The sequence below is a fragment of the Chionomys nivalis genome, chromosome 15 (assembly GCF_950005125.1).
Source record: "Chionomys nivalis chromosome 15, mChiNiv1.1, whole genome shotgun sequence".
Taxonomy (NCBI): Eukaryota; Metazoa; Chordata; class Mammalia; order Rodentia; family Cricetidae; genus Chionomys; species Chionomys nivalis.
Window position 1 is genome coordinate 63944844 of NC_080100.1, and position 72089 is coordinate 64016932.

A 72089-nucleotide genomic window follows, 5' to 3' on the forward strand; every position below is an offset into this window, starting at 1 on the left:
ATGAGCTATCAGTCTATCATCTATCAATCGATTAACATATTATCTCCTTTCCTTACCTTTCTTCAATACAATATGGTAATGACAGATAGACTTGGGTATGTCATTCCTTTTTATAATTCAGTGCTTATTTTGTCACTTGAAGATACTTAATAATTACTCATTACATGACCAGTGTCAAGAATTTAACACACTCAGAACAGTTACAAAATGGTATTTAAGCATTTAAGCATGGGGATTTGGATAATATTCTCACACACCATTTAGAAAAATTACTTCATATCTGTACCTCACTTACCTTACATTTAACTTGAAGATCGAAATTACCCCATCCCATAGTAATACCACTAGTTTTTATTTAGTTAGTTAGTTGCATTTTCTAAGAAAGGGTTTTGATGTGGGATTTCCCTCTGTATGCTCTGAATGTATTCTATTATCACTGGTTAATAAAGAAGCTGTTTGGGGCCTGAGCAAGGCAGAATAGAGCTAGGTGGAATACCTAAATAGAATGCTGGGAGAAAGAAGGCAGAGTCAAAGAGAAGCCGTGGAGCCTGCTGAAACTTTTCTGGTAGGCCACGATCTTGTTGTGATGTACAGATTAATAAAAATGGGTTAGTTTAAGATACAAGAGTAAGTCAGAAATATGTTTAAGCTATTAACCAAACAATATTTCAAATAATATAGTTTCTGTATGATTATTTCAGGGCTGAGCAGGTGGGAACGATATGACAGCTTGTCGTCAACAAGGTTTCTCTGTGCATCCCTGGCTGTCCTGAAACTCACTGTGAAGAGCAGACTGGCCTTGAACTTCAGAGATCTGCCTGGAGTGCTGGGATTAAAGGCATGAACTGGCACTGCCTGGTTTTAAAATTATATTATACAGAAAACCTTCTTGTTCTAAGTTCTACTTCTATGCCTACTGTACACTGAAAACTCAATAAGTTCCTTTTTTTTCAGCGGTATAAATCACTTAATGGATTCTACTTTTACTAGGAAGTATTTACTGAATCTCATTATATGCTTAATGCTTTATTGATGTTTGGTACTACAATGACTAAGAGAGTACAGTTGTCTTCAAAAGTATTTCATGAGTCTAAAGATACATTTATCATAAATAACTTTGAATTAACTTGGAATGTTTCACCAAGCTTTCAACACAGAAATATACTTTTGAAGAATTGAATTTTCCCTTTTATTTTGTAATTCATAAATAACAATTCAGATATCCACCGGGACTCAGCAAGTTGGTATTTATTAATATACTCTGACTCCTGCAAAATCCTCCCTTCAGCTCATGTTCTATTGATCCTCAACTCAATGAAGAAAAGCATAAAAATCTCATAATGATTATGCTCCTACTCCAAAATCTGTGGCTTACAAGCTCAGTATATAGTTGATGATACTTTCCCCTTATCATTTATCTCAATTTAAACATAATCCATCATTGCATTTTTTTTCATCGTACATTGAGACAGCAAAGAAGCTGTATGTGGTCCATGCCTGAAACCAACTTTTAAAGTGTTCAGAAATCTGTTCATGCATATTCTAGTCCCTGTCCATCCCTGCAAAAATGCTTTCTTTTAATCACCATCTCCTGAAGTAAAAGTTATCAGAGCTCTCCTCATTTAAATATGTATTTTGAAAGTCATCTTATATTTAAAGTCCTTTATAACTTTATTGCACATTGTCTTATTTGCCGAGGATTTTATTGTTCACTATTTTATAAAGCATATTTCAGGGCTTTGCAGCATATCACGTAGTGCTGATTTCTCCCATGTGGAAAAATATTAAGAAAAAAAACCTTTTCCAGTTATCCTTAATGTATCTCTAAAATGTTAGCAGTCTGTCTTTCTTTAGTCTTCACATCATCAAATTCTCCTCTTATCCTAGATTCCCAGACAAATGATCCTACAGGCTGCTGGTCACACACTGAATCACACACCCGAAAGTCAGCTATATCCACAGTTGGATATCCACAGTCCTGTGACCTTTCAGAGTATTCAATTCAAAGCTATAATATGAAATATAATGCCAATCCTATGTTACACTATCATTCTTGCCTCTGAGGTGTTGGAATCTGCTCTTCTAAATAGAGTCTGGGAGAGATAGCATTTGTGAGTAGTCTTGTGAGGAAGTAGAGATATCAATAAGTCTGATAGTATAACATACCATTTACTTTTCCTTAGAAACTTCTAACAGAAGAGGAATGCATCTTTGTGAGAAGTTTAATAAAATAGGGTTATGGTTGTTAATTTTGGGGACAGAAGACATTTAAAATTAATTGGCTCTTTATTGTCACTCACTCTTTTCTTAATAAGAATATTTTCAAGGAAATTTATTCTTATTAAGTTCTTCTTTGGACATTAGAAGTCTTTAGATTCAAATGTTTTCCGATTAAGTCTGTAGGCCAGAAATGCTCCTTAATCTGAACCTATTAAGTGATATGAATATTTAGGTTATTGTCAACATTGACTTCTTATTTGACTCTTAACTGGTAAAATTTTAAACAGTTTTTACACACACACACACACACACATACACACACATGTGCGTGTGTGCGTGCAGAGTTTTGGACAAAAATACATCACTGTTAATTTATTTTGACAACATGGGGTTTCATCATAATCCAAATTTTTTTTGAACTAGATATCAACATTGTTTTTTTTTCTTTAAAAGAAATAGCATAGTATTAGTATAAACAAGTTCAGTATAGTGCTTCTCACTGCACAAAACTTGAAAATTCTCGAAGATGAGCTGGGCACTCATATTATACTTAAATTGGTGAAGTATGTCATTTGACAGAAATAATTCAAAAAGGGAACACTAGCTTTGAAGTACATAGCTATTAAGTGACTGCTACCATCCATCTCTGGGACTGTATGAGGAGAAACAGTAGCTTCTTCATTGTCAAGACACTTAATCTTGTGCTGCACCAGGGCGAATAAGGTGTCCTCTTCTCAATAGTTTGCCTTCCTGGAGGTCCAGGTTAGCATAGTAAGAATGAAGAGAAGCCAGGCACCTCTTTCATACAGATGAAGAAATATCAGGGCTATTACAGAGGCTGATTAGTGAAAAGCAGTAACACTTATTTTAAAATGACCTTGGATAAATATGAAATCATTATATAAATCTAATTAGGATTCATTTTATCTTCTTGAAGTATCAAGTAGTATCTTTCATGGCAAAACCACAATGAAGCAAGTATAGAAGCAGAGGCATAAGCAAAGATGAGTAATAAAAGATTTCAGGAATATAAGCCAATGTCCTATATTCACAGTAGTTTAGGAGAAGAAATAACCTTGATTCCTTTCTCTCAGGATGTTTTGTAAGGCTGATGAATTGAGGGAAACTTTTTGGAAGGGTGATTGAAATCTGAAGAAATAAAACAAAATTTCCTAATATTCAGAATGAAAATAAATGTACATAATTCCCCTTCTGCCAATTGTAGAAAAAGTTGATTATCATGTTCAATGGTCAAGGAAATGATTTCTTTCTCCTGTGCCCCCATCTTTCTTTCTGTCTCTTCTTCTGTCTGTCTCTCCATCCCTTTCACTCTCTGTCTTTCTGTCTCTTGATTACTGTATCTGTCTCTTTGTCTTGCGGTCTCTCTCTCTCTCTCACACACATATACACATAGATACACAGAGATATACTGGCACACTTTTCAGATACAAAACTAAGATTAAATTCTATGTTCTTGGCATAATTGATATGGGGATCTTTTTCTGCCTTCCCAATACTGATAATGAAAGTATGCTTTTATAGACAAAGAATATTCAACACAACACAGTCACAATAAGTTGATTATCTTACGGATTAGGATTTATGATTATGGGTACTTTGATAGAAATAATGTATGTCTCATGAGTGGATCAAAATGAGTATCTCATATTTAATGTGCATACAATCTTATCTTAGGTCATGAAGACAAAACTTCAAATGGGCCCCCACCCTCTCACTGATCTGTGTGACCAAAGCTCTCATTAAGTAGTGGTCCCTGGACCACCGCTATCTGGAACTTCTACTCCCTGGTGATACCCATTACAAAAAAATTTCAAGTCCTCAATATCCCCTTTTGGAAATCTATATATCATTTACGGAGACATCCAATGATACATTTGAGAACAGTGATGGCAACAATAGAAAAGTTGTTAGAGGAATATGCAGTTGTAGTTTAAGAGCGCCTACCCACAGTAAACACAAAATGAAGGTGTGTGTCTGCAAGAAGTGAACAGAAAAAGCAAATTGAGCAAATGCTATGTTCCTGGAGTCAAGTTAGTGGCTTTCAATGGCTTAGTTCAGTGCCCAGACAGGCCACTATTGACAAGAACAAATTAGAAATCAGAGGGTTCTATACATAATCTAAGTTCCTAAAGAAACACCAAGCAATGAAACAAATTCACTCAATCTGTATGCATTTGTTTTTTAACTTGTGTTTACTACTGACTTTCTGGAATCAAGATATGATTTTCCATATGAGAATGGGAAGATATATGAGCCACATAATGCCAAATCACATCTATAGGCTTTATTAGGCTGTGTGGATATGTATATAGCCTTCTATGATATAACATGACAGGTTGTACAATAGAACTGCACACACAACTCTTCAGGGGCAAATAATAGAGCCAGCACATTTTCCTGAGAAAGGAAAGAACGATTTCATAGCAAAGGAAAAATTTGAGGGGGGATATAAAGTATGATTGGATTCCACTGAACGAACTCTGCACACAACACATGATCAACTTGTGTGTACTGTTTCCTACCTATACTGTGAGAAATTTATAAGATATAATTTCAAAAAATGTCTACTGCTATTTCTGGTTTTTGAGAGGCAGAGAAGCCAGGAGTGAAGAGTGTAAAACAGAGGAGAGTAGAGAAATAAAAGATGACAGTTGAAGCAGGCATCAGTAAAGAAGAGAGGCACTCAGGTGCAGGTACATATAAAATAAATAGAAAATAAAGACAATATAAGAAACATCTGGGTAATAATGAAAAGCAGCAGTAGATGAAGTAGACAGGTATCAGAAGGCAGGCAAGGAAATAGAGGAGGGACTTGACACGGTACAAGAAACAATGGAGAAATACAGTAAAAAAAAGAGAAGCGAAACCAAGAACTTTGTATTTTGATATATCCTGTTACAATACAAACATGATCTTTTATGGCAATTTCCATGTATATTTTCTTACAAAACAGAAAAAAATTATTGAAAAAAGCTAAAATTGAGAATAGAATGTATTTTCTTTCTATGAAAAGACATAGCTTCGAATCTTGAAAATAAAACTAAAAAGAATTTTAGACATCAAACATTCAAGTATCTTATTTTCTTATATGTGTGTTCCAGTCTGCTTCTCTGGTGCTGTTATAAAATATACATGAAAACCAACTTGAGAAGGAAAAGATTTATTTCACTTTACAGCTTGTAGTCCATCATCCAGGGTTACCAAGAAAGAAAATCGGGAACCTGGGGGGCAGGAACTGAAGCAGAGACCGTGGAGGAACAATGCTTACTGCTTGCTCCCAGGCTAAAGTTCAGCTTGATTTCTGATACAGCCCAGGCCTACCTGCCTAAAAGTTGCAATGATCACAGTACCCTGGGTCTACTACATCAATTAACAATCAAGAAAATGCTCCACAGACATATCTACAATTAATCTGATGTAGGCAGCTCCTCAACTGACTTTTTTTTTTTTGTCTGAACTGTCCTAAACTGACAAACAAACTAGACGCCATAGAGTTTAAGGTGCACTTCAAAAACTAAGATTGCTGATTGTGATGTTGGAATCCAATTTTTGAAAATAACCTATAGGTTATCCAATAGCAAATGAGCATTCCTGATAAAATATACATTCAAGTAGTATTATGCAAACTTAGCAAGTTGTATTTATGTGTTTAGAAATGCATGTATGTGTGTGTGTGTTTTACAAGAATTAATAAGAAAAAAGTAGTACAAACTTGAAAGACAAAAAAGAGGAATTTTATATAGGACAAATTTAGGGAGGAAAGGGAAGAGGAAGAGAATGTAATTATATTGTGAAATATTATTTTAGTGATTCAAATATGTGTTACACTTGTTTATGCTATATTCATTTATTGGTGTAAAGATGCGTTGCTTTGCCTGCCCAATGCATCTAACTGATCTAATAAAAAGCTGAGTATCAAATAGCTAGGAAGTAAAGGGATAAGTGTGGTTGACAGGAAGAGACAATAAATAGGGAGATAAACTGGGGAGAGAGAATGAAGGAGAGAGGGAGATGCCAAGGGCCAGCCAGGCAAGCAGCTACCAGTCAGCAAGACACAGAGGAATCAGGAGAGCAGAACATAGAGAATGAAAGGTAAAAAGCCCCAAGGCAAAATGTAGATGCAGAGAAATAGGTTAAATTAAGTTGTAAGAGCTACTGGGACAAGCATAAGATAAGGCTGAGCATTCATAACTAAAACTAAGTCTTTGTGTCATGATTTAAAAGCTGGTTGGTAGCCCCATAGAAATCCTGTTACATAATTATAAAACTAAAAGATATGCTTTTAAAAATGAAATTTAATAGTACATGAAACACAAACAACTGTTTTATTATTTAAAATAATGCATGAATTTTTCTCTTCAAATGTGATATTTTCTTAGTCTGAATGAACAATTTTGATGTCTAAATCATTTCATACAGAATTGCACCATGTGATTTCAGCAAACAGAATCCATCTTTAAGGAAATGCTACATAAAACTTTGGTTCTATATGAAAATTCAATTTCTGTTTCTAAAGAAGTGTTTCAGTCTCACTCCCACCTACTGTGTATTGTGGAGACTGTACTGATGTCTTTAAGGTTCTCTCTCTCTCTCTCTTTCTCTTTCCACATGCAGACACACACACACATACACACACACACACAGAGAGACAGAGAGAGAGAGAGAGACAGAGAGAGACAGAGAGAGACAGAGAGAGACAGAGAGAGAGAGAGAGATTTAGGGTGTGGTAGACTTTCCTGACTATTGCTATAAACTCTTGCAGCACATAAGAAACAGCCGATCAGAGGAATGGCAAACATTGTCTGTATTCTCTGTGCACTTGGCAGGGATTTTTCATATTGTACATTATTGGCTGTGCTGTGTGATAGCACAACAGAGCCTTTGTAATGCTCTCAGCAGAGCTATTTATATACGACGCCTCTACTAAGTACCCTTCCCTCTGCTGGTGTTCTTCCATAGCCTCAAAGAGAAAGTGATTTGCCCAAATAAAAGAAGTATGGATTGCCATCGCTCAGAGCACAGGATGCTGCAAAGGCAAAATAATTCTTTACAGAGCTCACATTAAGTGTCATTATTTTCTGTTGAATGGTAAAATGAAGGTTAGCCCACAGTGAAAAAACAGGACAGTTCCCTGAAGCAGGCTAAGATAATTAGAATCTGATTTGCCTGCACCTGAGTTCAATGCACTATGTTATGTCAAGGGCTGTGGACTCTGAGGCCGCCTGGTTATCAGGGATTTCCTTCATAAACTGTTCAGATCAAATCTTTAACAGATGTGGGTCATAGGGGTCCTTTTCACCTGGGATAATTTTTTAAATTAAGTTTCTAAATATGTAAATGACTTTGCTGTACTGGGTACACAATAAAGAGAGTGAACATAGAATTAATAACCAAACAGTTATAAAGAATATTGTTTGTCCTTAAATTTCTAAACAGTGACTAAAATTTGAAACTTACAGTTAAATACCTAGGAAGATGACATCATAGTTCTCCCTGATATTTCATACTTGCGTCGGCAGTGAATCTTATGCCTTTAAATTTTCCTTTTTTCTAAAAATTAGCTTGAAACCTTTTGTGTGTTCTGAATTCATTTAGAGCTCATCAGTAGCACTATGTTTCTGCTTTCATTAGGACAGCTGATGTGACATTCTAGCTTTGACTTGACATTGGATGTGCTCTCTTTTATCAGATACAACCAACAAGGCTATGCTGCAACCTGACATTTGTATTCACATTAAAAGATCTGATATTTGGGATTCACTCATTCAGTCAGAACATGTTCAACAGCAGTACTCTAAAAATAGCATAAAATGCATAAAAATAATAAGGGAAAGAGATACTGGCAGAATGCAATGCCCCAGTCCAGTTAATGTCATGCTAACCTGAGGATGTAGAAAATGTCAATTTTCTGTGGTTAAGAAAGACTGTAGATGTGTGTGAAGTCACAGAAAAAAATTCAGCAAAAGAGTAATGATCTTTTATTTTCTATGTATTTGCTTCTTGATTAACTATGTAAGAGATCAGACAACCATAGGAAGAATAATTTTCTGGGCCCTACAAGAACCATAAGAAAAATGTCAGCAGAAAATATTAGAAAAATCTAAAATTAGGTACCAAGTGTTTTAAAATTAAGGATATTTTATGATTAATAAATGAAATAATTTTCATAAAGAAAAATCATATAATCATATTTTTGTCAAATACATTTATGAATTTATTCTACATATAAAAATAGTCTTTAAATCTCTTCCAACTATGACACCCCCAGCAATTAACTGGCTTCTTTTCTCTGTATGGCATGAAAATAGCGTATTAACATTTATTCAAATTTGTTATTGAACAAAATCAATTTAATAGTTTACATTAGGTAAGAACTTATAAGTACTGAATAAGAAATGAAGACCTGATAGATATGTGTTTCAATTTTCAAATTTTAGATTTGACAAAATGCTTGTCAGGGAGGTTCTATTCAGTAAGAGGAAGATTGCTGAGAGTAGGGTGCAGCAGCTTCAGCTAGTGGATGAAGACTAATTCAAGAACTCTGTGTAGCTATAGCTGTACTGGAACTCACTCTGTAGGCCAGACTGGCCTTGTCCTCAAAGAGATCTTCCTGCCTCTACCCCTGAGTGCTGGGATTAAAGATATGCACCTCTATTGCCAGGCCATGAGTAGAATGTTGATGCAGGCAAGATGATTTATCAGTTAAAGGTGCTTTTTGTTCTTCCAAAAGGCATGAGTTTAGTTCCTAGCACCCATATCTAATAGCTCACAAGCTTTTGTAACTCCAGCTCTGGAAGATTTGTGCCCTTCTTCAGTTATGTGCGCACAAAGAGCATGCTTAGGCACAGATACATACTCATAAATAAGAATAAAAACTACTCTTAAAAATAGGACAGTCAGTTTCTAATATGACTCAAGTGATTATAAAACCCTTTTCTGAAAAAAATCACTAAGATAGGTCTTCGAAAGTATGGCCTCAAAAACATGAGACACAATCTACTGAACCTGACCATCCTTGAGTGGGTCCTCGGAGCAGAATTCATCTCATGAAATTTACTTTTTGTATATTTGTGAAAAAATGACTTTCCTATAAAATATATGTGGGTAATTAATTGGTTTTGGCACTTTGTAACTCTCAAAATTCCAAAGACACCAGAGCTTATCAAGTCCTCTGAGAAGTTATACAACTAGGAAAAGTGTTTTTCTTCTTTGACATATTTTAAGTCAAGTCTGAGTGTTGCCAAAAAAAAAAATGTTGTTAGAATTTTGATTGATATCAAAAGAAGTAAGTATATCATAAAACTCATTTTGGGCATATTGACTAACAATAGATAAACTATGTTTAAAATATGTATTTTATATAATCTCTCTCTCTTTCTCATCTCTCTATCTTCCCATCTACCAACTTTCTACCTATATTGTGCAACGGTCACTGTCCGTCTGACTGGTAGGTATCATGTCCATTTACAACGTAGACGTGTGAAGAGTTTTGGTGACAGCCACTGTTATCAGTTTGGGGTGAGAATGAAACACAGACAAAATCAGCTCCTGATTCCAAGCTTAAGTTTATTTGGATTTTCTTCTTTTATATCCCCAATGTTGTTTTGCCTGGTTAAGCTTTCCATACTGTTTATGTTCCAATTTGTCCATCAGAAATAGGACAAGTACCCATATGTTGTAGAGTACTTCCCACTTTTTCTTCTATCAGGTTCAGTGTGTTCAGACTGATATTGAGGTCTTTAATCCATTTGGACGATAGATATGGATCTATTTTCATTCTTCTACAACATATGGGTACAGGAGATCACTTCCTACGTTTATCCCCAGCAGCACAGACATTAAGGACAACATTGAATAAATGGGACCTCCTGAAAATGAGTAGCTTCTGTAAAGCAAAGGACACTGTCACTAAGACAAAAAGGCAACCCACTGACTGGGAGAAGATCTTCACCAACCCTGCAACAGACAAAGGTCTGATCTCCAAAATATATAAAGAACTCAAGAAACTAGACTTTAAAATGCTAATTAACCCAATTAAAAAATGGGGCACTGAACTGAACAGAGAATTCTCAACAAAAGAAATTCAAATGGCCAAAAGACACTTAAGGTCATGCTCAACCTCCTTAGCGATAAGGGAAATGCAAATTAAAACAACTTTGAGATACCATCTTACACCTGTCAGAATGGCTAAAATCAAAAACACCAATGGTAGCCTTTGCTGGAGAAGTTGTGGAGTAAGGGACACACTCATCCATTGCTGTTGGGAATGCAAACTAGTGCAACCACTTTGGAAATCAGTGTGGCGATTTCTCAGGAAATTTGGGATCAACCTACCCCAAGATCCAGTAATACCACTCTTGGGAATATACCCAAGAGATGCCCTATCATATGACAAAAGTATCTGTTCAACTATGTTCATAGCAGCATTGTTTGTAATAGCCAGAACCTGGAAACAACCTAGATGCCCTTCAATGGAGGAATGGATGAAGAAAGTGTGGAATATATACATATTAGAGTACTACTCAGCAGTAAAAAACAATGACTTCTCGAATTTTGCATGCAAATGGATGGAAATAGAAAATACTATCCTGAGTGAGGTATCCCAGACCCAAAGAGAGGAACTTGGGATGTACTCACTCATAATTGGTTTCTAGCCATAAATAAAGGACATTGAGCATATAATTTGTGATCCTAGAGAAGCTAAATAAGAAAGTGAACCCAAAGAAAATCGTATAGTCATCTGCCTGGAAAGGGGAAGTAGACAAGATTGCCGGGCAAAAACTGGGAACTAGCGGGTGAGGTGGCTTGGGGCTAAGGACAAATGGGATGAGAAACGTGAGAAGGGGAGGATGGGAGGAGCTTGAGGGATTGGGATGGTTAGGATATAGGAAGGATGGATATGGGAGCAGCGAAGTATATATCCTAACTAAGGGAGCCATCTTAGGGTTGGCAAGAGACTTGATTCTAGAGGGGCTTGCAGGTGTCCAGGGAGATGTCCCCAGCTGGTACCTTGGGCAATTGAGGAGAGGGAACCTGAAATGATCCTATCCTATACTGATGAATATCTTACATATCACCTTAGAACCTTCATCTGGCGATGGATCGAGATAGAGACAGAGACTCAATTTGGAGCAACGGTCTGAGCTCTTAAGGTCCAAATGAGGAGCAGAAGGAGGGAGAACATGAGCAAGGAAGTCAGGACCACGAGGGGTGCACCCACCCACTGTGACATTGGAACTGATTTATTGGGAACCAAGGCCAGCTGGACTGGGACTGAATAAGCATGGGTTGAGACTGGACTCTCTGAACATGGCGGACAATGAAGGCTGATGAGAAGCCAAGACAATGGCACTAGGTTTCGATCCTAATACATGAACTGGCTATGTGGGAACTTAGCCTGTTTGGACGATCACCTTCCTGGACCTAGATAGACGTGGGAGGACCTTGGTCTTCCCGCAGGGCAGGGAATTTGTACTGCTCTACAGTATGGAGAGGGAGGGGGAATGGAGTGAGGGGAGGAAGAGTGGGGATAGGGAAAGGGGAGTGGGGGAGGGGCAATATTTGGGAGGAGGGGGAGGGAAATGGGAAAGGGGACAGGTGGAAATTTTATTCAAAAAAAGAATTAAAAAAAAAAGAATGCTCACACAGAAAAAAAAAGAAATAGGACAAGTAACTAGTTAGTCATTGGTAATCGTGCAGTTGCTATTGAGTTGAAAAAGAGATAATAGCAGCTGTGTTTTGTAGGAGCTTACTCTTCAAAGAAGACAGAAAAGTACTTAAATTATGAGGAAAAACAGTCTTTGACAGGACCCTAAAAATTTTGTAATTTTTATGTGTAACTTACAGGGTGAAATAAATATGCTTTTTTCTAAGATTTCTGTGCTTAGATTTTTCAGGGACCAATATTAGAAGCATGCCTTTATATCCTCCCCACCACCTAGATCTCCTGAAGTATTTGTGGTCTCTTGAAATCCTGCCTTTTTTCTTAGCAATTTTCTAATTTTTTTCAAAGACCACACCAGCATGGATAAAAAGAGATTTAAAAAAAATGTTACAGACAGGATGTCTGGTCTCAAAACCTTAGTGCTATCCACACTCCAGTCTTTCTCCCTGTCCTTCGCTACAGCTTTGTTTCTCTTCCCCCTTACATTTCTAGCACAACTGCATAATCGTATTTTAATGATGACTATACTGCCTACCTCACAGGGAAGATAGATGCAGGCAGGAGTTCCTCATGTTCCATTCCAGTCAGTCTACTTGTGTAAGTGTCTGTGTTCTGGCTTCCTTTGGAGGTCAGATAGTAAGTTTACCAGTTCTATCCCCAGGCTCTTTATATTTCAGTCAAGTTCCTTAGAAATCATGTACTACCCAGAATTTTTCTTACTAGTTCCTTGAAACTATTCTGTGCAGGTCTTTCCCCTCATTGATCCTCAAACGAGATATTGTTAGAGTGGGAACTTGGGTTGGAATGTAAAATGAAAAATGATATTTTTAAAATAAATTAATTAATTAAAAATAAATAAATAACATTTATCTCTGTTCTAAAATATGAGTACTACCATTCTCTTTCTGTCTGACATTTGAGAAGTGTTGTTAGCACAACTACCTGTTCCCTCCTTCTTGGAAGATGTTCTTCAGTTAGATTCTAAGATACCAGTCCCCTGAATGTCTTTCCCAGTGACTGTTTGTTTTAGCTTCTTTGGTTTATTCTATCATGCCACAAGACTGCTATATTACTCCTCATTTTTGTCAGGTCTTAGTGAGATCAAGTAGTCCTTGGCTTTAATTCACCTATTTACCAAGAGACTCATCTAAACACATGTAACTCAGATCCCCTTTTCTGAAGTTTCACAATATTTGCTAAGAGCTTGTAATGACTGTCCTTGTAGTACCATAGAAAACATCTTCAAAGAGTTTATGAGATAAATATATTTATTGTGGTTTATATTTTATACATATGATACTTTTAACCATCCAATATTGGAACACTCATGCTATCATTTTTGAGTGATTTCTTATATATGTTGGATATCAAAAGTGATTAATTTGTCTTCTTAATCCAGATTCTCCATCAGGCTATTGATTTTTCTTTATTTGATACCATTTTCTGTAAAGTTAAAAAAGTAAGATCTGTATTTAAAGTATGAAAGGCAATGAGGTCCCAATGCATTGAGTATTTAATTTACTACTAGACAAATAGTCAAATATTTTATAGTTCATAATTTTAAGAGAGAATGCTCATAGTTCACAGTAATGTCACAATGGTATGAAAAATACCACATGATACAGAAAAGCTGAGCAAGGAGAAGGTAATTTTCACTATACATTATTTACATCAGGTATTAATACTCTGAAATAATAGTTCTTTGTGAAAAAGAAAATAAATCTCCCCCAAAATTTCTCAAGCTAAGATCTCCCATATTGTCTCTAAAATTTACAATTTACTATAAGCAGGGAGACAAGACCTACTTGTAAAACTGTACAAATAGGTTAGATCTCATCAATGTCAAACTGTTCCATGAATTCCATGCAGATCTGGAAATGAAACATTTGGAACAGTATTTGCTTAGAAATCCCTTTAAAAATTTGGTTTCAGAGAAAACAGAAAAGTGATCACAACTGGAAAAGAGAAAAATAAAGAAATGGATTGTAAATATGATAACATACCTTCCAGAAGGAGGAAATCAAGTGTAAGAACAAGAAAAGAGTTCAGACAATGTAAGTCAAGAAAAGATGTGCATAAAAAGGTGTGCTCCAGGAAACTGTGGGAATGGAGTCTTCAGGGAAGGGAGGAGAGAGTGGGGAGAAAACCAGAACAGAGGAATTAAGCACTTACATTTATGACCTTTAAAAAAAAAAGAGGTCGCTGGGCGGTTGTGGTACACTTGGGAGGCAGAGACAGGCGGATCTCTGTGAGTTCAAGGCCAGCCTGGTGTACAAGAGCTGGTTCCAGGATAGGCTCCAAAGCTACAGAGAAACCCTGTCGCAAAAAAAAAAAAAATCCAGGGGGCTGGAGAGTTGGCTCAGAGGTTAAGAGCACTGCCTGATCTTCCAAAGGTCCTGAGTTCAATTCCCAGCACCCACATGGTGGCTCACAACCATCTATAATGACAGCTGGTACCCTCTTATGGCCTGCAATTATACATGCAGGCAGAACATTGTATACACAATAAATAAATAATTAAAAAAAATCCACCAAGAAAGATCTTATACCAGATTAGGGTTAAGACTATTTAGGCAAAACTGCTTAAAAGAGGAGTATATGCATGTTTGAAGACATGAGTCATAAAATCTTACAATAATATATTTTTAAATTTCAGTTTTGTTTTTATAAAGTATGATATTTTCAGCCACTTATTCTGAAACAAAGAATCTTTATTATATCTCTGATTTTTTAATTCTAAAATTTTTAGTCATTTTAATGACAACAATTTATAACAATAAATAATAATGATTGGCATTAGAAATAATTTATTAGTTTCTCAGCAATTTAGTCTTGGTTTTTAAAATATTTTCTGAACTTTTCTTCATACAATATATTCTGATCACAGTTTCTCCTCCCTCGCTCTGACTGGACTCTGGAAGCTTGGTCCAGTGATTAGCTGTGGGTGTCTGACTCTTTTTCCAACCAGTTACTGGATGAAGATTCTATGATGACAATTATGGTGGTCATCAATCTGATTACAGAGTAAGGCCAGTTCAGGCACTCTCTCCATGAGTGTTTGGAGTCTTAGCTGGGGTCGTCTTTGTAGATTCCTGGGTATTTCCCTAGCACCAGGTTTCTTCCTAGCCCCATAATGGCTCCCTTTATCAAGATATCTCTTTCCTTGTTCTCCTCTCTGTCCTTCCTCTAATTTGACCACCCCATTCTCTCATGTTCTCCTCCCACTCACCTTCACCTTTCCCTCCCCACACACTCTCAATTTATTCAAGAGATCTTATATATTTCCTCTTCCAGGTCATCCATGCATGTGTCTCTTAACATTTCCCTTGTTACATAACTTCTAAGAGGTTATGAATTGTAGCCTGGTTATACTTTCCTTTATGTCAAATATTCACTTACGAGAGAGTAAATACCATGTTTTTCTTTCTGGGTCTAGGTTATCTCACTTAGAATAATTCTTTCTTAGTTCCATCTATTTGCCTGCAAATTTCAAGATGTCATTGTTTTTTTAAACCATTGTATAAATGTATCACATTTTCTTTATCCATTCTTTGGTTGAGAGGAATCTAGGTTGCTTCCAGGTTCTGGCTATTATGAATAATGCTACTTTGAATGTAGTTGAGCAAGTGCCTTTGTGATATGAATGTACATCTTTTGGGCATAAGCCCAAGTGTGGTATTCCTGGGTCATGAAGTAGATTGACTCTCAGTTTTCTGAGAAATTGCCATAGTGATTTTCAAAGTGGCTGTACAAGTTTGCAATCTCACCATCAATGGAGGAGTGCTCCTCTTACTCCACATCCTCTCCAGCATAAGCTGCCATCAGTGTATTTAATCTTAGCCATTCTGACAGGTGTAATATGGTATTTCAGAGTAGTTTTGATTTGCATTTCCCTTATGAGTAAGGAAGTTGAACATGTCTTTATGTGCATGTTAGTATTTGAGTCTTCTCTGTAGAGAATTCTCTGTTTAGATCTGTACATCATTTTTTAGGTTATAAATAAGATATGACATAGTTTTATCTAAGTTAATATTAAATAAATAAATCACTTTCAATGTATAAAAGCAATTGACATCTCCCACCACCATCACCATTAAAATACGGCAAAGATTGACTTAAACCGCCAATTTTCAAAATTCATCATCTTTGATTATTTTAATCACTAATTTTTAAAAATAAGCCACCAAAGAGATCGACTTTCAGATTTGACACCTAATATTTTGCAAACTAGGTGTATTATCTCTCTCTTTCTCTCTATACATATACAGATATATGTTTAACACAGGCACACACAATATATGTTTAAGACAATAGTTAAGCTGCACTCTCCATCCTGATCTTTAAAGAAATATGACATTTTATTGTATTTCAGATACATATGTAATGTAGTCTTTTTTTATTTTTCATCCAAGGGAGAACTCGTTATAGAAACAAAAGTTAGAAGAGCTCACATCCTCCAATTTCTAATGTATGCTATGTCTATCAGAAGAGAGAAGATTTCTATTTCCGGGCACCTAATACAATTCTGCATGCTGTTATACGTGATAGGGGCAAGAATAAACCACTTGATGTGTACATCATTTTTTAATTGGACTGTTTGGTATTTTGATGTATAGTTTCTTGAGTTCTTTATATTTTGAAGATCAGCCCTATTTTAGCTGTTGGGTGGAAGACCTTTTCCTATTTTGCAGATTGCTGTTTTGTCTTATTAGCTGTGTTTTTTGCTTTACAGAAGCTTCTCAGTTTCAGGAGGTCCCATCTGTTGATTGTTGCTCTCAGCGTCTGTGCTACTGGTGTTATAATTATGAGGTGGTCTCCGATACCATTGCATTCAAGTCTACCTCCCACTTTCTCTTCTATCAGGTTCAGGGTAACTGGATTTATGTTGAGGTCTTTGATTCACTTGGACTTGAGTTTTGTCCATGGTGATAGTTATGGATCTATTTACATTCTTCTACATGTCAACATTCAGGTATGCCAGCATCATTTTTTGAAGATGCTTATTTTCATTGAACAATTTTTGCTTCTTTGTCAAAAATTATGTGTTCATAAGTGTGTGGATTAATATCAGGGTCTTTAATTCAATTCCATTGATCCATTTATCTGTTTTTATGCCAATATCAAGCTATTTTCATTACTGTATCTTCATAATAGAGCTTGAAGTAAGGGATGGTCTGCCTCAAGAGTTCCTTTATGAGGAACTGTTTAAGGCTGTTTTCCCTATCCTGGGGTTTTTGCTTTTTCATATGAAGTTTAGTATTTTTTTTTTGAGGTCTGTGATGAATCGTGATAGGATTTTGATGGGTACTGCATTGAGTCTGTAGATTGCTTTCAGTAAAATTTTATTTTCCTGTGTTGATTCTACCTATCTAAGCAACAGAAAATTATTCCATTTTCTGAAGTCTTCTTTAATTTCTTTCTTTAAAGACCTGTTCTTGTCAAACAGGTCTTTCAATTGTTTGGTTAGAGTTACCAATAGAGATATTTTATTTTATCTGTGGCTTTTGTAAAGGATGATGTTCCCCTGATTTATTTTCAGCCTATTTATCATTTGTGTATAGGAGAGCTGCTGATTTTTTTGTGATAATCTTGTATCCTGCCACATTGCTGAAGGTGTTTATGAGCTGTAGGAGTTCCCTGGTAGAATTTTTGGCATCGCTTATGTATACTACCATATCATCAACAAATAGCGAGAGTTTGACGTTTCCTGTCCCAGTTGTGTCTTTTTGATTTCCTTTTGTTCCTGTTGTTCTCGCTGGAACTTTGAGTACTATTTTGAATAGATATGGAGAGAGCAGAGAACCAATTTTTTTTATTTTCTTTGGCTGAAGAACTTTTTCTTGTAATCTAAAGCTTAATTTATAAAATAAAATATGAATACTTGAACTCAAATCAATTTCAAAAACCCCTCCTCCGAAAAAAGGAAATGCTTATGGAAATGTATGTCCACCTCTATAGTTGGATATAAGCAATGCTCACAGAAAAATCATTATGATAGGAAAAATAGTACACTTTTATGCATGACAGTGGTAAATTATAAATTTACAATAAATCAGTTTAAATAAATTATTTTATTTTTTTGAACTGACTTCTGTTTTATTATTTTTGAGGTTTTTTTGTGCCTACTAGTATTTCTATAACTATTATAGGAACATATTTTTAAAATGTAGAAAATTTAAAATTCTCTATTTAAATGATCATTACATGATAATAATCAGATTTACAAATTATTAGATAGCAAATTAATACAAACTGTAAGCAAGATTAAACATAAATATGCCTAGAAAAAATGTTTCAATATTTCTTTATTTATTCTTTAAGTTTTTTTCTTGCCATTATTTTTGTGACACTCAAGATGGGTTTCGCACATGCTAGGCAAATCCTACAACTGAACTATATGCTCAGCCCTCTAGTGACACTTTAAAATGTAATAAAGAGAGTGGCTGCAAATACAATCAATGCGTGCTTATTTTTCATTGTGTAACTTTGGGAGAAGATGATGATACAAACAAAGACATGCAGTTTGTGTTTCGAGAGGAGTATTAGAAGTCCTCACAGAAGAAGTTAGGATTGCTACTGAAGCACTTTGTTTCCTGCCAGATGCTCCTCTTTAGTTTAGTTTAAGGGTTGTGGCTGTTCACTTACGAAATTTTCAGTGCTGTTTGGCTAGTGTACAAATGCTAAATCAAACACCTGTTTTCAAGGCATGCATGCTTAATAGTCTGCTGACTCCAGTCCCTCTGATGCTACATGTTGCATTTTCTAAGGAAGTCTTACAATGGGTATTCCCATCTCACCGTAATGGGAAACATAAGGTTTGCTTTTCTGATAGATGTTTAATAAAATATTTGAGAGTACAAACTTCTTTCCTTTTTTTTTTCTGCACTGGAGACTGAACACAGAGCGAAATGCCAAGAAGACTCTGTTGCTAGGCCATATGCCCTGCCCAGAGACTCCAAATCCCCACCCTTTTTTAAAACCTGTTTTTAAATTTGAATTATTTTTAATTAAAATATACCCACATTCAGACACCATAAGCAAACTCTCTTAAAACATCATCAAGTATGATTTTTACATCCTAGATGGAAATCTTTCTTTCCATGTGTTAAGACATATCGTTTGGAGGATTTACCGTAACCCAGTCTTTGTGAGAAGATTGTGATTGATAGATAGATGATAGATAGATAGATAGATAGATAGATAGATAGATAGATAGATAGATATAGATAGATAGACAGCTAGCTAGCTGGCTTAAAGATAAGATCTCCTTAATGAAGAAATGATTAGAAGTTTATGTATGCAAAACTTGTCAGCTATAGATTCTCTGCCTATAAAAATCCATAGTAATATATGCTTCTGAATATATATTTTATGTAGATGAATATGACATATATGAACATTCCCATATGTGAACATAAATATATTCATATATGTATATATGTGTAAATACATATACATTTAAAATAATAGGTGCAATAAAGATTCTATTTAACCTTGATTTTTAACGTTGCATTTACTTAAGAACAGGAAAGAATATGGCACATATGCAGGAAAGAGGCAACAAGTGATTTCTCCATTCATCAAAAGTTTACTGAAAGCATGGTTAACCAGCAGAACACAAGAACCTGTGGAGCAGACAAAGATTAATTATACCTGTACTCATGCAGCAATGTTTGTGTTCCAAACAAATTATATTTGCTTGTGTTTAAACGATGCATAAATCTGATGCGTGCAGATGAACGTGTGTTCGGGATGAGTGAGCACACTTGTTTGAATGTCATATTTATCCCTGTATTTTGTCAGAAAATTAACTTCTTTGGAGTTTGTGCTTGAGCTGAGCATATGGTTGTTGATCTCTGGAGATGACAGCCTATCTGAGCAATAGCGCTCCTTATGGCTCCTGCTCTCCTCGGCTGGCAGATGCTTTGGGCTTTTCTACAATTAAGTGGAGATCATCACTGTTTTCTTTGAGCACTGCTGTGCCTTGTACTCTGAAGTGTTTTGTTAATCACTGTCTGCCTTCGACAGAAGCTGCCAAAGCTCTCATTAAGTCTGAATTTTGAGATGTCATGCTCGGATGATGGAATTTCATCCTTTTTCTGCATGAATGGAATTGGCTATGGAAAGGTGCCAGGAAAAAAAAAATCATGTCACTTAAGTATACTTGCTTTATATTTTAGAGATGAAACAAAAGGCAGTTAGGGGGGAGTTCCCCAATAATTTGTCAACTTTGTCGGATGTTGTTTCCTAGGTGATGTAGTTGTTGGGTGCTCACCTTCTTAACTGTAGTTCCTTATTATATGGCATATCCACAACCAGTCATTTATTTCTTCACAAACTGTTCTCTCTCCCTTTGCTTTCCCCAGGACCTTTCATGGCATTTGCTATCGACTCCCAGCACACTGAAACAGAAAGCACGACTAAGTTCCATAGAAGCAGAGTGATTTCTTTAATAACCTGTCTGTATAATTGGGGGCAGGAAAAAATATTTGGTAGTAAAGAAAAAGATTCACTTTTGCCCTTTAAAAATAATTGCTTCAAGTTGTGTAGAAACTGAAAACTAAATGCTACTGTTGACTGTTTAATGATTTGCTGCAGGAAACTAAGTGTTATGGGAAATATGGTTTGAAAAGACATTATCCATTTCTCCTGGTGAATCTAATTGTTTCACTAGAACGAGTAAAAGTAGGAAGTAAGCACTGAAGAAAAAACACTTAGAGTAATTATCTCTAATGCCTAATCACTTGAGTCATAAAGCATTTTGAGATTTATTAAATTGATCTATAAAGCCCTCCAGTTGCAAGGAGTGGCATCTCATACTTGTGAAGAGACCTGAAAGCAGCAGCTCCTTTCCTCTGCTTTGTCTGCAGCTCAGGTAATTCTAATTAACAACATCAGCAATGGATATTTCATTTCAACACTTAAAAACAAAGTAAAACTCAAATTTATCCTTAGCAGGAGGAAGGTGACTGGCTACTCATGACTGCAGAAATCCTGTAGGCTCCCCACTTCTATATGAATGAAATGTATTTTCTGTAAAGCAAAGAATGAACTTCATGATATAATGCATATGTAGTTTTCCCTTCCTCAATTTCATAAATTTGTGGGTTGAAAGAACTTGGGTCAAATGATTATTATGAATTTTTAGGCAGCATTTTAGGAAATAGTTTCTATGCATATAATATTAGGGAAAAACATTCTAGTAAACATGTTGCATTGTAATTGTAGATGCTAGATTACATGATGCAAGATAGGCATTAGAGGAAAAGCTTAATGCATGTGAATAGTCGACTTTTCCTCCTCTGCCTATATATAGACAGAAAATTTGGTTAACTTAGCAGCCATACATTGACTCACATAGCGTTATTATGCCACACACCTGAACTTAATGAATTCCCTCTAGGAATAAAAATACAGTAATTACAAATGTCTGTTGAATCAAATAATGCTATCTTTTTTACCTTTGATAAGTATTATTTCAGTCTACGGAGGCACCACTTCATAGAAGGTAAAATAGTTTGATGATAGGGACCCAGTCTTAGGAAGTCAAAAAAATATGAGAAGGCCTACTCTAGAGCATTTCTTCGCTAGCTGATCAACCTAGAATGCTTACTTTTGGGGTGTCCTTGATATCTCAGAAAACTATGATAATGACTGTAAACATGGTCCCAGAAGGTAAAATCTAAAGATCAATCCTGATTTGTCTGATAATTTAGAAAACTATACCTGCTCTCACAATATTGAGCAGATGTAGAGAGCACCACAAAAAAACCAACAAACTACTAAGTCTGACTTCTGTTTCCTTCTTGGGGGAGCTACGAAGAAGCTCCACAAATTTTCTGGGTTTCTGTAAGCTATCCGCTGTGTATGCTTCAAAGTGTCATCACAGATTTAGGTTAAATTTGATGAAGAAGGTCATTTAATACCTTTGTTAGTAAAAAAGGAAAAAAGAAGATAATGTAATTCCGACATTCAGCTACAAATCTAGACCTTCTTCATAGTCTCCTTTTCCTAGAACAGAGGTTCAAATAATGGTCCATAATAACTGCAAGTACTGAAAAATACCAATGCATATATCTTCTATAGTACAATAAAACATTCACAAGGTTGGTTCTTTATGTGGATGAATGTATGCATATATATGGATAATCTACTTACATGTACATCTTTGTGCCTGTGTTCTTGGATTTATCATAACTATTTCAATATATTTCTCCATTAAACACAGGATAAGCTCAAAATCAGTTTATTAAATTATTTTGAAATTTATTAAAATAGAATCTAAAGTGCAAAATGACATTGATATCAGCAAATGGTTTGCCATATATTTGAACAGAACTAGTTAACAAAATGGAAGATTTGTTTTTAATCTCTAGACTTTATCTTGCATATTCTAATTTCTTAAAACACATATAGAACAGAAATATAAGTTGTTTACCACTTTTAAATCAAAATTTTTCTCAAAAATAAAAGTGATAAATTTTTATTATAACAAGTATCACTAAGTAAAGAACAATAGTAAAAAGAGGGGTTAAAAGAGTATTCACCTTACAGGGTGTGATGTGATAACTACTCAAAGATGCTGCTGTGCACCTCCTTTGTGCTCATCTTTGAAGAGACTTCATCCTATGGGGTGTGATATTGATATGGTAACTACTCAAAGATGCTGCTGTGTGTCTACTATGAGCTCATCTTTCAAACAAGGGTAACTGGCAGGCCAAATGGCACAAACTGTTCATTATAGCATTGGGAGGTATAAGCAGGCAGATCTCTATGAATTCAAGAACAACCTGAATGGAGAGTTCCAGTCCAGACGGGGCTACATAGTGAACCCTGTCTTGAGATAAGATAAGTAAAACTAAACTAAATAACAATAAGAATCTTAACTTTTCTATTTTATTAATTCTTAATTCTTTTGTTAACTAGTAATATATGACTTTTTGACTTTGAAACATTTTAATTTATATATATTTTTCATGTTTTTGCAATAGATAACACAACTCAATATCGTTATCTGAATCCTTTTTTTTCTAGTATTTTTTTTTGTCTCATATAAAACTATGTCATATATTTCGCATATAAACAATGTGAAACTAGCACAATTTTTAAATTTCATTATTCGGGAATTCTAACACTACCTGAAAAGACAGAGGCTTTAGTGAGATTTTGTTTGTTTGTTTGTTTGTTTGTTTGTGTTTTCTTTTTCGAGACAGGGTTTTTCTGTAACTTTGAAGCCTGTACTGGAACTAACTCTTATAGACCAGGCTGGCCTCAAATTCACAGAGATCTTCTTGCCTCTGCCTCCCTGTGTAGGGATTAAAAGCGTGCACCACCACCACTCGGCTGAGATTTTTTATACTGAAAGACAAAGTTCATTTTAGAACTTAATTTCAAAGTTATTAGATATCTTGATTTTCTATCACCATAGCATCACAGCACAGTGAACTTACCAGTAATAACACGGAGCCGTGTAAAGATTTTACTTTCTTGTTACATACATAGCACACTCATGTTCAGCAAATATGATCCAAAATAGAGAAATAAATATAACTTTTTGGAATGAGATCCACATGGAAATACTTAAATACATAATATTTGGGAATATAATCTCTTGAATCTCAGAAGGGAAGGAAGTACAATTGCATTTATTGGTCATATTCATACTTATGTCATTCTCAGACACAGTTGGTGTCTCATCCTTTATCCCTCTAGATTCCAAGTGCTTTCATATTTATTACGCTACTGCATTGGCTCAAAACTAACTAACACATACTTAAAGAATAAAAATCAAAATGGTACAACAGGATACTGTATTTGCATTAACATAATGGGTAGAAATTTTTAAATTCTCTTTCATGAGATTTTTATGAATCTTAAGACAATAGAGCACACTAAGCCACTGATAGCAAGACATAACAAAGCCTAAATAAAAAATTAGGGTTTTTACAGTTTATGAATATTACTTCTGAATCAGCAGATCAGTAAAACTTTAAAAAATTCTGTAAAAATTTATGTGTAACAAAGTAAATTCTTTCTGGGAAATTAAAAATCAAATTTAGAAAAGCATTTTTAGTAGAAGCAAGTTCTGTCATAAAGGATAGCTACTCAGGAATGTAAATACATTTATTTTTCTACTGAAATCCTTGAGAATTTTTTTTCAGTAGACATAAACAATATAGCTATCAGAAATCATGATGAAATGTTACCTGGAATTAAGATTATCTTTGTGCTTTTATTCTTATCTATTTTAAATATTCTACTGTACCTTTAATGTAATGCTGCCAGTATTAATTAAATGGCAATGTTTTTGAAATTTTAAAACTAATCTAATTGATATGTGAATTTCAGAATGTAGCAGTCATTGGAGAAGCTCTTCAGTTAATGAGAACAATGCACTTTATATAGGATGACCAGTGCTCTGCTGGAAATCGAGTCTCAAAAGTGAGTCCTGAATAGCAGATGTTAAGCAAATTTAACTTCTGCTTTCTGTCAGTGATGCTAAAATTAATTTTTATCTAACATTTGGCATTACACAAAGACAATCTTAGCACCAACAGAAATGTTTTAATAACCCTACGCTACCTCTCACTGACATTACACTTCCTGTCTCCCACAGTGCACTGCAGCCCTTAGAAGACGGGAGTGTAAATGGAAGGAGAATGAGTCAGAGTCTTAGTTCTCTGGAAAATATCAAATTCTGTCATTTGAAAGGTGATAGGTGGAATAGTTTGGATATTCTTGCTGGCACATTTGGAAAATAGTCTCTTAAAAACAGAATTGCTTTGCAGCACTCACACATAAAGTCAGAGCGGGCTGTGCTGTCCTGCTAGAGGACCACAGAATAGATTTTCAATAAGCAGAGAGATTGGGTGTGCTCTCTAAAAATGTTTACATATTTATCTCCTTTCAAAACATGTCCAGAGCATTTTAATCTTGAAAAACACAAAGCACAACTTGTCTTCCGTATTATAAATTCTTGAGAAAGTTTGGATTTGGGGTTCATATCTTAAATACATGTTATATATTCATTTCTCTCTTTATACATGCATATTTATAAACATATGTAGCTACAAGCAATGATTAAGGTAAATTCCATTTCCACGCATTTTCTTTGTGTTTGTGTGTACTTCTGAGGGATCTTTTTGCCTGTAAACATGTTTCCTGAGGCCACAAGAGGAGGCGAATTGTCAAACTCACACTCCTCCTCTCTGGGGCTGCCTGCAGTCACAAAGCTATCTTCCTTTCTCGACCTACCTCCCAATACTGTGCTTAGAAGAGCAAATGCAACTCCCTTCCATAAGTGAACATTGCGGACTCAAAGTCAGGTTGTCAGGCTTGTCCACCAAACATTCTGTCCTACTGCCCTCTCTCCACAGTCCTTTACAGGCACTTAAACATGCCATGTTTGCTCACTATAGCTCATTTCCTCCTCTGTGTTGCCCTAGATGGCACTTTGAACATCTGTTTCCTTTTTAGTTTTCCCTTTACATATTCTATTACATAATGAATACAAAGGCATTTCACCAAGCACTTAATATTAATAATTAATATTCAAGTAGTAATTCTTATTACATTACTTACCTAACTCCTTATATTCTCCTTTTATTGTTGTTCTAATTATTTTCAAATAAAGGCATATTCTACTGTCAAGTAGTTGACACTTGAAAACACAAAGCACTCAAAGCCTTAATATGTATGATAACCATAGTATTAACATTGAATGTGCTCTCATAATTACCTTGTAGAAAAACCTTCTGCATACTCATCAAATAGTTATACACAAGTGACTATATATGAAAAAATACCATTGACTTTCAACTATTGACATCTCAAAGTAGAATTCCACATCTGGTCAAGGCAATTACTTGGAGGGAAATAGTCTAGATCTTTTATTTTTATTCAACTATAAGTCTGATAGATTCATGATATAGAAGTATTCTCACAACTAATGAAAATATACTTGCTTAGCAACTAGTGTTTCCCAGGACATTGAAGTGGCAATGAGAAAAGAAACAGAAGGGTAAAAATGTCTTTTGTATCCTAAAGTGGGATTATTACTAAGTACATAAAAAAGAAAACGAAGAAAGAAGAATTAACTGTACTACTTGCCATTTTTCTTACATTTGAAGAGGAAGGGGATTAAGTAATTTACATAGATGCAGAGAGCAAAGACTCACTCACACATAAGAGGACAGTGGGTTATAATTAAGTGAATTTAATCCATGAGAGTATGCAGGATGATAGAACAGATCAAGCATCAGATGGCCATCTTTCTAAACCTTGGTCAAGAAATATGGAGTGTAACGGCGTAAACGAATGCAGACAGATTGTAAAAATATATACAGCTTTAATGGGGAAATAGACTTACAGAACCACCGTTCCTGGGGAGACCAGGAAAGCAGAAGCAAGAGCTGCGAGCAGGTTCACCAGATTTATAGGTAAATATTAGCCTGAGGCGAACACATCCCCTAAGGGGCAGGATTTATCCCTACAATGGAGGGTTGAACTACTTTCCCTGTTAGCTGATGAGTGTCAACTATAGATGTATATGCTGATAATTTGATATGGAGTTAATTCATTCTTGAAATGAGATAGGAAAAAGATGAGATGAGAGTAGGAGATCTCTCTCTCTCTCTCTCTCTCTCTCTCTCTGTGTGTGTGTGTGTGTGTGTGTGTGTGTGTGAGTTTGTATTGAGACAGGCTTTCTCTATACAGCTCTGGCCATACTTAAACTTGCTCTATAGACCAGGCAATCCTTGAACTCAGAGATCTGTCTGCCTCTGCCTTCTAGTGCTGGGATTAAAGGTATATGCCAGGACAATGTGCCTTCATTTTCTCTTTGTTTTCAGTGTCTAGACATTTATAAGACATATCTTGGAAAAGAAAACTCATTTAAGCCTAAGATTACAGTTTTTGTGTGGAGCAGTTGATCTCACAGAAAAGCCATCTTATGAGCACAATGCCTTATGTGTATTCTCCACTTACTTGATGGTAGTGGAGAATAGCGGGTGGTGTGGAAGGGCGTGTCCAAGTACTATGCCATTGTAATCAGAAACTCAAGTTTCTACATTTCGTACTTCAATTTGTAAAACAGCTTTCAAATTTTACAGAGAATTTTGACCTATACATTGCCAGAAGGGGAGAAATCAAAATGAGAACTAATCTACTTCTGTTCTAATTTAAAATTTCTATGTGATTTTAAAATACCATTTCTAGGAAAAAATGTTGCAATTGGTGAAAAGACAGCAAAGAAACAAGCATTTGCTTGTATTTCTGAAGTCACTTCTAGTGCAGCCCTCTGCACCCTAGCGTCTGCTACTCGCTTTAGTCGTCTTTAGTCTGTGCACGGTCACCTTTCAGCTACTTCAGTTCGCTACAGCTGAATCATGGGAGGTGCTGATTTACTTTTAAATTAAAAAAATTGGTCACTGATACAGAGAAATATATCATTTAAATTGTATAAATTCCATTTTTGGGAGATATCAAATTAATCAATGTCTATTATGGCATGACTATGCCTATAATGGGCCGACTATGTATGTATTCCATAGTTCTGTTCCTTTGTTCTTGCACTATATCTGCATTTTCATTGGTCACTCTTTGTATTGCTGGCAACTGATTATGAACCTACACAACTTACATCTTTAAACTCTCAACCACAGATATGATAGTTGTGGGAGGTGAGGTCTTTGCAGGTGATAGATTATGAGGGTATAAATTGCATTGATGAAATTTATACCCTTGTTAGAGACAGAAAAAAATGACTTTTCTCTGGACAATTGAGAATAAAACATGAACACAGCCATTGGTTCATAGGTGCAGAGGCTTCACCAAACCCTGAGTATGTTCACTTACTGATCTTTAGGTTTCCTGCTTTCTTGTGTCAATGTCTGTTTTAAACTCTGACTTTACAATAAGAGCCTAAAACAACAATCAACATCATATGACCATAATTACTTACAAGTATCTGGGATGGGCAATGGGGATTTTTCTCTTTCTATTGAGTATAAAAAGAATTAGAAATGGCTAAGTTTATTTACTTCATAAAGATTGTTCCACAGTCTTTCCTTGCTGACTTTTTTTGTGAGGGGAGGGGAAATCATGGTAGCAAAATACTATATGAAAAAAATCTATTTTCAATTTTAAAAAGACTCTGAAACTTTATATAACTAATTACTCCTCAGTAGAACAGGGCATAAAGGGTTATATTTATGCTTTCTGAAATATCACAGAAATTTTTTTAAGTGTAAAACTTTATTTTTAATGTATTTGTTTTAAAACTAGTCAACTGTATAAACAAGTATTTTGATGATTAAATGCTGATGTTACATCAGTCTAATTATTTGATAAACAGGTCTGTTATACAACAAAATATTGATCTGATGTCTCCAGACCACACCTGTCCTACATTTTCTTGAGATTTAAAATAATGAGACTTTCATTTACTGATGTGGAACTCACATGTAAAATAATATAGTAAAATAAAATAACAAAAATAACAAGCTTAAAACATATCATCTATTTAAGTTCTTAGAGTCTTTGCATGTTTTTATACTTGAGTGAAATTTCTTCATATATAGAATAGTGACAATAGCAGTTTGAACAAAACTATTAATATAAGCAAGACGTCTGTGGGAAGATGTCTTGGAAAATATAGGAGTATAGCCTCTGTGCATGGATTTTTAATAAAGCATTATCACAATCTCAGCCTCTGAAGAGCATAATAGAAAATCATCCTAGCTATTACACATGTGCTGCTCAATGCTACAGACCTGTTCCACATGAGTATGCTGCTACTTATAAAATTATCCCTCAGAAAGTACAAGAAAGGTAAAGTTACTTATTCTTAGACTTAATAAACATCCTGAAGCAAGATTCTTGAATATATTAGCATATGTTCTGCCCTGAAGACCAAAATAAAATTTCGTAGAGAGATGCCGTTTTAATGTTTAACATGATATTTCAAAAGGATTATCTAATAATTCACTAGACTAGATAACTAGTCTTTATGTCCTTGAATTTTTACCCAACCATATTTAGACTGAAAAATATAAGAAGCTGAGATTTTAGAATATAAGATCAGCACTCCACAGCAATAATATTTTAGTGAGCAGAGTAAAGTACAGCCTCCCCATGGTTTTTCCAGAATTGAGTTCTCCTTGGAAGGTCTGTGGCTATAATCCCCCATGATCTGCTGCAGTGTCCATTGTGTGAGCACAGCTCTGTGAAACTATCAATCCCTCTTAGCGGTGTTAATCTCCAGGCTCTCTGGTATCCCAGACTTACATGCATTCAGTAGGAAGCCTGCAGTGGTTCTGTACACTGACTGGGCTTTGATTTTGCCATCAACTAGAAGAAAACCATTCAGTACAGAAGGCCTGTAAAACATTCTGGTAAAGAACATTGCTAAAAACTACAAAATGTCCACAGTGCTCTTGTTTTGTTCTGACTATTTCAGAGGTGTCTTTAGGCTGTTTGTAAAATCGAATGTATATGGGGCACTTTAATTTAGAACTGTTCTCAAACAAAAAAACGGAGGATGTTTAAAATTCAGCTCAGATATTGTGAATATTTTTCACAGTTAAATACAAAATTAAGCCTAAAAGAGGCTTATGAGAATTAGCTACTACAAAGTAGCTGGATCACTAAAACACCATTACCTACATTACCTAAATGAACATGTTTACATTGTCCTATGTGTATGGTAACATTAGATAACACACAGCTTGTTTAGAAAACCACATATACAACAGACCATAAAATTTCAGATTAATTAACATATCAACTAATATATTTAAACTGAGACATTAAAACTTGAATAAGGGTTTCTATTCAGACTTCTTATTTTTTCAGAACAGTTTTCTTTTAACTCATTTCATAATATAGGCTTCCTTCTTGGAAGTGCCTTAAATTAACACTCTGTAACCCCTTTATAAAACTGCTTAAAGGGTAAATGTGCATGAAAACTCACTTTTATACACAAATGCATTGACCCATATCAGTTCATCGCCCACTCCTGGAGTCTCAGATTCTGTCAGATACCCATTTCCATCAGGGAATGTCTGAGAATGCATTGGCATCTTGACTTCCTATAACTGCTAGCTGCCTGATGTGGGACACAGCCTCACACACACCCTAACATAAGGTGTGAGGCACCTTTCATGTTATTTATTTTACATATCCATCCTAAGAAGCTGTGCAATAGCTCTATTATTAAGGTCAAACTTTTGGCAAATTCCATCTTTTCTGTTTTATAAAAGAGGCATTTCATCACTGAACATATTGAACAGAGATTAGATGTTTAAATGCCTTCAGATGTAGTGGTGTGTGTGTGTGCGCACACACATACACACAGACTGCCTTGTGGAGTATGCTCTTGAAAGAAGGATACCTGTTTAGAAACTTCCTGCCCAGATTATTGGGGATATTTGAAGCAGAATAGACAGCTCAGTGTAATGAATATGTCTACCAGCCATTTTAGTAATGATATGCTGCAGTTTTATTGTATGACAAATTGTGTGCTGTGTTTCTCTGAGAGCTTTCTTGTTTGACATAATAAAAAACGATATAATGTACCCCTCAAAGTTTAGCTGATAAAAGGAAAGCAAAAAAGAGGGGCTTCTGTATTATAGCGGAAATTTTTCTGTAGCTGTGAAAAGCACAATTCTTGTCATTTATCACACATTCTTCACGATCTAGAGTAGAGAAAGAATGCACATACAGAACTTAAAATCCATTCATAAACTTTCCTAATATGCATTAAGACAACGGTTATTATTTTGGAAAAATGTCTATGTATGTTTACAAAAAACACAAATAACTTACTTTTGTTAAGCTAATATGCTACCTTATTTTATGTGATTATTTTATTTACTCATTAGGGGAAATGTTTCAAAAGGTAAAGTTTCTAGCTTATTAGTAAACACACTGATACTAGATTAAATATTTACAATTAATGTGAGTGACTATTTTCAGTTTTTATCTCTGCACATTTGATAAGATCTATGCTCAGTTTTAATAAGAATACATTAATATAAACTCTGTTAACACCGAGAAGAAGCTGTGTACAGAAGAACTGCATAGTATGTATATTCACTTCTGATAAATGCTTCATTCTTTCTTTAGAGGATTATTAAGAGCATTCTCTGGAGGAATAAAATGGTGGAAGTCACACATTTAATAGCTCAGGTACAAAGAGTCAGATTGTGCCAGTTGGCAAAAGTTAGCAGGAAGCTGTCACAATAAATGGCAGCAGCTGCTCATAGTTCCAAAGAGTATGTCCCAGTCAGAACTGAAAACTGATGGCATCTACATTAATACTACCTTAATGGCCCATCTGCTGCTCCATAGGGTCCCTAGCTGCTGTATGGAGTCATAGGCATTTGACAGGCAGTCTCTGTATGCCAGACGCACATTGTGCCAAATGTTTCAGGCTGCTTCATCTCGTTCTGATGTGTCAAAATCTCCCTACTCATTTATCAGGCAAGGAGTTATGAGGGTTTTCTTTTCTACACATCATTGGCTTTCAGCACTGGGGCAGCTAACAATTTGGAAGGCAAACTATTTTGGTTATTATTTTTTTTCTAATTGATGATGCAAGGCAAAGTTGTCTAATGCACTGTACATTAGTAGGTAGGTTAACAAAATGCTATGACATGCAAGCCCTGTGGAGAAATCAATTCACTGCATTTTAAATACATTGCTGCATAAATGTTTCTATAATTATATTGGAGGGTATTATTGTATATTTATTTATATAGAGTCCTATTAACTAGGTAAATATTACAAAAGCTTACTTTAAATTGTCTAGATAGAAAAATACTAATATTCAACTGGCATATTTAAAATTTTTAAATAAAAAGTAGAAAAATGACAATTGAGATTATATTAAATATGTATATCCAAAATGAAATAAAACTGATATAGAAAAATGAAACATAAGTGTAAGTAAATTTATGCTATGTAGCAGTTAAATCATACAGAAGGAACATTGCCAGTAGTAGAGAATAAACTATGTTGAATGTTCTAAACTGTCAAGACAGTCCAATTCATGTATCACTAAGTGACCAATTGCAAAAAAATCAGATTCATAATATTTATTACATCCAAAACTATAGAAAAACTTCGGTAAGTCATCCTTGTCCACAGCTTTACGTATAACTTTTGAATTCACAGAAGGCTGCTCTTCTCATTTTGGGGATCAGCCACATGCTGCTGTCAAAATCAGACTCCTTTCTGAGAAGGAAGTTGTCAGTTCATCCATGCTTCCCCTGGAACCATCATAGACTTTGTATCACAAGCATGTATTTCAAACACAGTTGATTCATGTTTGTAGATGTTCTCAAGTCCACATGATACATGCATCATTCTTATTAAAGGTTTCTCCCTCGACCCATCACTAATTCTTTGAATTTAATTTTGGTCTCAGCATACTGTCAGGTTTCATGATAGACAAGAATAAACATACACGGTGTTACATGAAAACCCCATACAATAAATATAAACCACACATGTCACCTGCTGTGGTGTTCATAAAAATATTGTGAGAAAAGGCGTTACATTAGCAACTCCTACATATTCTCCAATCATGGCTAACAATAGAAGCTACATTCATAGTAACTTTAAGTATAGGTATTAAATATGTCATTATGTTTATTGAAAAATATAAATATATTACGGTGAAGCTAGACTCTGGTGATGGTAACTTACTCAGGAGCGTGTGTATGTGTGTGTAAATGTGCATGTTTGTACACACATATGGCATATCATGAAGATGGAAGACTTTTGGTAGGTTAATCATCATTAATATATCTATATTGTTTGAGTATTAGTTAATATGATATACACATTTAAAGAAGTATAGAAATCAGTCACGCATAGTGTCATTTTTACAAGTTGGTGGAATGAAGGCACTTGTCTTCTGGTGATGCCTCACAGTTTGAGCGCAGGTAAAGGTTGAAGGAGATCACTGACTCCATGAAGTTGTTCACTGACCACCACATACATGTTACCTTTTGTACCCTCACATACATATCACACACATACGTACAATACAAACACAACAATGATGATGATGATGAAGAAAAAAGAAGAAAGAAAACAGAATTGTTCTTAAAGTCCTTCTTTAAAACAAGTTTGATATAATTTTTAAACAGGTTTAAGGGTGCTTAGATTATTTATAATTAACATAAATGGACTGATTGTATTAGTTCTTCAGTTTTCTGATGAATTCTAGTACCAATTTAGTTTTTACTAATTTGTAATTCATCCTGCCATGCCACTGTACAAGCTCCTTTTTAGGTCCTTGTCCTTTCAAAAGTTGAAAAGTTTGACATGAAGGGTTAGGTACAGCTCTGCCCTTTCCTTAAATTCTCTGGCATCACTTATTCACATTGACATGTGAAATCTTCTGAGATCAATATGGTAGAAATACAATACTTAGAACACAACATTGACTTGCTTTGGAGTACTGCATCTTGTCTTTCCTCTAAAGCCTGGATGCAAGCATTGTTTTGTTTATACAGAAAGTAGGGCTTGCTTAGTATACTGGCTAGTTTTATGTCACCAGAGAGGAATGAGCCTCACCTGTGAAAATGTCTCCATAAGATCTGGCTGTAGGACATTTTCTTAATTAGTGTTTGACAGAGAACCTTTTGGGTAGGGTATCCCTGGCCTTATGGTCCTGGGTTCTATAAGAAAGCATGCTGAGCAAACCATGAGGAGCAGCCAAGTAGCCGCTCCTAACCATGGTTTCTGCATCAGTTTCTGTCTCCAGGTTCATGTCCTCTTTGATTGAATTGATGGACTGTTCTATGGAACTGTGAGCAAGACAAACCCTTTCCTCCCAGTTTGATTTTGGTCATGGAGCTTCATCACAGCACTAGTCTGAAGAAGGACACTTAAAAGAAATCCCACACTAGCTCAGAATATTAGATGAGAATAACTGAGAATATTAGATGGTTATTTAATTAGGAATAGCCTTATAAATCACAATCCTCTGCTGAAACAGAGAACAGCAACCAAATCCCACAGCCAGAAAAGAGGCCAGATGCATGCTTTCTATCAGCATAAATAGTGTAAGAGGCCACGCCCCAGTGGGTGGGTAACTTAAAGGCTACTGACTGTAGGATTTTCTACAGAACTTTCCAATTTTGTTTAAATAAGAGAGTTCTAAGCCTCATACAAAATTATATACAACAAGAACAAATATATTCAATAATTATCCTATCCTAATGCGTTTAAGTCTTGCATAATAAATAATTTGGCCAAGTCATGAGAGGAAAGTAACTACAACTATCTAGTCTTCAAGCCCATCGAAGATTTGTGAAGGGAAATAATATTACTTGAGTAAGCAGGAAGTGCATTCAAGCAACTTCCAAAATGTGCAACAAAAGACAGAGACAAATGGCTACCTGAGCAACTACCCAAAGTTTCATTTGCAACATTAGAGCAACCAACTTTGGCTAAGACCTATATTAACTGGCAGACAATTTTCAGAGGTAGGAAATTTTTCAAAACGGTCTTACCCTGTCTTGGGAAGATTTGACAGTCTTTTTCCTTGTGTTCTGCTTATCCATTCTGGATATCATGTACCTTGTCAATGGTTGAGGCATGGATGGGTCCTTGCCCAAAGGCCACCTTTGCCAAGAAGAAAACAAGCTCTGAGTGGAGTGTCTTCAGTGTTAAACATTCTCTTAGGAATAGATCTGTGCTGCCAGGAGCAATCATGGCTCACTACAACAGAACCCTAAGTTATTTAAATGCCATATTTTACAGCACTTTGAAGTAGGTGAAGATTACCTATCTATAAAGAATAGAATCTCTATGTATCTAAAGAAACTGATTAGTCTAAGTATGACAAACACAGTAACTATTGATCTATAATTCTTTTTTTCTTTTTAGCATTTTAAAAATAATTTTTTTATTATTTTTTAATTAAAATTTTCGCCTCCTCCCCGTTTCCCATTTCCCTCCCCCTTCTCCCACATATTGCCCCCTCCCCCCTATCCTCACTCCTCTTCTCCCCTCACTCCATTCCCCCTCCCTCTCGATACTGAAGAGCAGTCCAAATTCCCTGCCCTGCGGAAAGATCAAAGTCCTCCCACGTCTATCTAGGTCCAGGAAGGTGAGCATTCAAACAGGCTAAGCTCCCACAAAGCCAGTTCAAGTATTAGGATCGAAACCTAGTGCCATGGACCTTGGCTTCTCATCAGCCTTCATTGTCTGCCATGTTCAGAGTGTCCGGTTTCAACCCATGCTTATTCAGTCCCAGTCCAGCTGGCCTTGGTGGGCTCCCAATAGATCAGTTCCACTGTCACAGTGGGTGGGTGCACTGTGAAGAATTTTGATGGGATTTTAATGGGGATTGCATTGAATCTATAAATTGCCCTTGGTAGAATTGCCATTTTTACTATGTTGATCTTCCCAATCCAAGAGCAAGGGAGATCCTTCCATTTTCTGGCATCCTCCTCAATTTCTTTCTTCAAAGACTTAAAGTTCTTGTCAAATAGATCTTCCACTTCCTTGGTTAGAGATATTTTATGTTATTTGTGGCTATCATGAAGGGTGATGCTTCTCTGATTTCCCTCTCTGCTTCCTTCTCCTTTGTGTATAGGAGGGCAACTGATTTTTTGGAATTGATCTTGTATCCTGCAACGCTACTAAAGGTGTTTATCAGCTGTAGGAGTTCTTTGCTGGAGTTTTTGGGGTCACTTATGTACACTATCATATCATATGCAAATAATGAAAGTTTAACTTCTTCCTTTCCAATTTGAATCCTTTTGATCCCCTTATGTTGTCTTATTGCTATCGCTAGAATTTCAAGCACTATATTGAAGAGGTATGGAGAGAGTGGTCAACCTTGTCGTGTTCCCGATTTTAGTGGAATAGCTTTGAGTTTCTCTCCATTTAATTTGATGTTAGCTGTCTGATTGCTATAAATAGCTTTTATTATAGTTAGGTATGACCCTTGTATCCCTAATCTCTCCAAGACCTTTATCATAAAGGAATGTTGAATTTTGTCAAATGCTTTTCAGCATCTAATGAAATGATCATATGGTTTTTTTCTTTCAGTTTATTTATATGATGGATTACATTGATAGATTTTCATATGTTGAACCAGCCCTGCATCTCTGGGATGAAGCCTATTTGATCATAATGGATAATTTTTCTAATGTGTTCTTGGATTCGATTTGCCAGTATTTTATTGAGGATTTTCGCATCGATGTTCATGAGTGAGATTGGCCTGTAGTTCTCTTTCTTGATTAGGTCTTTGTGTGGTTTTGGTATCAGAGTAACTGCAGCTTCATAGAAGGAATTTGGCCATGACTTCTCTGTTTCTATATTGTGAAATACATTAAGGAGTATAAGTATTAGGTCTTCTTGGAAGTTCTGGTAGAGTTCTGCATTGAGCCATCTGGACCTGAGCTTTTTTTTGGTAGGGAGGTTTTTTATAACAACTTCTAATTCTTCGCGAATAACAGGTCTATTTAGATTGTTCACCAGGTCCTGGTTTAACTTTAGTATATGGTACTTATCTTAAAAAGTGTCCATTTCTTTTACATTTTCAAATTTTGTGGCATACAGTCTTTTGTAGTAAGATCTAATGATTCTCTGAATTTCCTCTGTGTCTGTGGTTATGTCTCCCTTTTTGTTTCTGATCTTGTTAATTTGTGTATTCTCTTTCCACCGTTTGATTAGTTTGGATAGGGGTTTATCAATCTTGTTGATTTTCTCTAAGAACCAGCTTTTTGTTTCATTGATTCTTTGGATTGTTTTCTGTGTTTCTATTTTGTTGATTTCTGCCCTCAGTTTGATTATTTCCAGTCTTCTACTCCTCCTAGGTGAGTCTGCTTCTTTTTTTCTAGAGCTTTCAGGTGGGCTGTTAAGTCTCCAAAGTGTGCTTTCTCCATTTTCTTTAAGTGGGCACTTAGTGCTATGAACTTTCCTCTTAGCACTGCTTTCATAGTGTCCCATAGGTTTGAGTATGTTGAGTGTTCGTTTTCATTGAATTCAAGAAAGACTTTAATTTCTTTCTTTATTTTTTCCTTGATCCAGGTGTGGTTCAGTAGTTGACTGTCCAGTTTCTATGAGTTTGTAGGCTTTCTGGGGGTAGCATTGTTGTTGAATTCCAACTTTAATCCATGGTGATCTGATAAGACACAGGTGGTTACTATTTTTTTGTAACTATGTAAGTTTGCTTTGTTACCGAGTATGTGGTCAATTTCGAGACGGTTCCATGAGCTGCAGAGAAGAAGGTATATTCTTTCCTATTTGGGTGGAATGTTCTATAGATGTCTGTTAAGTCCATTTGATTCATTACCTCCCTTAATCCTCTTATTTTTCTGTTAGGTTTCTGTCTGATTGACCTGTCCATTGGTGAGAAAGGAGTGTTGAAATCTCCTACTATTAATGTGTGTGGTTTGATGACTGCCTTGAGTTTTAGTAATGTTTCTTTTACATAGGTGGGTGCTTTTATATTAGGGGCATAGATATTTAGGACTGAGACTTCATCCTGATGAATTGTTCCTGTTATAAGTAAAACATGTGCCTCTCCATCTCTTCTGATTGATTTTAGTTTGAAATCAACTTGTTAGAAATTAGTATGGCCACACCTGCTTGCTTCTTAGGTCTGTTTGCTTGATAAACCTTTTCCCAGCCCTTTACTCTGAGTAGATGTCTGTCTTTGTGGTTGAGGTGTGTTTCTTGTAAACAGCAGACTGTTAGATCCTGTTTTCGTATCCAATCTCTTAGCCTGTGCCTCTTTATAGGTGAGTTGAGTCCATTGATATTAAGTGATATTAATGACCAATGGTTGTTAACTCCAGTCATCTTTCTTTCTTTCTTTCTTTCTTTCTTTCTTTCTTTCTTTCTTTCTTTCTTTCTTTCTTTCTTTCTTTCTTTCGGTAGTAGAGTTTGTGTGTTTCCCTTCTTCAAGTTGTGCTGGTGAAGGGTCGTTAGATGTCTGAGTTATTGTGGGCATTGTTGGACTCCTTGGGTTGTGATTTTCTTTCAGTTACTTTCTGTAAGGCTGGATTTGTGGCTACGTATTGTTTAAATTTGTTTTTATCCTGGAAAATTTTGTTTTCTCCATTTATTGTGAACCAAAGCTTGGCTGGGTATAGTAGTCTGGGCTTGCATCCATAGTCTCTTAGTTTCTGCAGTACATCTATCCAGGACCTTCTGGCTTTCATGGTTTCCATAGAGAAATCAGGTGTAAGTCTGATAGGTTTACCTTTATAGGTAACTTGATCTTTTTCCTTTGCAGCTCTTAATATTCTTTCTTTATTCTGTATGTTTTGTGTTTTGATTATTCTATGACGAGGAGATTTTTTTTTTTGATCCAGTCTATTCGGTGTTCTGTATGCTTCTTGGACCTCCAAAGGAATATCTTCCTTAAGGTTGGGAAAGTTTTCTTCTATAATTTTATTAAATATATTTTCTGGACCATTGAGCTGTACTTCTTCTCATTCTTCTATCCCTATTATTCTTAGGTTTGGTCTTTTTATTGTGTCCCAGATTTCCTGAATGTTTTGTTTTGAGAATTTGTTGGTTTTGCTGTTTTATTTGATCAGTGTGTTTATTTTCTCTATGGTATCTTCATTGTCTGAGATTATTTCTTCTATCTCTTGTAATCTGTTGGTAGTACTTGTCTCTGTAGTTCCTGTTCATCTATCCAAATTTTCCATCTCCATCCTTCCCTCAGTTTGTGTTTTCTTCATTACTTCCATTTCATTCTTCAAGTCTTCAACCATTTCCCTTACCTGTTTGATTGCTTTTTCTTGTTTCTCTTGGTTTTCTTGGGTATCTTTGAGAGATTTATTCATTTCCTCTACCTTTTTATTTGTAATCTCTAATTGATTACGGCAGTTTTTCACCTCCTGTTTAACGTCCTCTATTAACTTCATATAATTTACTTTTGAGTCGAATTCTTCTAATTCTTCTGGAATAGGGTGTACAATTCTTCTTATTTCAGGATTCCTGGATTCTGGTGATGTCACGTTGCCTTTCAGGTTGTTGGAGGAATTCTTGCATTGGCACCTGCCCATCTCTTCCTTCAAATGGAGCCAGGAGAGGCCTGGTGTCTTGGTCCAGTCTTTGCTGTGACTAACTCCCTGGGTGTATCTCCTCAGCGTGTGAGCAGGAACCGTTCCCTTCCAGATGGACTCCTCAACACGAAAACATGGATGCCTGGTAGTCCAATGACCCGAGGATAAAAGGGCGAATGTTGGGGGTAGGGCGGGGTTGAGTAGAACACAGGCGACCCTGCAGCACAAGCTGGAGGTGCCTGCGCTCCCTTTCGGGGGTTCTTGAGGCCTGCCCGGTAGGCAGGCACTCACCACTCTGAGTGGGTAGCCTTAGTGTAGAAACAGGAAACTGATCCTCAGCAAAGGACCTTGCAGACAAGGCAGGCTTGGGGGGAGTGTAGGAAAGAAATCCCTGCAGCAGGAGCTGGGGGAGGGGGGTTTGTGCTGTCTTCTGGGACAGTCCGCCCCAGGATTGCACACACTCACCCGTCCAGATGGAACTTCTCAGCACCTACACAGGGATGCCTGGTAGCCCAATGAGCCAGGGATAAAGGGAAGAAGGAGACAGGCAGGGCGGGTCCAGAAGAGCACAGCAGACCCTGCAGCCCCAGGAGCAGGGGCCCACGCTCCCTCTTGGGGACCTTGAGGCCTGTTCGCCAGTCAGGCACTCACTACTCTGGGTTGAAGTGGCAGCTGCGGGCTGCGTTCCTGCTGCCCCAGCTCCTGGTCTCCTGGCTAGCTTATGCCCCAAAATAACAACACACAAACTGTATTCTTTAAACACTGCTTGGCCCATTAGCTCTAGCCCTTACTGGCTAATTCTCCTTCCTCCATCACTGGGTGGGTAGCCTTAGTGTAGGAGCAGGAAGCTGTTCCTCAGCAAAGGACCTTGCAGACAAGTCAGGCTTGGGGGGAGGGGGGCGGGGGACGTGTGTAGGAAAGAAAGCCCTGCAGCAGGAGCTGGGGGAGGGGGGTTTGTCTGATCTATAATTCTTAATACCTATTAACTTAGAGACTAGGACTTTATATTAGAATATTATATAACAAACAACTGTGCAACAAGTGAGGACAATGACTTTAAAATGTAACTAATGTATAAGTATCTTGAATAGAGGTAGAAATGTCCTAAAATTGCCAGCACAAAATTGTTTTAAGCAGAGGTAGAAGCATGCATGCATACAATATGACAAAATAATTTTGCCTAGGTATACAAACATTGTGGATGAAAATAGGAATATAATATAATTTAATTTTGTATCTATATGCAAGAATCTATACGAATGTAAAATGATTATAAATAATAACTCACAAGAATTCACTTTATTACTCACTATTATTATTAGTGTGAGAAAACTCACACTAATCTATTATTCTATCCAATTTTCTTTTTTTTTTCAAAGATATGCCCGAGCCTACAAAATTTCTCCATAACCCCCAAACCTATACCAATTATAATCAACCCCTAACTGATGTTCCTAACCCTTGAGGACATACTTTGTCATTTTTTAGAATTACTTCCAGCTGCCATGGGGGCGATGTTGTTTTTATGGGATTCTATGAACGTAAAATGATAGTTAAGATCCAAGATTACTGTCTGGTATAATTGAAAATAGTATCTGAGTATTCAGTAGGGTTTTTCTGAGGTTCCAATTTGGAGTTCTGGCCAGAATGTGGTAAAAACTTCCCCACTTTTTGCCCAGCAATCTTGTCTACTTCCAATATTCAGGTGGATAAATATATGTTTTTCTTTGGTTCACCTTCACATTTAGCTTCTCTAGGATCATTAATTATAGGCTCAATGTCCTTTGTTTATGGCTAGAGTCCAATTATGAGTGAGTACATACCATATTCATCATTTTGAGTCTGGCTTATCTCACTCAGTAAAGTGTTTTCTATTTCCATCCATTTGCATGCAAAATTCAAGATGTCATTGTTTTTACTGCTGAGTAGAACTCTAAAGTGTATATGAGCCACACCTTCTTTATCCATTCTTCTATTGAGGGGCACCTAGGTTGTTTCCAGGTTCTGGCTATTACAAATAGTGCTGCTATGAACATAGTTGAACAAATGCTTTTGTAGTATGATTGAGCATCTCTTGGGTATATTTCCAAGAGTGGTATTGCTGGATCCTGAGGTAGGTTGACTTCCAATTTCGTGAGAAACTGCCACACTGATTTTCAAAGTGGTTGCACAGTTTGCATTCCCATCAACAATGAATGAGTGCTCCCCTTACTCCACAACCTCTCCAGCATAGGCTATCATTAGTGTTTTTGATTTTAGCCATTCTGACAGGTATAAGATGGTATCTCAAAGTTATTTTAATTTGCATTTCCCTGATCGTTAAGGAGGTTGAGCATGACCTTAAGTGTCTTTTGGCCATTTGAACTTCTTCTGTTGAGAATTCTCTGTTCAGTTCAGTACCCCAATTTTAATTTGGTTAATTAGAGTTTTAATGTTTAGTTTCTTGAGTTATTTATATAAAGAACTAAAGGGGAAGGGGGTGGGGTGGGAGGAAGGGGAGGATATGACAGTCCTGTTTTTTCCATTCACAGATACTCTGTATTTCTGTCAGTGGTTGAGGTATGGGCATTTCTTTGCCCAAAGGCCAGTTCAGCCAAGGAGAAAAGCTCCAGGTGGAATGTCTTTGGTGCTCAATTTTCTCTCGGGAATAGAGTGGTGTTGCCAGGAGCAATTGTGTCTCACTACCACAAAACTCTGAGTTAGATTAAAGGCAATTTTCTACAGCTCTTTGAAGAGGTTGAAGATTATCTGTCTATACTGAGTATAATCTCTATGTATCTAAAGAACCTGATTAGTCTAATAATAAATGACAAACATAGAATACTATTGATCTATATAATTCTCAATACCTATCTAACTTAAAGACTAAGACAATAAACGACTGTGAAACAAATGAGGACAATGACCTCCAAATATGAACAATGTACAAATATACATTGCAGTATGGTAAATATATATCAATACGCAAACAATATATAAGTATCTTAATCAGAGGTAGAAATGTACACTGCAATATGGTAAATATATATAATATATATCAATACAATATATGTCAATACATAAAAAAAGTTTTAAACAGAGGTAGAAACATGCATGCATACAATAGTCAATATAATTTAACTTTGTATCAATATATAAGAATCAATACCAATATATTTGTCTCAAAACAATAACTCACAAGTACCAACAAGTACCAATCTATTTTCCCATCATCCCATTATCCCTCTTTTTTTTTTCAAATGATCCCTGAGCTTATAAAATTCCTTCCCCAACCCTCGACCATATACCAATTATAATCAACCCCTAAATGATGTCCCTAAACCCAAGGGCAAACTTTACTGGGAGAGGGGACGTCGTCCTCTAGAGTTACTTCCAGCTGTCATGGGGGCGACGTTCTTTCTGGGGGATCCTGTGAAAGTAAAATGATGTAAATTTCAAGATCAATGTCTTTTAAAATTGCAGATAGTCTCTGAGTATTTTGTGCAGGTCTGGCCAGAATGTTGTATAAGATGTGCACCGTTTCAGCTAACCAAGTTGGAACTGTCTTGTGCAGTTGGTACCCAAAACAGGTCTTGTAGTAGCGCTATCAGTATCATGATGTCATATCAACCAGGTGGAGTCGTTGTTATGTGGCCCCATCTTCTTCCTGGAAACTTAAAATGTCACTTCAGGAAAAACTCATTGTTCATTGTAAAGAACTTAAACATTAATCATACACACACACACACACACACACACACACACATATATATATATTCAATGAAAGGAATGATAGATATATTCAATGAAAAGTATGATAGATATGAAGAAAAGCAAAGATGTTTTCTAAACTCATATTTCTTTCTGTCCCCTATCATGGCTCTTGACATGAGACAGAAACTCCAGAAACTCTGGGTTTTTCTCTTACCAACAGGCTTGGAATTGGAGAGGGACTGAGCCAGAGTCCAACTTCAAAACCAGCTCTATAAATTTAGAAATATGGTTTAGTATATTTTACTTACACAACTTATTCAGTTTTCTTGATAGTTCCTATTGGGCAGGTATTTTTCCATCTGTCAGTATCCAAACATCCAGGATCCCTTGAATTTTTCAAAGATGAGTGTTTTCCTGTGGAGATAAGAACAGAACCCTGCCCCCATTCTATATGTTTTTCTTACCACCTGTAGGAATATCATCATTGTGGATGAGTTGTCATTTCTCCTTTCCAAGCGGTTTCTCCTCTTCAAAGCGAACCTTTATTAATTTTGATGGTATCCACAATTTTTCTTCTCCTGTGGAAATAAGAGCAAAACCCTTTCCCTAACGTAGCACATCTCCTGGCTTCCATTGAGAGGTCAGCACATCTTTGAAATAAATTGGTTGATTTAGTTCAGCAGACTTTTACATTATCCAAGTCTTTCTGCTGCTGTCGTTCCTTTCTCATTAGTGTTAAGAAAATTCAAGGTCAATAAAGCATTATGTAATCTATTTCTGGGGGTATTTTCGGTCCCTTTCTGTTTGTTCAGCATATCCTTTATAGTACGATTTGATCTTTCTATAACTGCCTGACCTGTGGGATTATGTGTTTTATATTATAATAAGCAAAAAAGCGTTTCATTTTCTTAGATACATATGCTGGACCATTGTCTGTCTTTATTTGTGCAGGTATTCCCATGATGGCCATAACTTCCAATAGATGTGTGATTACTGAATCAGCCTTTTCTGAGCTCAGGGCAGTAACACATTGAAAACCTGAATACGTGTCTATGGTGTGGTGTACATATTTTAATTTACCAAATTCCATAAAGTGGAACACATCCATCTGCCAGATTTCATTTCTCTTAGTACCCTTTGGGTTACTCCCTGCAGGCAACGGTGTTTGGTTATAGAAAGAACAAGTAGGACATCTCTTTATAACGTCCTTAGCTTGTTGCCATGTAATGGAAAATTCTTTCTTTAGGCCTTTACTATTGACATGATGCTTCTTATGAAATTCTGAGGCCTGCAACACGCTTCCAATCAGTAATTGATCAATCTCAGCGTTGCCTTGTGCTAGTGGACCAGGCAGACCTGTATGGGACCGGATGTGTGTTATGTACATCGGACAAAGCCTGTTCCTGATTATGTCTTGTACCTGGATAAACAATGAAGTCAACTCTGTGTCATCTGGTATAAATTCAGCGGTTTCAATATGCAAGATAACTCTTTCTGCATATTGTGAATCTGTAACTATATTAAGAGGTTCTTTAAAATCCCTTAGCACCATAAGAATGGCATATAATTCTGCCTTCTGGACAGAATTATAAGGGCTTTGTTCCACCTTACTCAATTCATCTGACTTATAACCTGCTTTCCCTGATTTATTTGCATCAGTATAGAATGTACGGGCTCCAGTTATTGGAGCATCACGTACAATTCTAGGAAGAATCCAAGAAGTTCTCTTTATGAGGTTAAGTCTACCACTTTTGGGATAGTTGCTATTAATTTCTCCCAAAAAATTAGCACAAGCTCTTTGCCATGGTTCATTGTCTTCCCATAACTTTATTTCTTCAGTAGTAAAAGGCACTATAATTTCTGCTGGGTCTATACCTGCTAGTTGACGAAGTCTCAGTTTACCTTTTATAATTAATTCAGAGGCTTTTTCCACATAAGTTTTTAATTTTTTACTTGGTTTATTAGGTATAAATATCCACTCTAAAATAATATCTTCCCTCTGCATTAGAATCCCTGTAGGAGAAATTCTGGAAGGCAATATGACTAGGATGCAGCTAAGATTTGGATTCACCCTATCCACATATGCCTCCTGTAATTTTTCCTCAATCATTGTCAGTTCCTTTTCTGCTTCAGCTGTCAGTTTTCTTGGACTATTCAAATCTTTATCACCATCTAAGGTTTTGTTTAAATGAACTATTAGATCAGGTGTTATCCCAACAGCTGGTCGTAGACTGGAAATGTCTCCTAACAATCTTTGGAAGTCATTAAGAGTCTTTAACCGGTCTCACTTAATTTGTGCCTTTTGCGTTTTAATTTTCTCTAACCCTATTCTGTAACCTAGGTAATTAATAGAATTTCCTCTTTGAATCTTTTCAGGGGCAATTTGTAATCCCCACCTAGGCAAGACTTTCTTTACTTCTTCAAACATCCTTTCTAAAGTATCTTTATTTGAATCAGATAACAAGATGTCATCCATGTAATGTTAAATTACGGAATTGTTTACGAATTATTTCCAATGGCTTACTTACAAAATATTGGCACAATGTAGGACTATTGAGCATACCCTGTGGGAGGACAGTCCATTGATATCTCCTATTAGGCTGAGAATTATTATAAGTAGGCACTGTGAAGGCAAATTTTTCTCTATCCTTTTCTTGTAACGGTATGGTGAAAAAACAATCTTTCAAATCAATAACTATAAGAGGCCATCCTTTTGGTAATAGAGAAGGCAAAGGAATTCCAGATTGTAGTGGGCCCATAGGTTGAATTACCTTGTTGACAGCTCTTAAATCTGTCACCATTCTCCATTTACCGAATTTCTTTTTTACAACAAACACAGGAGAATTCCAAGGACTGGTTGATTCTTCAATATGGTGAGCATCTAGTTGCTCTTGCACCAGCTGTTCCAATGCTTGTAATTTATCTTCAGCTAGAGGCCACTGTTTGATCCATATTGGCTTCTCAGTTAGCCATTTTAAAGGTAGGGCTGTTGGTACATCTAAAGGTTTGCTATTTGCTGTATGTTCTTGTACAGCCTGAATGGCTGGTGACCTTTTCCCATAATATCTCATCATGTCCTTCCCAGAATTATGAGTTCCTGGAACTACAGAAATGTTAATCTGGGTATTCCATTGCTGTAGCAGGTCGCGGCCCCATAAATTTATTGCAATATTGGCAATATATGGCCTTAGTCTTCCTATTTGCCCTTCAGGCCCTATGCATTCAACCCATCTTGTGCTTTGTTTTACACGAGATAGGGTTCCAATTCCCAGGAACTGAACATCTACCTCTTGAAGAGGCCAAATTCGGATGCCAAGATTCTGGAGTAATGATACTTACATCCGCACCTGTGTCTAATAAACCTTTAATAAAAGTGCCATTTATACAGACTCTTAGCTTTGGTCTTTGATCATTAATAGAAGTCTGCCAAAATATACGTTTACTCTGTCCTAATGGGTGTTTTGACTCATCGTCCATGCGTAATTCATCATTTAGACCAGTAATATTTTTTACAGCAGAAATTGGAGCTTTTAATTTTCTTGGTGAGGCACATTCTCTACTGTGACTGGGAATGACTGGGCCACTGTTGGCTTGGGGGCCTGCGAGAGGCCCCTCAAGGAGTTTCCTGAAGGTATCGGGTTGCCTTGTCTGTCTGTTGTTGACCTGCATTCGTTGGACCAGTGTCAGCCTTTACCGCATCCCCTACATATACCTGAAGGCTGAGGTCTCCTATTTTTGTCATTCCCAGAAGGGATATTATTCCTAGAAATCCTTTGCCTGCAATCCCTTTTCAGATGTCCTAATTTACCACAATTAAAACACCTGGCAGTTTGATGTCTCCTCATTGCTTTGGAAATAGCTTCTCCTACCCAAGATTCATCATTATAGCTAAATGTCTCAACATTCATTGTATGCTGAATCCATTCATCCATAGGTGCTGATCTAAACTTTAAAGGCCCAATTATCTTTTTGCATTCTATGTTTGCATTCTCAAAAGCTAGAGATTCAAGAAGTAGTCGTCTAGCTTCTGGGTCTGTTGCCCCTATGTTCAGAGCCTTAATTAATCTTTGCAAAAAGTCAATAAAGGGTTCTCTCTGTCCCTGCCTAATTCTGGTATATGATTCAACCCTTTTTGCTGGATCTTGTAGCCTATTCCAAGCATTTAAAGCTGCTTGGTGACATAAACACAGTACTTCATCATCATAAAGAGCTTGGACCTGTGGATCAGCATATTCTCCTACACCAAGAATTTGATCTTGGGAAACCTCCACACCTTTTGCTCTTCCTTGCTGTTCCATATGTTTGGATTCTTCTCTGAAATAGATTCCAAACATCAAGGAAGGTCCATTATCTAAAACTGCAGACACTAACTGATGGAAATCGTGGGGGGTAGCTCTAGCATTAGAAGCCCAAGTCCTTATCATTTCCTTAACATATGCAGAGAGCAAGCCAAAGGTAACAATAGCTTGCTTAATTTCTTTTAGATCATTCATTGCTATTGGCATCCATCTAGCTTCTCTGACTCCCTTTGAGCCTTTAGAAGTTGACGCTTTGTCAGAATGAATTACAGGGTATGTCGCTAAAACCCTGGGTAAGCCAGATCTAATAGCTGGTGGTGGCATTGTATCCTGTCCTTGTGCCTTCTTACTCTGTTCACCAGCTCCAATAATTTCTTCAATCATTTCAAGTCTTTTTATCATTGTCTCTCTTAAATCCTGAATCTCCTGAGCTACATGTGTTTCTAGTGATTTCACTGAGGTATCAATTTTTTGGTCCCCATTCTGCACCTGTAATTTCAAAGCTTTTGAATCCTGAATCTCCTGACCTGTCTTAGTTTCTGGTAAAGATTGTATGGTTCTTAGGAGTGCCATATTATTCCTAAATAATAGAATATTCAAAAGAATACTGAAATCTAGTAACCAGTATATTAAGTTATCTCCATAGTCATATAAACCTTGCATGAAAAAACCCATTGTTTTGGTAGTCAAAACAGTAAAATTCATGTTGGAAACGAAAACTGCCATATTACCTATTATCCAGCAGGTGGCGCTGTTCCCAAGTCGCCACGAAAACGGGGTCCTGTTTCAGTGTCTGCCTAGTATTTGTTAAAAACTGGGAAATGCAAGTTGCTCAACAAAGTAAATGTAATTAAATCAATTCCGTACACGGAACCATAAACCCAGAATCCAGGGGTAGAGCAGAGTAACCCGTAAGCGTGTATGCCTCCACGTGACAGAGTTGTCCCAAGGGGTTGCAGCTTTCCGCAACCGGTAACCGCATGCTCTGGTTTGCTCTGCTTAAGAGCTGCGCTTGCAAGGGAGATTTGAAAACGACTCAGAAAAGAGCAAACCACGTGGGCAGAGAGTATGCGGGCCTGTGGAATTTAAATCCACGTAGCGAGGAAAACGATAGGCTGCGTGGGGACTTGAAGTCAATCTGAGGTGTCTAAAGGGAAAATATAAAGAACTACAGCAAGAAAAGCCACTGCGTGATGATTTATGTTAAACTGCTGGCTCCATGCACAAGGCACAGGCCGCAAGGCACAGGCCGCGGCCGAACTGGCGGCTGGCAGCCGAGCGGGGGGGGGGGGAAGGAGGGGTCCTAAAACCAAACGTTGGGTGCCAGATGAAAGCGCAAGTCATAAACAATCCCACACCAGTTTGGAATTGTGATTAATAGGGTGGTATTTATTTAAAGGGGAATAAACTTACAGATCACCATCCCAGACAACAGCCCTCAGCACACGCAATTAGGAAGAAGTCTAGTCGCCGGAACCAGAGCAGGAAGTAAAGAGAGAGAGGAGGGAAGTAGCTGCTTTTTTTAAAGGGAAAGAGACCACGCCCCAATGGGCTGGTATCTCAGCGGCTATTGGCTGGAAGAGCGGAAGGACCTCCCGCAACACATAGGTTAGAACATAGGTGGGTGGAGTAAACAGAACAGAATGCTGGGAGGAACAGGAAGTGAGCTCAGATGCAGGGAAGCTCCTCTCAGAGACAGACGGAATGCAGCTCATCGCCAGGCCAGACGCGATGAAGCAAGCCGCCAGGTCAGACATGCTGAATCTTTCCTGGTAAGACTGGTGCTACACAGATTATTAGAGCTGGGTTGATTGAGATATGAGAATTAGCCAGTAAGGGCTAGAGCTAATGGGCCAAGCAGTGTTTAAAAGAATACAGTTTGTGTGTTGCTATTTAGGGGCATAATCTAGCCAGGCGACCAGGAGCTGGGGCGGCAGGAACACAGCCTGCAGCTCCCACAACAGTGTCCTTCTTGTTCAGCATGTGTTTGTGCAAGCATGTTGGTGGGACTTCACATGTGCAGCTTTTGTTATTACTAGGAAGCAACATTTCATAAGAAACTCCTTGATCCTCTGCCTTTTAAAATTTTATGTCCCCTCTTCCAATGTTCCTTAAACCTTAGGTGTGGGAGTGTTTTGTAGATGTGTCCATTGGTACAGAGCTCCACCATTCTGCATTTTTAATTGTTGGAGTTTTGTATAAATGGTTTTGTGCTATAGCAAAGAGAAGTTTCATTGATGAGGAATGAATATTATGTTTATCTTTGTGTATAAAGACATATGTTTATTTTTAACTTTCTGTGTTATAGAGTGCCTAAAATTAAGCCATCTCTTAAGGTTTATCAAAATATTTTTTATATTTATATTCTTTTTGTATTTTCTACCTTAAAATATGTTATTTGCAAACTGTTTTTTTTTAAAACACTAAGACACAAACAAAACAATTAGGATAGGTCTACACATCATCAAGGTCATCAATATTTCTGTATTCTTCTTTCATTTCCTCCTGTGGAATATCTCCGAAATTGTGCACACAGAGCTGTCATCTCCCATGTCCACAATGCTTACCACAGGAGCTATCTTTGGTTTATGTAGGAAAATATAGAATAATATAAATAATATATAATATATACATATATAATATACGTAAATTATGCACATATGCATGTACATGTTAAATATATTGTAATAATAAAATTATAATAGTGTAAATATACAAATAAACAGGAGCATATTACCATTTTCAACATTATCTGATATATATATATATTACTCTTTTAAAAATGTCCTAAAATCATATACACATATATATAATGTATTTTGATCAAACCTACCCATAATTACTTTCCTTCTAATTCCTTAACTATCATACTACATATTTTCAGTCCTAATTTAATATCCTCTATCTCTTTTTTAAAATTAGTTCTCACTGAATTCATTTAGTTTAGTCTATATTTGCAGGGATCTAGGAGCACTTACTGGCGCATGGTGAGCTCTTCATACCTCACATTCCTAAAGTAAACTGAATATCCCTCCCCAGCAGTTTTCAGTAGTTTCTCAAATAGGAGTGGGCCTTTATGAAGCCCTAATCTGTTCTAGTACTTTGGTTGGCATGACCTTGTACAACTCTTGTGCACACAATACAGGCTTCTGTATGGTGACAAATGCAGTTTTGCTGTAGTGTCTACTGAGTCTTTCTCTTACAGTCTTTCTGACCTCTCTTCCACAATGATTTCTGAGCCTTTCAAGGAGAAGGGATGAGATAGCTGTCCCATTTATAGCAAGCACTCTGTACTGCTTTAGTCAGTTCATATGGACTGGTTGAAACTCTGTATTAATTTCTATCTACTCAAGAAAAACTTTTCTGATCATGGTTGAGAGATGTATTAATCTCTGGGTATAACGATAAGATCTTAGGGAGAAATTTAATACTGTGTTCATTTAGCAAAATAATAGTACTAAATTTTCCATTAGGACCTATAGCCTAGACAGCAATGGATTTTTGTTTTACCCATTCAGTTGTACCAAATATGGGTTCTGCAGAGTTTTGAATGAGCATATCCTCATTAGCTCATATATTTGAATGTTTAGCTTACAGTTGTTTGAGAAGAATCAGGAAATGTGTCCTTGTTAGAGACACATGGTTATTGTGTCTCTTCTCATCAATCAAACAGTAACTAAGACAGAAGTTGTCACTGGGAGTGGGGTATTTTAACTTACCTAGAAATGCTGCTTGTGGGTTCACTATGGGCTTTGTATTAGGAAAAGTAGTGAAATGCTGTAGGTGGGGCTTAGCTGGTCATTTTTGTAGAATGGAAGACAGTAGTACTGAGAAGAACGTGGATGGTGGAGGCCTCGTTTACAAGGTTTCAGAGTGGAACAGAATAAATAACTGAGCTAGAAGCAATTTTTGTGCTATTTTGGCAAAGAATGTGTCTGCTTTTCCTGCTTCTCATAAAATTCTCTGGAAATCTAAATTGTAGAATTTAGAATTCATGATATTGGTGGAGGACATTTCAAGACAGCCTTCCCTATGGTTATTAGTGATGGGGCTTATACCTATGTCTAGAATTAGAAAGAACAAAACAGGCAAAAATAAAGGTAAAGTAATGTACAATTTGAGAGGAAAGAATGCACTAAAAATTTAATGTTGGAGCCAAATCTTGCACTCAAATAGATGAGGAATTTAAACAAATGTCTGAAACTATATGGAGCAAAGGGGATGGTAACTTAGGGTGAGATACCACTCATCTAATCTTAGGACTTTTCAAAATGAAAACTTACACAAGCCAATGTTAATGTAGTTCAAAAAGGCAGGCAGGTTCTAGGCCAAACTAGAGAAGCAGGAAGCCTTTTATACATGGTTCTGTATTTACCAAGATGGTTACAGTAGAGCAGTTTTGAAATATTCCTCCAAGGTTAAGCAAAGGTGCCAAGGCTATGCATATGCCACAAGTATTCCAGCATGGAGGCCCAAAGAGACCATTGTGTGAAACTGTGAAAGTGAAGCCTGGATTGCATGGAGACCCCAATATACTGGAGATGCCAGAGTAATGGGATGTCTACCAAGGAGAGCTGTAGCAGGGTGTGGAATCCAGCCAAGATAGAGAAGTGTGTTGCAGTCAACAAAGTTGGAAGATATGGGAAATCTGAATCACCCTCTGATATCAGACATGGAGCTACAGGATTTCGAACTTGGCTTGCTGAGTTTAGGTCTTGTGCTGGTTCAGTGCTTCCTCACTATGCCCGCTTTCATCACTTTTGGAATAATAATGCATATTTAGTGTCATTGGTTGTTGGAAATATGCGAGCTACTTTTTGATTTTGATTTTGCAGCGTGTTAACATTAAGAAACTACCTTTAGTTTCAAAAGAGACTCTGGGCTTTAGACCTTTAGACAGTGCTGAGAATGTGAAAATGTATGGGGATTTTTGAAGTATGACTGAGTACATTTTGTATTATATATGGCCACAAGCCTAGTGGGGAGAGGGGTGGAATGTGGTGGTTTGGATGAGAATGGTCCCCATAAGTTCATATATTTGAATACTTGATTCCAAGTTTGTAGACTGTTTAGGAAGAAACCAGAAGTTGGATAGCTCACAAACATAGGGAAGAATCAAATACAACAAAAAAAGTCAATGAAATGATTTCTAGTGGTACTATTCTTTTACACTTATCAACTGTTGCCTAGCTCAATCATCATCAGAGAGTCTTCACCAGCAGCGGATGGAAACATATGCAGAGATCTACAGCCAAACATTAGACACAGTTCAGAGACCTATGCAGAACAGGGAAAGGAAGATTTCTATGAGACAAAGGAGTAAAGGACTGGAGAAATACAAGACCCACAGACTCAATTAAGCAGTGCTCCTAGGGGCTCACAGAGACTGAAGAGGCAATCACAGAGCTTGCAATGGACTGAGCTGCATACATTTATGCAGGCCCTCTGATACACACTATGGTTGTTTAGCTCGGGTTAGTGGGAGTGGGAGATGTCTGCATTTTTTGCTTGCTCAAGGGACCCTTTTCCTTTTACTGAATTACGTTGTCTTGCCATGATATGAGGATCTATGCCTAATATTGCTGGGTCTTGTTATTCTGTATTGTTTGATATTCCTGGGAGGCCTCCTATTTTCTGAAGGGAAATAGTGGAACACTGAATCTGGGGGAGGAAGGAGGTGAGGGGAAGTTGGAAAGAATGAAAGGAAGGGAATCGTGGTAAGGATAATCTATATTAGAGAAGAATAAAGTAAACAGTTGTGGACCTGTTGGAGGAGGTATGTCATCAGGGGTAGCCTTGATTTTCTAAAGCCCATGGCAGCCCCAGTGTCTCTCTGCCTCCTGCTGTGGACAAGGTGTCATCTCTCTCATAGCCTTCTCTAGCATTGTGCTTCAAACCTGCAGGCATGCTCCCTGCCACTGTTGTCATAGAGTTAAACTCTGAAACTCTCAGCAAGTTTCCAATTAAATTCCAACTTTTATAAGTTGCTTTGGCCATGGTTTCTCTTCATAATAATAAAATAGTAATTCAGACAGGTTCCATCTTGTGTGTGGGGGGGGTCTTTAAATCTTCACCAGAATATAGAAGATATATTTACAGCAACATCATTCCAAACTTATGAGCAAAACATTGCACCATGCTGTCACTTGAGGTGATAGGGCTTTGCGGTTGTTGTTTAGCACTTTTATATTCCTGTGGATCACCTAGTATCTGAACTGCCCACTGAACCAATACGCAGAGCACGAAAACAGCTGTCCTCTGCCCCAATGTGCTTCTATGCAAGTTCAGTCTATGCAACTGACTCTTTAACCACGACCAAGCATTTGAATCAGCTTGGTTGGCTTCAAAGCCAACATGAAGGTTCCACTTATCCTTATCTAACAAATATTTCTAATCAAATATTTTGCATTTTATATATTTTGGCAGATGGATAGCATTGTATTTGTCTAGTGGCTCATGACATGACTATTTTTTCATATATCTGATGAAAATTAGGATAATCATCCTTTTCATAGATTCTAGGTATTCTTATCAGTATTTTGAAATTATGTCTATAATATTTTTACATGTATCTTTATATTTAAAAACATATGCATATACACTGAAAGATATAATATATTTAAAGATATGTATATATTCCAGCATTTGAGTATGTACCTTTTGTCATGAATATGTATTGCGAAAGTCTTTTAGATCAAAGGAACCTTGTATTTTCTACTGTTTCATCTATACAGATTAAATGAAGAATTTTATAACCTATACACAAAAAATGCACATATAAATGGGCTACCGTGTGGTATTTTGATATGTGTATACATTGTGTAATGATTATATCAGTATAAGCATATGTACCTCATCAAATATTTATCTCAATTTGGGGGTAAGTATCTTCAAAATCTTTTTCTCTAGAATTTTGAAATGTGCTGTAAATTATCACTTCTTTAAAAATCAGTGCTTGGGTTGAAAGCTTGGAATTTGTCATGTTGGGCAAGTTTCCAGCCTCAAAGTGATGTGCTGAGCACTCTTCCTAATCTTCAAATAAAAAATACAAAAGTGGTCATCTACATTTCATTTATGACTTGCTATCCTCTTAAATGTTTGTCATAAAGACAAAAGTGAACTTTCCTTACCACGGTTCTTTCTTTCTGAAATATCATGCTTGTGGCAATACATTTGACTTATTATAGAAGTCAAAAAATTTCTAGAAAATTTGTGATGATACAAGAGAAAGAAAATAATTATATACATTGAGTTGTTTCAAATAAAATTCTCTACAAGTTACATAAAAAAAATTGAAGGAGAGTCTGGAATCATTTTGGAAAATTTCATTTGATGGTTATTCCCTGAAGAAGAATGCTTAAAAGAAATCCCACACTAGCTAAGAATTGAGAATAATAGAAGGTTATTTATTTAGGGGTAGACTCACAAATCAGAATCCTCTGCTGGGATAGAGAACAGAAACCGAATTCCACAGCCAGAAAAGAGGCCAGACACATGCTTTACATTGTCATAAATAGTATGAGAGGCCACGCCCCAGTGAGTGGTTAACTTAAAGGCTATTGGCTATATGATTTCCTACAGCAATTCTCTGAAATAATCTTTTTAACATAGATGGGAACATATACTTCAAATTATTACTAGCCATAATTAGTGGTATAAATTTCACAAGCTGGTATAAACAATAGTCTTTTAAAATGTTAAATAGAATAAAATTAAAAATACCTAATCTTGCTTAATGTCTGATGTATGTCATATTAGATATTAACATTGTTTAGAAAGCAATATGTATTAAACAGATGGTTTTAAAATTCATTAAATAACATAGATTTATTTCTCACTCTGGTTCAAGCACTATGATAAGTTCTGAGCATGGCAAGAATTGGTAAAATTATTAAATATAGAACATTCCAACAAAAATAGAACAGTAAGAGTAAGAAAAAAATACATGTTTTATTACACAAAGAAAATAATTGAGTGATATGACAATTTTACAGCTTGAAGAAAATATTTTCAAATTATATGTCTTCTAAAAAGTTAATCCAAAAAATATCTTAGGTGACCAACTCAAAAGTAAGAAAACACATAATTTAAGATTTAAATTGGGCAAACACAGGTATATGAGCAGATAAGATGAAGAAATAACATTCAGCATTACTTATCATTTTGATAATTAAAATCAAAACCCCAATTTGATATCTTACTATACTTGCAAATACAGGTATTATCAAAGAGTTGAAAAATATCAACTATTAATGAGGATACCATTAGTAATAAACTCAGCTCACTGTTGTTGGTAATGATTTTTATAGTTGTGAAAATATATGTAGTTTCACCAAATATATCTTTTAAATTGCCACATGATACATGCATTTTACCTAACTGGATTCAAATGATAGAAAGTCATCATATAACAAGACATAAAATGAATACATCAAAGAAATACATGCTCTTTTATGTTCATTGCAGTGTTGTTCACAACAGGTAACTTGTGGAGTAAACTTAATTTTAATAACAGACGAATGAATAAAAAAAATTGAATTAAAAGGAAGGAAATCATGCTGTCTCCAAACATCATAAAAATTGTAGGATACCATGTTGGTCAATAAGACAGACAGAAAAAATAAACCTCATTAGAACAGGCACACTGTCTCAGTGGGTGGACTAACCATTCCTGGTCCAGACTTCCTTGCTCATCTTCTCCCTCCTTCTGCTCTTTGGACTTCCCACAGGGCAGAGTTCCCTGCCCTCTCTTAAGGAGGGAGGGGGAGGGAGCAGGATGAGGTGGGGAACAGGAAGGGAAAGGGAGGAGGGGAGGAAGTGTAAATTTTTTAATGGAAAAATAAAAAATAAAAATATTTTAAAAAATAATAAAAAGAAAAAGGTAAAAAAAGAAAAATAAACTTCATATCTTACTTATATCTTGAACATCAAAACATTAACTAGAACTGAAGTTAAAAAGATGACTAGCAGGGCTGACTCATAGCATTTTCAAATGTGGAGATTTGATAAATATAAGACAACTATGGATGATTGAAATATTTGGAACACTGTATTCTTGAAAGAGTGGTGTGTACACAAGTGATAAAGTCAGAATTCATGTCATAAAGCCCTAATGATCATACTTATGACTATCCACAAAGCAAAGGAAACTATTTAACGACTCAAAGCATAGGACCAGTACAAAAATAATGCAGGTGAATACCACTTTTTTAATTGTCCAATTTTTAATTCTCTGATTTTAAAATAGTGAATTGTTTATCTTATATTGTATTTCAAAAGTAATATTAGTATATTATATGCATGTATACATGCTCAAAACACAGACTCTGCTAGATGCCAGACTCTCGATGAGCCGCTGCTGTGATCAGGGAGGGAACAGTATGTAGTGCTCGAGTCAGCCAGGTCCAGAGAAACTTGATTGTGGTCACCTGTTAACCAATCTCCAGGTCTCTGTCCATTCCCTTTGTGCCCCTGGTTCTGTAGCATAGTGCACTGTTCCACTACTTCTGTCATGTAACAAAAATGTCACATATTAATCAAACATTTACTTTATTGTGCAGAACATCTTTCTCCCTCAGAAACCTTTAAGACTAGAACACTGCTTATTAGGTGTTCAGAAGATTGTGCGTGTGTGTGCATGTGTGCGTGCATGTGTATTTTTCTGCATGCATGCATGTGTATGTGTGTGTTTTCTTTGGTTTGATTCAGGTTTTGCAATTTTTACTAATTATTTGAGAATTTTACATAATATATTTTGATCTTCTTTCACCCCCAACTCCTCCCAGATCTACTCCATCCAACTATGTATTTTCCTCTTCCTCCTCTTCTCTTTTCAAAGCCAGCAAGTCCTATTTGCATTGTCCATATATTCCTGTATTTATGGCCTACACATAAAGAACCAGTCTTAAATAAGCTATTTTTTTCCCCACATAACAACTGCTCGTTGCTCTTCAGGAAGGGGTGTCCTTTGTGTCCTCTCCTCTCCATCCTGGGAATTTTGTCTGCTTTGAGTATTAATCAATCTTGTCCATGTTTTACAACTGTCATAAGTTTATATTTGCACATATAAACTGTTCTTGTGTGTGTATAAAATACACATTTCTTGTGTTCATCTTTGAGAACAAAACTTTTACAGTTCTTTATAATGACAGTGCTAGTGTTCATTTGGAAAGTTTGGAGAATAGATTACCAGAGAAAAATCTAGAGTCAGAATTTTAGGAGATAAATGCAATAGTTGAGAAAGCATAAACTTAAAACCATTAGTGAGACTATGGGGTTAGTGAAAGAAGGCAGTCAGTATTTGTTTTTCTTAATATTTATTTACTTTCTTTTATGTTTATTGTGCATGTTTTGTGCATGTGTCTGCTTTCCTAACCACTGCTCCAATTCCTAAGCACCCTAAAGTGGATAGACATTAAGAAGTAAAATACACAAGAGGTATGAGAATATTAACTATTTATTGACTGGGATTTCAGATGTTTCAGGCACCAGGCATATACTTGGCACATATAGTAAGTTACCATTCATTATCAAAGATTTATAAATATACTTTTTCAAACTTACCAAGGCAGAAAACATCCCCCAAAATGACATAATTTATTAAGTTAATTGAGCACTTTTCATTATTAAAAATCAGAACATATTGTAAATCAAAATTAAGATCTTAAGATAATGCTAGGTTTGAAATAAACTGAGTGCATGGAACAAAGTGTCCAAAAATAAACAAACTTCCATTTCTTCTATTTTCTGCAAAAATAATAGCATCATTTATATGCTACTTGTATAACTTTGACCTCACTCTGGGATGCATGTCTTGTCTTCATGCTTATTTCTAATATCATCTAAATCTAAAATGTCATCATAACAGACTTTCTATTAATAGCCGATCTAATGAGAATTTCAAAGACTTATATGAACACTAATTAGTCTATCTCCAATCATGGTTCTATAATGTTTCTGCCTTATTTTCTTCTGTACTTATAAGTCAAAATAGTTTAACCTTCAGATAATTTAGATACCAGTAAGAACAAACAACAGACATTACGCAATATTTCCAAGAAAAACCAATATTATATAAAGTTTTTTTTTTTATTTCAGGATCAGACATAAGATATGTTGATATTCCTTTTAGGACAGAAGCCTAGAGCCAGCCCTTCAATCACACGTGGTTGATGACATGTTTTCTGATGACCTCTATGAGGCCGGTGCTTAGACTTCTCCTGAGTTCTCCATATCTACAGTTCATGCTCTAGAAACATTTTTTTTTCTTTTGCACAAAAGAGAATATATTTTATTTTATTTCCGTTCAAAAATTTACACTTCCTCTCCTCCTCCCATTCCGCCCCTGCTCCTCCACTCACCCTCCTCCCTCCTTAAGAGAGGGCAGGGAACCCTGCCCTGTGGGAAGTCCAAGGACCTCCCACCTACATCCAGGCCTAGGAAGCTTTGCATCCAAATAGACTAGAATCCCAAAAAGCCAGTACACGCAGTAGAAACAAGTCCCAGGGCCTTTTACAATGGCTTCTCAGTCAGCCCCCATTGTCAGTCACATTCAGAGAATACAGTTTGATTGCTTGCTCTTTCAGTCCCGGTCCAGCTGGATTTGATGAGCTCCCATTAGAACAGGCACACTGTCTCAGTGGGTGGACCAATCCCTCGCAGTCCAGACTTCCTTGCTCGTCTTCTCCCTCCTTCTGCTCTTCAATGGACCTTGGGAGTTCAGTCCATTGCTCTGATAAGGGTCTCTGTCTCTATCTCCATCTGTTGCCAGACGAAGATTCTATGGTGATATTCGAGATAATCATCAGTATGATAGTGGGGCAAGGCCAGTTCAGGCACCATCTGCTCTGCTGCCCAAGGATTTAGCTGGGGACATCCCTCTGGACACCTGGGATCCCCTCTAGAGTCAAGTCTCTTGCCAACCTTAAAATGGATACCTTAATGTAGATATCTTCTTCCTGGCTTCAATATCTGCCCTTCCTCCATCTCCACCCTCCCACTCCCTCAAGCTCTCTCCAGTCTTTCCTTTCTCCCTTCTCTCTCCCCCTCTCCCCTTTCCCCAACTCCACACCATCCCTACCTCCACCCCCATGCTCCCAACTTTTGCCCGGCAATCTTGTTTGCTTCCAATTTCCAGGAGGATCTATATATGTTTTTCTTCGGGTTCACCTTGTTATTTGGCTTCTCTAGGCTTGCGAACTACAGGCTTAATGTCTTTTGTTTATGGATAGAGTCCACTAATGAGTCAGTACATACCATATTCATCTTTTTGGGTCTGTGTTATCTCGCTCAAGATAGTGTTTTCTATTTCCATCCATTTGCATGCAAAATTCAAAATGTCATTATTTTTTACCATTGAGTAGTACTCTAATGTGTATATATTCCACACTTTCTTTATCCATTCTTCCGTGGAAGGGCATCTAGGTTGTTTCCAGGTTCTGTCTATTACAAATAATGCTGCTATGAATATAGTTGAACAAATGCTTTTATGGTGTGATTTGACATCTCTTGGGTATATTCCCAAGAGTGGTATTGCTGGATCCTGAGATAGGTTGATTCCCAATTTCCTGAGAAACCACCACACTAATTTCCAAAGTGGTTGCACAAGTTTACATTCCCACTAGCAATGGATGAGTGTTCCTATTACTCCACATCCTCTCCAGCATAGGTTATCATTGGTGATTTTGATTTTAGCTATTCTGACAGGTGTAAGTTTTTACAAACTCCCAAATATTTAAGTGCTCTGTTCTTTTGCAAATGTTTCACAGTTGGTACTTATATCTATTTATCCATACAAGTCTTTAAATATTCAAATATAAAAACAGTACTCATTTCTCCTCACTTGCATGTATGTTAAGCAATTTGTTTCTTGTTGATGCTTAAGAGAATATTTTTAGTTTTCAACTTTACTCTTTCTTTAGGTGGTAATAAGAATGGTTTCTCCTTGTCTAAATCTTTCGTTTAACCTCAGTTGTTATTGTGTGGGAGGTGAGAAAGTTTGTTGAAACTGATAACTACCCTACATGTGATTTACAGTTTCATAGAAAATCTACGAACCAAGAGCCTCTGGTGTACAAATTGCTACTTAACAGATGGTTTAGAATTTTTTACAAGTTTCATTTTATAGGAAACATTAATCCACATGAATTTTATCTAATTTCTTAACACACCTAAAACATCCACATAAAATTTGAAACTGTTGTAACTTTCAGAAAATAATTTGCAATCCTTTTATAGATCTTCAAAAAGTTGAAATTTTAAGTTTAGTAAGATAAAATTTAATTAAACCTGAGTATAATGCACAAAATTAATATTATTATAATGCCTCTAGAGGGCAGTATTAAATTATTTGAACCTATTAACTTAGATTTTTCCTATATACGTCAGTTAATTTTTGGAACGGGGACAGTCAAAATTAAAGAGGGATGTTCTTTCTGTAATGATATATATGGCTGCAAATGGTTGTAAATTCAACTCTTGACACTTGAAACAAAAGCTTCTGATATGCTTTCCAGGGGAGCTTAAATTCTCCTGTTAAGGTTTAATGGCTTATTATTGGCATACTCAAAATATATGGATTAGAATGTCAAATTTTTTAATTGTTTTTTATTTTTGACATTATAATGTTTCCTACAAATTCTTCCCTATAACCCTCCTTGCTCTCTTTCAAATCCACAGCCTCTATTTTTTAAAATTCTTGTTACATGAATATGTATATACATGTTCCTAAATAATTGTCCCCGTAAGCATCATTTCCATGCAAACTATAGTAGACCACAGTTTGAGTCAGATTTAATCACTTGCAAATTGAATTATGAGTGTTAAACATATTAATGAATTAGTAAAATTAAAATTTATCAGATTCTAATGTACTTTTATCTCATGAGCTCTTTTACCCTTTCTTTACACACACACACATACACAAATATTGTATTTATATTGTTTTTTATATTTCTATTGAAATGGAGGATAGTGTAAATATAGCATCATATAGCGCTCACTGTCAGGTGTCACTTAGCATTAGTTGTTACTTTTTCTAAAAAAAAATCACAAACAATGTTGTTTCCTGGAAGCAAAAAGGAGACTGTGAAAGGAGAGTACATGGTAGCTTATCTGCCTTCTTTATGTAGAGAACTATAATTTACAGTTTTTCATTTTAGTTCTTTTCTTTGTAGATAGATGTTTCCAAAGTTATAAAGTCAATTTTATTTCTCCTGAATAATACTGTCACACCCCAAGGTGATAAAAGATGATCTGTGGTCCCAGCTGCTCCGCTGTCTTCAAAAGTAGTTGGAGGAGCAAAGGTTTATTTCTCCTGTTGTTGATATAGAAGACGGGATCAGAATGACTGCTTTAGTCATCCTCCCGGCATTCTCTTTGGGAGTGTAGAATAGATGTTCTTTTGTAGAATGTGCTTCTAAACTGAATACAAAATCTGAAGGAAAGGTTTGTCTTTCCTTCACTATATTTTGTGAAAGGGGTATAAAATATGCCCTTTAGATTCGAATAAGTCATGCTTAATTTAAAATGAAGTATATACAGAAATGTCAATTTTGGTAAAAATCTTAATTTGTTGACAGAGTTTATATGCCTCACATTTCTTAGTACTCTATATTTGAAAAGTATTGTGAATATTTAATGAAAGCTCCAGTATCTATGGAAAAGTACAAAGAATTATCCCTGCTTTAAATTTGCAACAGAACTTGAGAGTAAAAAGTGACTTTTGTAAGGTTACACCAGTATCAACAGTGGTATAAGAGAAAAAGTTTTCTGACTTTATGTTCAAATTTTCTTACTATAACAGAACCTTTTCTGTATCAGAACATATTTTTACTGTGAAAGTAAAGAAAAAGCACAGTCTTGTTGCTTCCAAGTTTGATATGAAAGAAAGAGGCTCCCCAGAAAGATTCCACTGCATCTCTAGACATTTCCTCTTCCACTGCCCTTGATAGGCAGCTGTCCAGAAAGTGCAAACCTGCATCTAGGATGCTGTTTCTCAGTTGAGAACTAACAGCTCTGACTCAGGATAGCTATGTAGGGATATGAAAATGGATTTATGTGTGAGATTAATCAACCAATGTAAAGATCTTTTGATATTTTTGAGACACTTAGATGTGATGGGCATAAGTACCCCAGAAAATACTTCAATTCAGAAAATATAGTCTCTTGCCATCTCTGCTCTTATGGAAGAAAATATGAAGCATATTAGTACAAATAAGAGAGTCAAAGAGTTTGAGCTTACTTCTGGTTTCCTTGATATTCCTGCTCATTGTGAACATCTGTGGTCACTCTAGTCTGTAGAACTCCTAGAGGAACTATATTCTATGGAATATACTCAGACCCAATAGTAACAATAAGGGAAGGGGCCAGATTTGGTATACTGACTTACTAACCCATCTCTTAACTTGTTTTCCAACTTCTTTGTCCTATTACTGCATCACATCCCTGCCTCTGCCATTATTGTTCAACAAATTGTGTTCCAAGTTTACATCACAAATTGAAAATAATTTTGCATGCATTTGGTTAATAACTAAGAAAGCTTTTTTTCTCGTTTTATATCTGTCCTCAATATAAAATGGGTTATGTGCACATCAAAAAATTTGAGTACTTGACTGGTATATCAAAGTTCTTTACTGATATGTATTTGATGAGATTTTGGATGTTAATATTTAGATGTACTGTAAACAGGAAACAGTAAATTTATCCAGTCTGTAAGCTACCATCTACACACATAAACCTGTCTTTATTTTTGATGTTCTAATAAAATAAAGATTTTCTCAAATCACTAGACTTTCCCAGTCCAGAAACTACTAATGTCACACTCAAAATTTCTTATCAATTCTGAAATCTTTAATATTTCTTGAATACAACCAGTTTTCTGTTATTTCTGGTTCTGCGTATTAATATATCTTATTTTAGTGATTTTTTCTTGTGATAAAATGAAAATAACTAAAACACCAACCCAGCAACAAATCGTTTGACCTACAATCTGTTGTGCCTGCAAGATATGCTATGGTAATTTTGGCTCAAAGCTTGTGGGAGTAACCACAGAGCATCTGGTTTGACTTAAGTCCCACTTAAGGATGGAATAGATACTTGACACAGATTGGTAGATAAAAAACCAGAAAATATATATCCAGGATACTTAGGGTAAATCCAAATACTCTCTGGCTAAGAAAAAAAAAAACAACGTACTGATAAAATTACTACTAACGATATTCTGCTATATTCACAAGTCCTGTTCAACCGTCATCAAAGAAGCTTCCTTATGCATCAGATGGGAACACACACACACACACACGAGAGAGAGAGAGAGAGAGAGAGAGAGAGAGAGAGAGAGAGAGAGAGAGAGAGAGAAATTGTAATAGAGCTCTAAATAGGATATATTTATCAAGTCCCCTCCATCAGAGCTCACATAACCTTGCAGAAGAGTATGAGTCAGGGGGTGTGGAGAATGGAAAACACCAAAAGAACAAGGCTCTTTAAATTGACTCAGTAAAGCTCATATGGACTTACAGTTCATTCTGTTGGGTTGCCATGACCAACTTCAATGTGATGGTTCTGTTTTATCTTGTGATACTTTGTTTAGTTACATTTTGTTTTTATTTCTTAGAAGAATGTTTTTTTCCATGAGAGACAGAGTGAGTTGATACAGATGGTAGGGGAAATGGGGAGGAGTAGAAACAGGGAAAACTTAAATCAGGAAAAATTGTACAAGAAAATCAGTTTTCAATAAGAGAGAAAATAATGCTGTGGGATTTTGTTGGAATGACTGGATTGGTTGGTGCTGGTGTCCAATTACAAACATAACAAAATATCTGGATTGTATGCATTCAATATATAATGTGAATAAACTACCACTTAATAAATCTGTTTTGGAAAAGGAAACAACAATTAAGCAAGCAACAACAAATGTCTGCAACTTACAGAATAGAAAAAGATTATTTTTGTTTTCTAATTCCATATCCAGTAGAGGACTAATATGCAAAATATATAAGGAACTCAAGAAATTAAATACCAAAAATAAATAGTCCAGTTAAGGAGTGGGGTGCAGATCTGAATCAAGGATTCTCAGTAGAAGAATCTCAAATGGCTGAGAAATACATAAAGAAGTGCTCAACACCCTTAGCCATCAAAGAAATGAAAATTAAAACTACTTTGAGATTCCATTTTACACGTGTCAAAATGGCTAAGATCAATGAAACAAATGACAACTCATGCTTTCAAGGATATGGAGCAAGCGGTACACTCCTTCAATGCTGGTGGGAGTGTAGATTTTTACAGCAGCTGTGGAAATCAATACAATAATTCCTCAGACAATTGGGAATAAATCTACTTCAAGACCCAGTTATAAAATTCCTGGGCATTTACACAATAGAGTATTACTCAACAGTTAAAAAATCAAAAATAAAAACAACAACAAAAAACTATGACATCACAGAATTTACAGACAAATCGTTGGAACTAGAAAAAAAAACATCCTAAGTGAGGTAACTCAGACCCAAAAAGAAAAACATGATATTATTCACTTATAAGTGTATATTAACTGTTAAGTAGATGGTAGCCACGATACAATCGATTGACCCAGAGAGGTTAGGTAAAGAGGAGGACTCTGGGGATCTTATGGATCTCACTGGGAAGGAAATTAGATTTGGGTGTACTGGGGCTGATGAGGACAGAAGCAAGATTGATCAGGTTGTAGGGCTAGATGAGATGAAGAGAGATAGTACAGTGAGAGATGACTGGAACTGGGGGCATTTCGGGGTTGGTGTGGAAACCTAATGCAGTGGAAACTTCCTGGTAATTGTGAGAGAGATCCTAGTGAGGACTCCTAATAAAGGGGGATTTGCACTCCTGGTGTCTCAACTGGCCATCCCCTGTAGCCAGGCAAGGCTCCCAGTCGTGGGTTGAATTTGGTTGACTGGTTAGTAGAGGTAGGGAGGGGGCTCCTGTGGAGATACACAACAGAGGCTGATGCTAGGAAAGAGAGCTGCTGCCCTCTAAAAACTGACAGTGGGGTCCCACTGCCTAGGACAACATCCACACAGCTTATTGACCATGGAGAGGAGGTTTAGTTGGTCTATGCTTGGAGCCTTTTCCCCTTAAGGTACAGGCACTTTGCAGGCTACTGAAAGAGAAACCTGGCACTAATCCAATCACAAAACCCTTGACCTGCTTGTAAGATGTGCGGCTTGTAAGATGTCCTGCTTGCAAGATGTGCGGCTTGTAAGATGTCCTGCTTGCAAGATGTGCGGCTTGTAAGATGTCCTGCTTGCAAGATGTGCGGGGACAGCTGCGGCACAGAACTCATGAGAGTGGTCAAACAATGTCTGATTTAACACGAGACCCACTCCATGAGGTGAAGGCTATGCTCAACACTGCTTGGAGGGCCAGAAACTGGAGACTGGATAGCCCAGAGACCAAACATGTAGTAAAAAACATGACTGGTCTAAGAAAAAAAATAATGAAAAGATTGCTAATGATATTCTACTATTCTCATAGAATAGTAATCACTTTTGTCTAGTCATCATCCAAAGTAGCTCCTGTGACAGCAGGTGAGAGGGGATGCGGAGCCCACCACCAGATACTATGCAGAAAAAAGTCTAAATTAGAGGTCTCCGTCAGGTCCCTCCTCTGAGAGATGAGAAAATTCTGGGGAAGAGGGGGAAGAAAGACTGTAGGACACCAGGAGAACATGGCCACTCAATCAACTAATCAGAGCTCACAAGGGCTCATGGAGACTGAACTGGAAAACACCGGGCCTGCATGGGTCTGCATCAGATCCTCTGCATATATGTTGTGTCTCTTAACTTGGTGTTCTTATGGGGCTTATAACTGTGAGAGTGGATCTATCTTTGACTCCTTTGCCTGCTCTTGGGATTCTCTTCCTCCTATTGGGTTACCTTACCAGCTTGGATATGAGAGCTTTTGTGTTACCTTATATTTTGTTTTGTCATGTTTGGTTGTTGTAGCTTGGAGGTTTGCTCTTTTCTGAAAGAGGGAAGTAGACTTAGAGGTGAGGGGAGTTCGGGGAGCTTGGAGGAGTGTGAGGAGTGGAAACTGTGGTTGAGATGTATTGTATGAGAGAAGAATCTATTTTCAATTAATAAAGCAAACTAAAACCAATCATTTCTTATTTTTTAGCGAATATTTCAGTATTAAGATGAATTACACATGCTTGACATGACTTATAAAACACTTTCTTCATTAAAGTAATCTCAATCCATATGCTAGGAACATTGCCATTGATGGGGAAAATTATAGTCTATTTAGTACCTTTTTTATGAAATGTTATTTTGTCATGATTTTTTAATTTGAGAGAAATTAGTCACTCTGACGTAATTTTCCACACATTCCTTTGAGTATATTACTGGGAAATAAAGTAAAATCCCTTTAAAAATTTTTGTAATATATGTGTTTAAGTTGTTTATTTTATTTTTGAGGTTATGGTATATTTCCCCTTCCATTTCCTTTCTCCAAATGTTCCCATATATCCTTCATTGCTCTTTCAAATTCATGACCTTTTTTTCCATTAATTGTTTTTATATACAAACATACATTATATGTATTCCTAAATACATGAATGTAATAGATGTGGGATTCCCATCTCAGGAAATGAAAGTGCAATCTCCATTTACATATAATCTTTGTTTTTATAATAATATTGAATATGTAGAAAAGCCGTAAAAATATTCAAAATAAGCCTGGCAGTTGTGGTGCATGCCTTTAATCCCAGCACTGGGGAGACAGAATCAGGCAGATCTTTGTGAATTCAAGGTCAGCCTGCTCTACAAGGCAGGTTCCAAAACTACAGAAACCCTATCTCACCCCCCCCCCCACACACACACAATATTTTTTCCTGAATTATTTGAGGTCCAGTCACCAAGTTTATGCATTGTAACTCTAGTCTTAAATCTTTGGTGATACTAAAACAGAGTTCTTTAGATTGGATATGACATAAGAAACAGAATTTTTCTTCTCAAAATTTTAGAGGTTAGATATTTCAAGATTAAGAAGCCAGGATATTTGATGTGTCATCAGGACCTATGCCTCATAGACAGAGCCTTCTATGAGTCTTCACGTAATAGAAGAAGCATTTATTTAACTTGTTTCGAAGGATCACTAATCCCAGGTCTGGGAATGTACTTAGGTGACAAAGCATTGTTTGGTATGTTTGATGCATTGGGATGGGTTCCTAAGCACTCAGTGATTTTGATGATGAAGATGATGAATGAAAGAAAGAAAGGAAGAAGAAAAGCCAGAACACTATTCTGTTTATGAAAGCTTTGTATTTATGACTTATTCATGTCCTAAAGTTCTTATTAGTTAATACTTCCTACTTGAGATTTAAGTCTCAAACTATAGATTTTGCATAATTGTCAGGCCATAACAATTTGATTTTCACTTGATATAAATTTTCTAAAGACATAGTTATTCTTCAATGTAGCCACAATGAGAATGACTAAATATGAAAATAGGCATTAATGTATTTTATTATCTATTCTTATTAAGCACTTTCAAGTTTTACAGATGTCTAGATATATCTAAATCATACATTGAAACATTGAATAGTGGGGATGATAAACTGAAGGGACCTAGGTCTCTGTTCTCAACACTGAATAGTTGAGTTAACTAGCCCTGAGTCATGCTATTTTCCTGATATGCATAACACATTTCTCCATGACTGAACAACTTTAAATCAGCATTTTAAAACTTGAAAATAAGAGAAATTTTATAATTAACTGATATTTATATGGTTGTTTTTTTTTATTGTTTCACAATTTTGATAATACTTATCTTTTCAGAATGTCCTATTTTAAAAATCTTTGGAGCAAAGTCTTGAAAAGATTCAGGTAGTGTTTGTTGCATGGTAAATTTGGAACAGCTACTTGCTCCTTAATATGATTTTCTTGAACCTCTCTACAATAGTTTAGTCTTTTGCTCAATGACAAATATTCTACACATTCCCATTGGACTTATATTAGCTTCTGGAATTTCTAAGGAAGAACATTCTCTTCTAGAACTGAGCAAACACCAGTTGTGGGATTTTATTGCTTATATCAAGAGCTACTATTTCTTGATGTTTCATTTTGATCCTAAAGTGAAGTAGGAAGTCATACATAATAGGAATTTAGAGATTGCAAAAACATTGCTTTATTTTTTAGTACTATGCTAGTAATGCATTACCAGAAGATGAAACTTGGAAGTTTCCTCAAAATTATATTCATATATGAATAATGCAAGAGGTCATTAAAAGGTCAGGGCACTTGTTTCCACACATGTAAGATCAGAAGAAGAGCAATATTGGATTTGACGATGATTGTAGAAATGAAGGAATTCTTTTATTCTTTTTGTTGTATTTCAAAGGAATAGTTTTATTTCTTTTTCTTTATTATTCCCTCATATACTACAACCCAACCACAGATTTCCCTCCATTCCCTTCTCGCAATCCCCCTGAGCCTCCCCCCCCCCACACACACCAAATCCATTTCTTTTTAAAAGGAGCAGGATTTCCAGGGATCTTAACAACAACAGCAACAACAACAAAATCATGGCATAACAAGATGTAATAAGACTAGACACAAACATATCAAGGCTGTACTCGGCAAAACAGGAGGAAGAAAAGGATCCTTAGGGCAGTCAAAAACGTCAAAGACACCCACACTTCCACTATTAGGAGTCTCAAAAGAACACAAAACTACGCAATCGTAACATATTCATAGGACCTAGTGCAAGCCCATGCATCCTCCGACATTGGCAGTGGAGTCTCTGTGTCTACTTGTTTTGATTCGATGGGTGGTATTCTCTTGGTTTGATATCTCTGTCTCCTATAATCTTTTCTCCCCCACTACCCCAGGGTTCCCTTAACACTGCCTAATGTTTGTGTGTAGGTTTCTGTGTATGTTTTCACCAGCTTCCAGAGGAAACTTCTTTGATGTTGACTGAACTAGGCACTTATCTATCAGAATATCATAATACCATTAGGAATAATATTATTGACATAACAATAATAATATTTATAATTTTATATATAATATTAGCAATTATTGTTAGTTAATTATTTTTTATTATAATTACATTTATTATTATTATTATTATTTATTTTGTGTTGTTATTTTGATCACTCTTCTTTGGTTCTATCCTAGTTCTCTGAACCATCCATCTTCTGGTTCCTGGTAATCCAGGCATGGGTTTCTTCTCATGGCTTTGGTTTTAACTTAGACTACTAATTGGCTGGATATTCTTATAAGTTATGAACCACCACCATTTCCCCATTACAGATGGGACAGGTGTGGGTGAAAAGTTTGGAGTTGTCTTTGAGTTTCAGTACTATCATAGGGAGCCTTGACTGCTTATAAAAAATGATTAGTCAACCTCTGTATCTTCTTTCACTAGAAGTCCTTGATAGCATCACCCTCATAGAATCCAGGAAGTTTTCACTGTATTTGGTTTTCATATTGTCCCAAATTGTTCCCTATTTTAATTGTCTCTCTCTGTAATCTTACTCTCCCTCCTTCCCTCCGTCCCTCACATACCTATTCCCTTCACTACCTGTACCCATTCCACCCGCAAAATTTATTTTATTTCTCCATTATTAGGTAGGTCTAAGTATCCGCACTAGAAACCTCTTTGCTACTTAGCCTCTTTGGGTCTGTGGATTGCACTGTGAATTTTCTTATTTAACAGATAATATACACTCATAAGTGAGTATATATCATGTTTGTCATTCTGTATCTGTATTTACTCACTCAGGATGACTTTTTCTAGTTCCATCCATTTGCCGACAAATTTCATGATGTCATTTTTTTTCTAACAACTGAGTAATACATCACTCAGAAAATATGCCACATTTTTAAAACCATTCTTCAGTAAAATGAGATCTTTGTTATTTTCAGTTTCTTATTGTTATGAATAATACCAGTTAAATTAACTTTGCTAAGAAATAAGTGATAGGGAAAACAAAAACAAATAGGAAGAAAACAAACATTTCTTGTTTCTATTTTCCCTAGCTAGGAATGAAGTCATTTTAGGAAAACAGGTTTCCACTAGGGAAACAAAAACTGTATGTTCACATTCATTGTTAAGCCTTCTCCTAGATGCTATCAAATCTCAGCAGATACTTTCCCGTGTTACTACACAACATGATGGAGAAGAAACTATCATATAAAAGTATTAGGGGGAGGAAATTGTGAGAAAAAGGAAAAACTTTCCAGAGATGGTTTCACCAGTATGATTTATGTAGCCATGGACACTCTTTCTTCTTTGTATTTCTTCCACTGTTAGCAGAAAAGAGTTCCTTTATTCTTAGGGATTCCCAGACAGGAACTGTGATGGGTGTGAAAGTGAAGTTAGCATTGGAAGGTCCATGTTGGGGAAACAGTGCTACTCAATGTTGCCATTTTCCAACTTGCTTCTCTTACAGTTGAATCAGATTGAAGATCCTGAAAGGTAGTAGTGACAAATAAGTGGACTGGAATTTTGTCCTTTTGAACTATTTGAGTCTTCGCAAAGATACATGGGTAATCCTTCTCTCTGAAGACTTTCCTCTTCTAAGACTATGAAGTCTTAGATGTGGTTCATCTACTTCTGTATCTAGAATAATTCTTTGCTTCTTATGCTCTCCACTTCACAGGGTTTTTCTCGTCTTTTTTTATGATGTTGTATTAAGTTGTGTAAAAATTCAGAGATAACAATTTAAAGTAGCACAGTTAAATCGGATGCACTACTTGAAAGCAAAACCACTTACTACAGTAGCAAAGTACGCTTGTCTCATAAGGAAAACACGTGCCTTTAACTACTGTAACTTTGATTCCAGTTCATGTCAGAAAAACAGAGACGCAAAAAGACACTGAACATTATGATATGATAAAGTATTTTACTAATTTTTGTACTAGTTTATAAAAATAGACTATTATGCCATGCTGAAAAAAATCTATGAGTCACTTTGAATAGTGCTATCAGCAGTATGAAACGGATTCTGACTTCCAAATTCATATGAGGAAAATAATTCAATCTGCTCTTTAATTTTTCCTTTAGTGTTTGTGTGTGTGTGTGTGTTTGTGTGATGGAGTTAAAAGACAAAAGATGCCTGAAAGAATACACTAAACGCTACAGTCTGAAGTGATAATTTTAGGGATTTCAAATACAAGCAAAAATGAAACAAGTTTAGTCTGCTCACAGTATTCACAAATGGAAAGAATACTGGTTTAAACAAATCTATTTAACTTTATCCTCTCTCTATTAGTCTGATCTGTATATGCACATATACCATGTCACAGCCTGGTGCCCACAGATCTCAGAAGAGGGCATTGGTTCTGCAGGGAAAGGGAGCTATAGATGGATGCAAGCCTTCACTGGAGGCTATGAAACAAACCTACATCCTTGGAAGTGCAGAAAGTACTTTTAAGCACTGAAATATCTCTCCACACTTCAGAATAATATTTTTTTATTTATGTCATTTTATTTACTTTAATTTTCTCAAAATATGTTAAATATTTTCATATAATATTATTTTATTTATTTGAATTCTCTTCAAAAATTGGCAAATGAGAACCTTGTAACTTCTTGGCTCTCACTCCCATCACATCTCAGGTAGTTTTAACTATACAGCCTCTCTCTTCTGATATAAGGAGACAGGGCAGTGGCATCTAAGGAGCATGGTTTTTGGTGATTTCAGTCTACTGAATTCCATAATGGATTGCAGCGCTTAGAGCCACAAGTTTGTAGGTGGAAGTTTCCTGTCTCAGACCTGTTAGGTCCCAAATATTCACCAATCAATTCCTAAATTATTGCACAGAGGCTTAATATTACTTATAAATGCTCAACCAATAGTTCAGGCTTATTATTAACTAGCTCCTACATTTTAAGTTAACCCTATTCCATATCTATGCTCTGCCACAAGGTGGTACCTTTTCTCAGCACTGTATGCCCATCTTGGTCTCTCTGTGTCTGGCCAATAACTCCTGACTCTGACTTTCTTCTTCCCATCGTCCTTATCTTGGTTGCAATGTCTATACTTCCTGCCTGGGTACTGGCCAACTGGCATTTGTTAAACAAATTCCAGTCACAATCTTTACAGTGTACAAGAGGATTATTTTACAGTACAAGTTTTTAACTTTTAACTTAGATTTGTGCTTTAAAATTCAT